Here is a 72,089-nt window from a genome sequence, read left to right on the forward strand (position 1 = left end):
CTTTTTCCCCCAAAAGAAAAAATAAAAAATAAAATAAACTTTGACTAAAATAAACATAAAATTAATTAAGCTCAAATTAATCGAAAGAAAGTGTTTGAGATAATGTTAGATAAGACTTTAAGACAAGGGATTAAAAAACCGTAAAGTCAATGTACAAAATCGAGTCATAGTCGGAAAAAAATGGTTTGCATAACGCGTCAAGCTGGCGTTGTGTCGGCTTTCTGTCGCCAGACACTGACTTTGTTGCCAAGCGACAGGCCTTGTCACCAGGCGCTGCACTTGTCGCCAGGCGCTGCACCTGTCGCCTGGCGCTAATCCCTTTTTCTCCGAATCCTTTCGGGATTCGAATTGTACCAGTTTTGTGCATTAATAGCCCCCAAATCTGCCGATTTTTGTATATTTCGAATAGATTAAAAATAATTATAGTTTTAACTCTGATCAAGCAATCATGTCTAAGAGTTTTAGTGATTTTACTCGCGAGTGGTGCCGGTCTTTGACTGCTAAGGAGAGAAAAGAGATGGACTTTTTGCACTTGGGAGGTATTTATGGTATTAAGGGGGTAGACATAGATATAGATTTTATTCATACCGCCTTAGAATATTGCAATCTAGACACCCATTGCTTTAGACTAGGCTATGATGAAATTAGTCCTTTACTGGAAGAATTTGGTGCCATTCTAGCCTTCCATTCTTTCGATCTTGCGGTAATTCCTAATGTGAGTGCATATTATTATAAATACTTTGAGCGTTTCTTTAATCTTAAGGACAGAGATCTAACAAATATCGTAGAGTAGAATGTAGTTAATTTGAAAGAATTTGCACGCCATTATTTTGATAGACCGCATTTCGAATCTTTTCATGTTTATAGGAGGAGAGCTTTCCTCTTTTGCATGTTTAGCCAATATCTCCTCACTAGTGGTAATATTCGTGAGGGTCAAGCAATTTTAGTATCTGTCATGGAACAAATTAAATCAGGGAGGAATCCAATGCCTTTAATTGTTGGAGAAACTATGCTTAGTTTAGATGAATTAAAGAAAAATCCAAAAGCACCTCTTCGAGGTTCTCCAATTTTATTACAGGTAAAAAAATAATATTTTTAATTACAGAAATCAAAAATATATATTTTTATATAGTAATACTAATTATTTGCATTGTGTTTTTGCAGATGTGGCTAATGAAGAGGCTAGAATTAATTAGTCCTCCTGATAATATTGACAAGCATACGCCAAATTGATTTGTAAGACAAAAGAAACACTTTTCCATAAAGATGGGCCGCCGGGAGTGGAGCAAAATATTTGCCTCTTGTGATTTTGCCATCAAGTGGATCATTCCTCGGTGGAAAATTGAGAAGATGGTTGGTGTCAACAAACAACCCTTTTGTCGTCTTCCTAGCTTATCAAAGTTGACCTTTTATTACCCCTGCAGAGTAAAAAGACAGTATGGCCTTGCTCAAACCATTCTTTCTGGTGATCTTCGTCGCCCTTATAAATTTCCTGTTTCACAAGACATGGAGAGGTTTGATAATTAATGGAGTGCTAGGCCTTTATGGGAAGTTGTTACCCAAAAGGTTCCTCCTTCTTTGTGTAAAGATGTGAAGTAGTGGATACGTGGTAGATCTAAAAAGGACCAGAACAAAGTTCAAAATAAGACCAATGTGAAGAATCGTCTTGGAGACAAGAAAGCTCCTATTAAGGAACGCTTAGGTGAAAAGGTTGAATTCAAGACTCCTGTTATGCCTAAGAAGAAAAATACTACTAAGAGCAAGGAGAAAAGAAAAGCAGACTCTGCAGAAAAGAAAGTGTGGGTAGAAAAGAAACATGGAGTGATGGTTAAAAGGGAAACTATCGACACCAAGATTGAATGCAGATCCTCTAAGGGATGCTTGCTAGAAAAAGTGATGGATGACGAAGAAAATGCTGACAAGAATTGGAAGAGGGCTAGGAAAGAAAAGACAGATTAGAGCATTGCTTTACTTTCATTTTTAATTTTCAAGTTAAATTATTTTTAAGCTTTATTTAAATTCCATCAATAATGTAATTTTTTTACTTTATTTTATTGATGCAATTTTTAGCATTTACATTTAATTTAACATTTACATTTAATTTTTATTAAAGCAATGAAAACACTTTAATAACCTTCTGAAAATCATTCAAGTACGAAAGTCGAAAATTTCCGAGATACACCGATTTTTGCCCAATTATCGCAGAAAAATTTGCGTCGCAACTTTAAGTGTGTCGCCAGACGCTACTACTTGTCGCCTGGCGCTACATTTTGCCTCCATACGCTGCAGTTGTCAGCCGACGCTGATGTCTGTCGTCAGGCGACAGATATTCTGGGATGCGTTGGTCTAGAATTTTTCGCGCCGATTGTACTGAGTTGACTTGTCAATGCTGGGATGAGAAATTTGTAAAAATTAAAGTGGCCGCACCCTATAAGGGTTGCCTACGTATCCTTTCCTAAGGAATTAGGCCAAACGTAGCTCTCTTGAGTTATCCTACTTAAGTAATTACGGGTAGTATTTCTTAAGTTGGTCAAGATTTGTCATGTTTGAGAATTCATTGCCATCCATATCAGTTAGTTTTGCAGCACCTCCTGATAGGATGGTTTTGATAATATATGGTCCATACCAATTGGCCTAAACTTGCCTCTTGGATCCAAAACATTTTTCCTTAATGCTTTTAACACCAAGTCTCCTACTTTGATGTTTCTTGTCTTGACTTTCTTGTTGAAGTGTCTAGCCATACAAGTTTGATAGCATTGCATATGATGTAGAGCTTCTAGTATTTTTTCATCTAGTAGAATTAGCTCCTCATATCTTGCTCTAGTCCATTCAACTTCATCGAGTTTACTTTCCAACGCAATGCGTAAGGTATTTCTAGCTCTACAGGTTGTACGACATCCATTCCATAGACTAAGAAAAATGGCGTATTTCCTGTTGATGAGCAAATTGACGTGCGATAACCCCAAAGAGCAAAGTGAAGCTTGTCAGGCCAATCCTTGTAATTTTCTGTCATTTTCTCAATGATAGTCTTTAAATTTTTATTAGCTGCCTCAACTGCACCATTTGCTTGAGGTCTGTATGGGGAGGAATGATGATGTTGAATGCCATACTTTTGCAGCAATTCTTCACATTCTGCTTGAAAGTGAGTTCCATTATCACTTATCATTTCATGCGGGACTCCATATCGACAAATAATGTTTCTTTCGATAAAGAGTGCTACATGCTTTGCAGTGACTTTTGCATATGATTTTGCTTCAACCCATTTAGTGAAGTAGTCAATCGCTACTAAGATGTATTCATGACCTCCTGTTCTCGGAGGAGTAATTTTTCCAATGATGTATATCCCCCATGTTGAGAATGACCATGGTGATGTATAGGTGTAGAGGACAGATGGAGGAACATGTTGTAAATTAGCGTATATTTGGCATTTAGGGAATCTTTTGACATATTGATGACAATCCCTATTCATGGTAGTCCAAGAATACCCTTCACGCATTTTGCATTTACATGTGTTCCACATACTCCTTCATGGACTATTCTCATAGCCCTTTGGGCTTCCTTTTTGCCTACACATAGGAGAGCTCGACCTTTAGGTACCCTTTTGTGTAACTCGTCGTTTATGAGCACATATTAGGAAGCAAAAAGTCTTATGGCTCATTTTCCTCTTTTGTCAGCATGGAGGGGGTATTCTCCTTTTGTAACGTAGTTGAGGATGTCTACCAAGGCTCTTCTTCTTGGATCACTTCATCATCCTCTATAGCTTGAATATAAGCCGGTTTATGCCTTTTTTCTATCGTTAAAGGCATTTGCTCGATTTCCGTAGGAATCCTAACCATTGAGGCTAGTCTTGCCAAGGCATCGGCAAATTGATTTTCTTCTCTAGGTAGATATGTGTACTCTAACTTTTCTAGTTGGTTCGTGAGAGTTTCCAAGTATGTTTGGTAAGGGGCCAAGCTTTCACTCCTTACCTTCCATCTTTTGGAAATTTGGTTGATGATCAATGAAGAATATCCGAATATTCGAAGTTTCTTTACTCCTAATGCCAATGTTGTTTCGAGGCCTACCACGCATGCTTCATATTTTGCAGCCTTGTTGGTAACGTCAAAATCTAGCTTTATGGAGATTGGAATATGTTCTTCTTTAGGTGATGCTAATAATACCCCTACGCCACATCCCTTTTGGTTTGAGGCTCAGTCGAAGTATAGAGTCCAAGTATCATCTTCTGTGACTATCAAGTCTTTGTTTGGAAAGTCATTCTCCTGTATTGGTGTCGAATCTTCTATTGGGAAGTCTTCTAAGAAGTCCGAGACCACAGATCCTTTAATAGCATTTTAAGGCATGAATCTTACATCAACTTGGGCTAAGTTGACTATCCATCTTGATATTCGCCCATTTAGTGTAGATTTCTCGAAAAGATACTTAAGTGGGTCCATCCGAGATACTACGAAGACTATATGAACGAGCATGTAATGTTTTAACTTTGTTGTGGCCCACACTAATGTGAGGCACAATTTCTTAAGTGGTGTATAGCGTATTTCACACTCGAGCATCTTTTTACTCAGATAGTATATGGCATTCTCTTTTCCTTCTACTTCTTGTGCGAGCATAGCCCCCATTGTTTCCTTGGTGACCGTTAAGTACAACCTAAGAGGGATTCCTGGGAGTGCTAGTGCTAATACAGGAGGATTAGCAAGGTAGGCTTTGATCTTTTCAAAGGATTTTTGGCACTCATCGTCCCATATTATTGGCACATTCTTCTTGAGCTTCTTGAATAGTGGTTCACATATTGTTGTTAATTTGGATATGAACCTACTTATGTATTGCAACCGACCAATGAATCCCCGAATTTGTTTTTCGGTTTTGGGCGGTGGCATTGACATGATTGCCTTGATCTTGGTTGGGTCTATCTCTATTCCTCTAGAGCTAATGACTTATCCCAAGAGTTTTCCTAAGGTGACTCCAAAAGCATACTTTGATGGGTTCAGCCTCATGTTGTATTTTCTTAGCCTTTCAAAGAATTTCCATAAGGCTACCAAATGTCCTGGGCGATCCTTTGATCTTACAATCATGTAATCTACATAGACTTCAACTTCCTTGTGCATCATGTCATGGAGTAAGGCAGTCGCTGCTCGTTGGTAAGTGGTAACCGCATTTTTCAACCCGAATGACATCACCATGTAACAGTAAGTGCCCCAAGGTGTTATGAATGTTGTCTTCTTCTGCCATGAGAATCTGGTTATACCCTGCGTATCCGTCCATAAACGAGAAAAGTGCGTGATTTGCTGTATTATCTACTAGAATATTAATGTGTGGTAAAGGGAAGTCGTTCTTTGGACTTGCCTTATTTAGATCTCGATAGTCGACACACAATCTTACCCTTCCATCCTTTTTTGGAACTGGGACCACATTTACGACCCATTCGGGATATTTGGATACCCTGATAAAACCTGCAGTTATCTGTTTTTGTACTTCTTCTTTTATTATAAGAGCTACGTCGGGTTTCATTCGACGTAACTTTTGTTTTACAGGTTTCATTCCCGGAATTAATGGTATTGTGTGTTGAGCTATTTCTCTATTTATTCCTGGCATATCTTCATATGACCAAGCGAAAACATCGATAAACTCTTTTAGTAGATTAATTAAATCGATTCTTTCATCTTTACTAAGTGTTAGTCCGATTTTAACTTCTCTTTTAATGGTCGGATCTTTTGAGATGTCAATCGTTTCAGTATCTTCAATTACCGGTGTTTTCAAGTGTTTCCATTGCTTTAATTATTTCTTTGTCATTTTCATTGTTAGTTAAGCAATGTTCGTCATCTTGGGTTAAAGAGTGACACGAGGAGTAAGCAAATGAAGACATATTATTAAACTCAGAAACCATTACATCAAATAAAGATATGTCTAATGGAACTTGACTACTGACTATTCTAGGAGAGGGTGCTAAAACAGAAGAATTGGGGGAAGGTGCTATAGCTAAAGACTTAGAAGACTCGACAGGGGAAGACTCTGACTCGGACTCTGACTCGGACTATTGTTCAAACATTGGTCCTTGTCCTGTTGTTATGGAGATCTTTCTTCCACTTGGAGTAGTCACCTTCACGGTCCTTCGCCATCCTTGAACTAGCCCTTTTGCTGGAGTGATAAGCTTAGAAGGATCAAGTTATCACTTTCTAGTACCATTTGAATGAGCAAGGAGTTATCTTCAATGTATGTTGGCTCATTCTTCTCGTGCCAAAAGAGAAGTTCCATGACATTAAAGTCAAAGCATGGAGGTGCATTCTCCTTATGGATAGGAGTTGGGATATCATCCAGAAAGTTGCAATCCAAAAAAGATTTCGAACCCAAGTTGTCTTATCCCATTTTTGACAAAGGGTTCAGGGAATTCATGACATGGATAATCCTCTCATTCTCTCATGAATTGTCCATTTAGGGTGAGAGGATAATGATCCATTGGGATTGCTTTCTTTTGGGCACGAGCGTTCCTACATGCATTTGCTTTTTTTCAGGCTCTCTTAAGGTCTTCTAGAGTCGGTTCGAAACCAAGTCCAAAAGTGTCCAATTTGGGGAAGCCAGGTAGTCCTATTTGCTTCGCTATCTCTTTCTTCTTTTCAAGAGTCATTCCAAGAAAGTGTCCCTGTTTTCTGAGGATAGCATTTACTGTCATATTGGAGTGGAGGTCATAGTGAAGAGGGGTCCCTTCATCTTCCTCGATTAAGGAGACCTCTTAGTTAAAGCCCCACAAATATTCGCATCTTCATCATGCTCCACATTTATGATTGGATTCTAGATGGCCTTGATTCTCATTGGTGAAGCATCAATCGTAATAGGGAGTCCTCCCACTATAGCCTTCACTTGTTGATGAAGGGATGAAGGGACGACCTTTAGGTCATGAAGCCAAGGGCGTCCCAACAATAAGTTGAAGGATGCTTTAATGTCTACCACTTGAAAAGTAGTAGCATGTTCAATGACTTCTGCCGTTACATTCATGGTGATGGTTCAAGATCTTGGCGGCGAGTGTTGTCGTAGGCTGTTATTCCCTGTGTAGATGGAGACAAGTCTTCATCCCTTATTCCCAACATTCTCGCAGTTCGAAGTGGACAAACATTAATTGTCGATCCATTATCTAAGAGTCATTGGGACATTCATCCTCTTGTAGATTACTGTGAGATTTAAGGCTTTGTTGTGTTTGTCACCTTTTGGGGGTAGATCCTTGTTAGAAAAGGTGATCAAATTGATGGGATTGGGAAGATCACTCGTGAGAAAGTTAGCCAACTCCTCAGGAGTGGTTTCAGAATCTATTCCTATTTTATCTAAAGCATTCATCACTACCACCCTATGTTGATGGGATGTGGCTAAAAGTTTCCATACATTCATTTCGACCTTAGTCTTCTTTAATTGCTTGACAACATCGTTGTCTTCTATGATGGGCATGGGAACTTGCTGAGCGGTAGGAATAGGTTGTTGTGCGGTGATAGGAGGTTGCATTCTCCCAGATCTTGTGAGAACGTCTATGGGTGAATCTTCATCATCCCAAATATCGTCCACTGAATATATCGTGAAGAGTGGGGTTTCCTCCATATCCTTGAGGTAGACGTCCTCATCATCACTGTCCCAAACTCCATTAATGGTAGCATCTTTCTCTTGAGGAATTTGGACTAACTTTTTATTATCAATCAGTTTTTGAATTAAATCTTTGAATTTAAAACAATGTTCTATAGTGTGTCCTCCTGATTGATGATATGCACAGTGGAATTTGTCTGTCCTCTTTAGTAATTCAAATGGTCTTGGTTCGAGAGGTTTAATCTTGCCACTCTCGGAGAGAATTTTGAACATATTTGCATATGTGGTCCCAATTGGAGTGTAAGACTTATTGCTCCTTTTGGGTGTCTCGACTACTTGGGGAGAAAATGGCTTCCTCTTAGTAGTCTTTATAGGTATCACCTCTTCATTGACATGTTTACTTTGCTCTAATTTTGTGCGTTCAAGAACTTTTGTACACAGGTCTATTGTTTTCCCCATTATATATATGAAGAGCAAAACGTCTTCTTTAGTGGCCGGTTGTTGAATTGGGGCCCAATCACTCATAGCATCGAAAAAGATTTCCTCTTCTTCTTCAAGGGCATGAGTTTCTTCGACTGGTTTGATTAAAGATGATGGGTCAACAAAATTTTCCTCACCAGAAATAGCCAAGGAGTCAGAAAGTGGTGCACTGTTGATACTTGGCTTCTTGCTTGCAAGAGGCATTGGGAGTTTATTGCAATCAATCAAGTCTTGGATAGCTTCCAGCAATTCTCAGTAAGATGGCCTCTACCTTGGTGGTATTTGCAGTGTGCATTGGGATTCCAATTAGCCGTTCTCCTTTCGACTGGCGGATCCCTAAATGGTCCAATAGGAGTTATAAGACCTTTTGCATGAAGATGGTCAAATGCGGTGTCATAACTCATACCAATAGGAGTAAAGTTTTTCCTAAATGGTTTCTTTTGTCCTTGATTGTTCATGGTGAGGACTTCATTCAGATTAAAGGTGCTAACATTATTTGAGTGGGTGGTTTTGGAAGAAGAAAGATTGTCGTTCTTCTTTCCTTTCCAACCACTGTTGGAGTTAGTGTTAGCAGCTTTTTGCTTTGCAAGGTCAACTTCAATATTAATTCCAATGTCATAAACGGCCCTTGAAAGTATTCAAGTTGCTTTGGTACTTGAGATTTTTGGAATATTTTTCGTGGAGATTCTTTATGAATAACCTCACATACTCTTTTTCAATAGGCACTTCAATCATCTTAGAAGAGGTTTCCTTCCACTTATTAAAGAAAGAAGTAAAACCTTCATTTTCCTTTTGCTTAAGTATCTCAATTTCCCTATGATCAGTTTCAACTTGAATATTACATTTATATCTATCAATAAAAGCGTTTACAATAGCATCCCAAGTAGAGGTTTTCTCTTTGTCAAGGGAAAAGAACCATTGTTGACAAACGGTTTCAAGAGATAGAGAAAACAATGAATGAAAGACTTTCCTATCAATCCCCTTGATACTCATTATGGTCTCGAAAGCCCTTAGGTGGAAATAAGGATTGTCTGTTGCCTTGAACCTAGGGATGTCATTGGCATTGAACTTCTGCGGAAGAAGATCCTTGTCCACTGGAACCCCTTGTGAGCTAATTCCTTGAAATCTATAGTCATTGGAGAGTTTGCCCAAGCTTTCTTGCATGAGCTCCATTTGTTTGCTTCACAGGGTCATTGATTTGAAGAGCCATGGTCTTCATCAATTCAGTTAAGTTGGCCACGTCCTTCCTAAGTTCGTTAACTTCTTCTTGAGACGCCATTGTCTTCTTAGCTTTTCTTTTCCGACTAACTGGTTTGTCAAAAAGTAGTATTTGAACAAAGGTGTTGTCCTTGATTAATCGCCCTTCCTTTCTTGACCAAGCGCTGTAAATTAAACCATTTATTTTTTTTAATGACTTGACTTAAATTGACTTTGATTTTATTGGTTTTATTTTTTTAAAAAAAATAAAGCAAAAATAAGTTGTATATTTTGGGAATCAAATGAGGGTTTGAACAAGTATGGTTTAATTGGAGGATTAATATCCGACTTACCTCCCTAAAAAAATGACGGAAAACACGCGCCTACAAGAGACATGGTCAAGGTGTGACATATATATTAGGTGTGTGCTTTAATAGTAATTGTGAGTGACATGCTTTGAATCTTGTATGAGACCATGGGACTATGTGCCTAGACTCAATTAAAAACATGACTACTGTCATTAATAAACTGATTAAACCGATTAAGCAAACGGATTAATTAGACTCGTCGTGAGGACTCGAGCAAAAACATGGATTGTCGCCGAAGCAACAGGACTGTCGCCAAACGCTAAGGATCAGCGCCAGACGACAAGTCGTTGCCTGGCGCTAATCACTACCACGTGGCGCTACAGTCCAAACCTCTGCGTCATTGCTGTAACATTGGTTTGGGAGTGTTTCCAGTATTTTTAATCTAAAGGGACAAGCCTAAAGTCGTACTAAGTCAAGTTTGATCAATTTATTTATTAATTTAGCAAAGTCCTTTAGTCATTAATTAGTTCATTTAAACTCATTCACAAGTCAAACAAACGGTTAGTGGAAACACATATAGGTTATGAACAAGCAAATAATGCACAAATAGTCAAATAATCGTAATATGATGCAATGAGTTTGCAACCTAACCATGGCTCTAGTTCTCTAAAGTTCAGGATATGGGTTAGTCAAAGAGGGTCCATGGTTATGAGTCTGAATGCACCGCGCGGAAGCCTTACCTTTGGAAGGGTTGGCGCGAGTGGATGGGACCCCGCGAGTTAAACTCGCTTCCACGGTTTCGTGAATTCAACAAACTCGGATGTACCCTTCGTTGCCAGGAGCGTTCGATTGGGTAGATGGAGCGTGAATCCCCAGAGGGTTATGGCCATATGTAGAACACATATGGGTTACAGAAAAAAGAAAAAAACTCAATCAGGAAGTAAAATCTAGCAAACAGTACTAGAAACTAGTTGAAACAAGAAGGTAGATTTCTGGCTCGGTATTAGAGGAATTCAGCGCGAGAAAATAGCGTCTGTCGCCAGATGACAAGTACTGTCGCCAGGCGACAGAGCCATCACTCGGCGATGACACTGTTTTCTCAGCGCTAATTGCTACATGCCTCGGCAGCTTTCTGTTCTTGAATTTTCCAGTTTTTCGCAGCGTTATTTCGACTTTAGTTGTGAAAGATATTTCCCTAATTTCCTACGTGTAAAAATCCAATGTTTTTGACGCATTACGGATGGTATTTCCAATGCAGACCTTTTTATGCATATGCCATAATGTTAATCAAAATTACGCACATGAAATACTTAGAACTTTTCGAGTCTCATCCACTCATTCTAAATCATTGCCAAAATAAATTTTAGGAATTAAAATAGAAATCCTCCCCAGTGGAGTCGATAAAAAATTGTAGGGAATATTTCAAGAATCCCACACATGAGCCCCACTGTGATCATACATTTAAGCATGATGCCGTCAAAAGGGAAGGAATCTAGAGTAAAAGAGTCGCCAACAAGTTTAGGAACCTATAAACCGTTCACGGGGTGAAGGTTACACCCCTTCACGATCCATGAGATCGCTAGCTCCATAGGTTTAGAACCATGACTGGATATTCGGGGATGAAGGTACAAATCCAACCTAAATGAGATTGAACCTACCCTAAATAGGCCTCTACTTTATTCTTCTCATATTCATGTGCGCTTTCTGACTAATATACAACCAATAAAGTAACCCTAAACCTGTTTATCTATGTTGGTTGAATTTAATGCACAAGCAAAACTATTATTGGCGATCACTTGAATTATAATCATATTAGCCTAAACAAGATTATTAATTATCTTATTAAGCATGATTACAAGTACAAATTCCCTTTAAACCTGCAAGAGAGGGCGTGATCAAGCAACAACAATAATAATATATCAAGAAACATAAAATAACAACAATCATCGACCATAATAATATTCTCAATCTCAGTAAAGCTTAATAATAATAGCAAGATCCTAGGCATGATACTAACAAGATTAATAACAAACCCTAGCATGTCACTAAACATTAAAAATTAAAGATTTATTCCTAACAGGATACTAACATGATATAAAGAAAAAATAGGAAGCATCATAGAAACATGCATGATATTAGAAATATTAAAAGCATCCTAACATGATACTAGGAACCAAAATAATCAAAGCATGATTTCTATATCAAAATAACAATTTAATCACTTACTTCGATACCTCGTATCTCTTTCTAATAACAAAATACACGCGTTAGTAACTTCAAGGAAAATATAAACAAACAATTAAATTAAATAATTGAAACAGAGATTTGGGACCAAACCCTCAAAAATTATCAACCTTTCACGCCTAGGGCGAAGGCAACTTCGAACTTGGCTAGGTGTGTCTAGAACTAATGTATGTGGAATTTTGTAAGAGGGAAGGTTTAGAAAAAGAAGAGAGAGAAAGCTTCTAGCTTTAGAGAGAGAATAGAGAGAGATTGATGGTTGATTGTTAATGGAAAATGGGGAGATACGACCCCTATTTATAGAAAAACAGTCCGAAAACAAATCAAGTCCTATTCGGAATAAAACTGGCATCTATCGCCAGGCGACAGACATCAGCGCCAGGCGACAGGATTAGCGCCAGGAGACAGACATTGTCGTTTGGCGCTAATTAAAAGATAAAAGACGCTTGCACGCGGAATCCTCTTCTTAATATGATTAGCAGCAACTTCCGTGTTTATCAGATTAAAATCAAGTTTATAATAAAACACTTATTTTATTCCAAATAAAATTCTTTAAAATATAATGATCAATCCTAATACTATTAGAATTTAAAAGAGAACCTCCTAAATATTCTAGAAGATTAAAATAAATTCTAATAACTTTAGGAATAATAATTAATAGGCCCTCCTATAGATCATTGGGCCGCATATAAAAATCATTTCGAGCCCAATTTAGTATTTTGACCATAACTTCCTCATTATTCATCGGAATTGGGTTTATAATATATCGTTGGAAAGCTCTTTTTGAGCCCAATCCAAATACACTATTATTAGACCCTCATCATGGACTAAACTAAATTGGACTAGCTATTTTCATAAATAGAGTATGAAAAGAAATGTTTTCAAAAACAGAAAGATAGATATTTTAATAAAAACATCCGCATCACAAGAATTTTCACACTTTCACCTCGTTCGATGATTAAATGAGGTGAAAGGTTTTCATCACTGGGTTTGGTTTTGGGGAGACACATTTGGGTGTCTACAGTACCCTATTTATGAAAAACGTCCAGTCCAGTTTATTTTGTACATCATATGGGTCCAATAATGGTGTAGTTGGATGGGGTTTGAAAAGACCTTTCCAACGATATATTATAAGCGCAATTCCGATGAATAATGAGGAAGTTATGGCTAAAATACTAAAGTGGGCCCAAATCGGAGTTTACCAACGACCCAATGATCATGTGAAGGGTCCAAAGGCTTTAATCCCATTCCTAAACTAATTAGCATTAATTAGAAGCTTCTATAAGTTTCTAAGAGATTTTAATTATCCTTTTTTGAAAAGATAAGATTAAAGAATTTGAAATTAAATAAAACTCCTCTTTTTGAGAGTCCTTGTTCTGTGCAAAATGGAATATGTTCAGATATTATTTTTGTGCCTCATAATTTTTATCCAAATATTAAATGGTTGTATATATCTTGAAATTATCTTTCCAATAATATATTATAATATTAATTTCAAGTTATAACGAAAAAGATATGAAAGAAACACGAAACTCTATCCAAAAATGACACCTTTCTACTATTTCGGCCATATTTTTTATCTACAAACTATTTTAATCTTATTCTAATTGTGTTGGAAAGTAGACTTCAAGAGCTTTCAAACGACATAATATGAATTATTTATACTTTTGGATCAAAAGTTACAATAAAAACAAAATCCGCAAAAAAAGGGTTTTATCGCGACACGATAATTCTATTGAGCCACGATAGTCTTATCGCGTCGCGATAGTCCTATCGCGCCGCGGTAGTCCTTATCTTGCCGCATCAAAATGAATTTTATTCTGTTCTAATTCTAACTCTTTTCTAATCGTTTCCAGATGTTTTTCTCTATAAATAAGGTCGTATTTTCCCGTTTTAATCACCAACAATCATCAACAATCATCTAATTCTAATTCTCTTCTCTCTCTAAGCTAGAAGCTTGTTCTTTCTCCCTCTTTCTAAGCCTAACCTTTTCAAAATACAATACCACATTCACGAGACTTAGACACGCCTAACCAAGCTCGAAGTTGCCTTCGCCCTAGTCGTGAAAGGTTGATAATTTCTGAGGGTTTGGTCCCAAATCTCTATTTCAATAATTTAAATTAATTATTTGATTTAATATTTTCATTGAAGTTACTAACGTTTGTATTGTTTTTGATAGAAAGAGATACGAGGCAACAAAGTAAGTAATTTTATTGTTATATTTTGTAAGAAGCATGCTTATATTATTTTAATTCCTAATATCATGTTAGGATGTTATTTATTGCTTTCTAATATCATGCTTAGGTTGCTTCCTATTTCCTTCTATCATGTTAGTATCATGTTAGGGCTAAAGTTTTGATCTTTATGCTAGGATTTGTTATTAATCTTGTTAGTATCATGCCTAGGATCTTGCTAATAATAATATAATGCTTTGATGAAAATATTGTTATGGTGATGATGATTTGTTGTATTAATAATTTATTATGTTGCTTGATATTGTTGTTATTGCTTGATCACGCTAAACGTAATTTGTATTTGAAATCATGCTTAATATGATAATTAATAATTTTATTTAGGCTAATATGATTTTAATTCAATTGATCACCAATAATAGATTTGTTTGTGCATTAATATTCAACTAACATAGATTAAACAGGTTTAAGGTTAATATATTAATTGTATGTTAGTTAGAAAGTACACATGAATATAAGAAGAATAAAGTAGATGCCTATTTAGTGCAGGTTCTATCTATTTTAGGTTGGATTTGTACCTTCATCCCCGAATATCCAGTCATGATTCAGGACCACTATGGAGTTAGCGATCTCATGGATCGTGAAGGGGTGTAACCTTCACCCTATGAACGGTTTACAAGTTCCTAAAACTTGTTGGCGACTCTTTTACTCTAGCTTCCTTCCCTTTGGACGCCACCATGCTTAAGTGTATGATCATAGTGGGGCTCAAGTGTGGGATGCTTGAAATATTCCCTACAACACTACTACTCATTATCCATGCAGATATTCCACTACAAAGATTACAGCCAAGCTACTACTCCTACGTATTATCCCCAAGAATTACATATGACTCTTCTCAAACCACAAGTTATTTAATGTTCTTTTCCACCTATAATTTCCATTAGCATAGCTCTTAATCAACTACTATGAGTAAGTATAGCTCACTACCAGGTAGGGACAACAAAGGTCCATACCTACGTTGAAAATTTTTTTCGCTAAGTGTTGGAAAAACGTCATTTGTTATTTTAATACTGTTATTTTAATTTTGAGCTTGTTATAATAAAATTAATACTGTTATATGTTTCTTCAATATTGTTTTCAAGGTGTCATTTTGCTATTTTCAGTAGTACTTATATATTAAAAGGCTAAGTGTTTGTATTAGAAATAAAGTGTTATATTTGCATACTATTATTGCATAAGTAAAATATGTTATTAAGGAAGACAATACTGTTATAATAAATTAGAAACTGTTAAGGTGCGAAAATTGGTATCAGAGCCATACGGTTAAAAGTTAACTAAGTTGTTAATTATTAAGTAATAAAGCTGGAGAATACTAGGCCTTTTACTGAGTGTAAGAAACCTGATTTTAAGAATTATTATCATATTCCAGAAAATACTAGTAATTTTGGCCCAGTCCTTAGTTATATAGTAGATCAAATTGGCAAATTAAGATCAGAGGTTGATAACATACATTCTCGTTGTATTAATATTGAAAACGAAATATCAATAACCACAACCGATCTTAATAAACAAGTAAGTGATTTAAAAGAACAAGTTAAACAAGTACAACTTACTTTAACAAACGAAGTAAGAGATCAATCTATTAAAGAAGTATTGACGTAGGGAAAAGTAGGTCATTATCTAATCTTCCCTAGAGCCAAACAAATTTATAATCACTTAACAAACCAAAATATGAGTATAAAGGTAATTAAAGGGTTGAACCACTAGGAATGGTTATGTTCAAGTATTTCCAATCTATGCCTAAGCTAGGTCGAAGTTAAGGGTAAAGAGGTAACACTAAACAACTACTAAACAAGTAAACAAACAAATGAAACACTAGGGAATGGGAATCAACAAGTAATCATGACAATTGCAACAACTAGGGAAGAACATGCCAATTAATGGTTGTGAAGACTAATGATAAGAGCTATCAATTGGAATCAAAGAGCTATCTCCTATAAGTCAACCTAGGGTTCACTATGAATGACTAACAAGGAGAATCACAATCCAAACCAATCAATAATTGCAGTCCTAAATCAATGGGTCGTGTCATTAGCAATCGCAATGCAATCTAGCATAATTCTCAAGGCCTAATTAAACTACACACATGCAAGCTCTCATTAATCACTTTAATCTCGACAATCAATCAACACAATTCCCAAATTAATCACAATCAATCTATCATACAAGTTTCACCCAATCCCTAGCCAAACAACTACTCAAGAATCATCATCTAATCAACAAGCAACTAAAGAAATCAAGAATCAATAAAATATGAAAAACAATTACACTAATCAAGAATCAAACATCAAAATCAAATCAAGCAAACAAACTTAAAATTAAACAAAGCAATAAAATGGGATAGAGTTACAAATCCTCATTGATTGATTATGGAGATCTTCAATACAATTCTCACCTTGAATCTTCAATCTCTCAAATCCCCAATGAAATCCCTCACTTTCTCTCTCTAAATCTACTGTACTCCTAAAACTAACCCTAGACCTAGAGAGAGAAGCTCTCAACCTAAGCTAAAATATGAGAGAAAAATTCTAAGCTAGTCTAAAGTTGTTCAAAAATAGAAAGGTCTCGAGTATATATAGCAAAGTAAAACAAAAGGGACGGAGAGCCACGGTGCGCATGCACAGAAGGCCCGTGCGCACGCACAGAGGGGTCTGCGCGCACGCATAGGGGGTCTGCGCGCGTGCGCACCCCTGCTGCAAGCTTGGCGCGCGACTCCTCTCATTGCTAGCTCGTGGCCTCTTTGCGTGAAGCTTCAATCCTAGCGCTGTCATGCATCCCTATAGTTAACGCTCTCATGTGATGCCCGCGAGGAGGGAAGCCTTCAAATCTTCATTTTTGCGTGTTCATGATCAAGACATGCGATGATGGTGATGCGTGAGTGACAGGCTAAAGTCGTATCACCTAATCAAAAATAATACCTAAGTCCACTAACTATGCAGATAGGGAAGAAGGGTCGAACCACAGGGAAACGAGTTAATTTATTCCTAATTAATCAATATAATCTAAATTATCAAGTAACCAATTTGTTATTATAAAAGGGAACTAAAATACTAAGAGTATAAGTGGGAAGGAATAAAAGTAGGAGGAAAATCAATGAAATAGAAACCTAGGGCATAGGTTCACCAATAAACAATATTACAGGGTGAAACATAACAATCAATCATCAATGCATCAATTAATCAGATCATAAAGGGCTTTCGCTACGTATTACAATCACAGAGTTAATTTACTGGTATTAAATCTCATCTCTCGAATCTCGACTTAACCATTTATAAATTAGTCCGCCTATTGAAACTAAGCCTAAACATCAATTCTCGTCTCTTGAATCTCGAATCAATATTGCTAAAATCATACAATTAAACCAGGCCTAATCTAATTGCATAGCATTAAATCAATCAATAGGAAATTAATCAAGCATTGATAACCAACAATAATAATTTACCCCTTCATATTATTTATGGACCCCCATAAACCCTAGAAAGAAAACTACTCAGACATAATCGAACATAAACTAAACAAAGCAATTAAAGGAAGCATGATGAAAGAAATAAAGTAAAATAAATGAGATTAAAGTAGAAGAAATCATTACCAAAGTAATCGGAATTAAGGAGAAGAATTAAGAACAAAAATGGAGAACAATGTTGTAGAGAGAGAAACTAATCTAAAGCTAAGTAGAGAGAGAAAGTCTAAGAGAAGAAGTACTAAGCAAAAGCATTAAAATCGTATTTAGACAATAACTCGAAAATACTCCTAAATAGAAAGTAAGTAATCGTCGAAGAAGCCTCCCCAGAAACACGTGCCCGATCGGGTGAAGGGCCGCCCAATCGGGCCCGCCTTTCCTCTTCGCCCTCTTGTTCTGAGCATCCGCCCGATCGGGCCCGGCTATATGCTAGACTTGGATTGGGCTCCATTCTTGGCCCAATCCGAATCTCCACTTCGGGTCTTGAATACTCAGTGTCCAAAAGCAATCGGTCATGCCTTTAAATGCTCGTAGTTGTACCGCAATAATTCCGGGAAAAAGCTCCAAAGATGCAATTCCCTACAAAACTCAACCGAGACTACAAAAACACTAGAAAACACCTATTAGTAATAAAAGTGGCTCAAACGAGTCAAAGACACTACTAATTACGACCAAGGGACGGGGGTAAAACACCATATAAAGTAGACATATCAAACTCCCCCCAAGTCGAACCTTTGCTTGTCCCTAAGTAAAGAGCTCATCAATGAATACATAAAACATGCCTCACCCCAAATAATCAAGATCAAGAACAACAATTCAAGGCAAATCCAATAAACATGCTTCAACGTCAATCAATCTCATTCATCTAATCACTCATCCTCCCCAACAATTGTCAAGTAGAGCAAACCACATGAGCATATAGAATTCAAGACTAGTGCTCACACACTCAACTCTCATTTATGTGGTGAGTAAAAGATGTACTCGATCGCTCTCCATCCCAACCCCTTAAATGTGAACAATGCCCTCCCAACTCACACTCTCGTGTGTTAAAAAGACATACACTCAACCTACTAGTCGACTCGAAATATGTCAAATCATAACTTGCATTGATAAGCAACACTTTCACATTCACACAACTCTATGCACAAGGTCGGAAGGTCTTTAAAGCTTGTAATGTAAGGCTAGGGAAAAAGGGTAGGATATATTTGGGAATATGTGAAAGAAAAGCTATGCTTAAAGGGAGCCAAATCCTAATAAAACCCATGATCAAAATAAATAATGATCAACATCTCCAACATAACCAACTGCAACAAAAATCCACCAAATACAACTCCAAAAATATCAAACAATCCCAACTCTTACAATTTCACTCATAAAAATATAATAATGTAGAACTCGAGTGAATCACAAACTCTAAACTATTAAACATGAATTTTTCATTGAAACTCAATTTTTTTCTTTCTTTTCTTTTGATCAACCTTCACTTAGAACACTTGAACATTAAACATTTTTTTCTTTTTTCTTTCATATCATCGTACTTTATTTTTTTTCAAGACAATTCAACTTCCAAACTCATCACAAATAAAATACGATCAAGAACAAATAACTTCTCAAAACCCACCCAAATTGTGCAAATAATAAGCACACTACAAACTCCCTCACCTCACTCACTAATAGCTCCCCCAAGCCAAGCTTGGGACTAGTAACCAATGGGGCAAATATGGCTTGTAATGTGGCTAATAAACAACAAAAAGGTCAAGGCAACAACATGAGTAGCAAGAAGGGAACAAATGTATCTAAACCATCTGAAGGCTACCTAAAAGAATGAACGCCTTCGTCCTCCTCAATGTGCATAATAATGAGTCATACAAACATTACTCATAGTTGCAAACCAATACTCAAATTCATTGACATACCAGGAACTATCACACAATTCCTAATCAAATCATCTGGTCAAGCACTATATTCACAAGTAGTTGGGAAAAATTGACGCATGTTTAGGCATCCGAGCAATCAAACTTCAAATCATGATCAACAAATCCACAATGTTCATCATCATATACCAAGAATCAAAACAATATTTTTTTCAAGTGTGGGGCACAGGGAAGCATGATTCATAATTCATTGGAACGTATTTTTGTATTTTTTTTTTTTTTTTTTGTATTTTCATATAGGAAAGCAATAAAAACTACACTAGAAAGCAAACAAATCTATACTAGAAAGCAATAAATAGAGAAGAAAGAGAGAGAATTACCATATGTATAATATCATCTCCCCCAAGCCAAATCAAGCAATGCCCTCATTAACTTGGGAGCATAGCTAGGAGTAGCTACTCCTCATCATCATCCCCATCTATCCTAGAATAGCCACCTCCATGGCTAGAGCCGGCACCCCCATGGCTTGAACCAATGCCACCATAACCCGGACCACCTGCAAAATAGCTAGGGTCCACATTCCCCCCAAACCCACCAAAAGGAGCATCTGCCCCATAACCATGGACCGAGGAATAGTCCACATAACTACCATAAGCACCGGGGGTCGAATACCCTCCTTAGGGGTATTGAAACCAATCGGGAACAAGAGCCTCGGGGGGGATAGCCCCTCGACGGGCATAGTCATCATACATGGGGTATAAACCCCTCCCTAGGTTTCTCTCCACATACCCAACCCGTCTATCTAGAGAACCTACTCTAGAGTCAAGGTTCTACACTAAACCCTCTACTCTTCCTTGTCCCCTCTCAATCCTATCAAGTTGGCTCCTAAAAGCTGAAAAGTCATACGGGGCATTAGGATCAATGTTATAGTCAACGGAAGAGGTAGGGATGTCTTGTGTGTAGGGTTGGGGTGGTGGTTGGAATTGAGGTTGTGAGTGGGGTGGTGTATGGTGAGCCGCTTGAGCCTCCCCTTGACCATCTAACTCGAATGTATAGGAAGGCTTACCCTTCTCAAACTTAGTCAAGGTGGGGTTAGGTAGCTTAAAGGCTTGGTCCCTCCTACCCGACTCTCGGTGGATTATCCACCACATCTCGCCACCCGTGGGTTGGATCCAATTAAGGCCTCCTAGGTAAGCAAGGTCCATAAGGGTAGAGCCTTCTACTTTCCTATGGTCGGTAGGGGTGAAACCTAGGTGTTTGACCGCAATGTGGGTAACCAACCCACCAAAATAAATAGGTACCCTAGACCTACCGCCCTCGGCTGCATTGGCCGCCCGTTGGAAGTGTTGGGCTATCCTATGCGGGATGTTCAGTTTCTCGCCTCCAGGGATCACATAGGAGGCCAACAACTCTAGCTCATCCCTCCTTACATTGGCCGGTTCATGCCTCCCAAAGATGGTGAGGCCAACAAACCGTTACCAAAATTTTAGCACGGGATGTTGAATCCAAGTTCCCTTGGCATGTTGGAGGTTAGTTAAACCTTCCCCTGTGAGTTTTTGATAGACCACGGCAATATGGTCTTGGGATGGTTCAATGGGTTTATCCGATTTAACTCAAACAATTTACCAAATTCCTTCAAAGTCATTCTCACATCATTGTTAAGCAATCGGAATTGAACATGAGTAATAATAGCATTAGATTTAATCATATTAAAGCTAGAAATAAATTCCACAGTCAAATAATCATATGTATCATAATGCATTTGAAAGAAACCACTCATACCAATGCCCTTAAACAATTTTTCCACAGGTTTATCAATTCCTAATCTAGCTAGAGTGGGATGATGAACAAAACGGGTAGAAATTACCTGCCTCGTAATGAGGTTGAGCATCCTAGCCTTTTGTTCGGCGGAAGTGACCACCACCTCGCTCCACCCCGGAATTTGGAGTTCCGGGTCAACCATAGGTGGTTGTTGCTACCTTGAACTCTCACCCCTTTGTGTCCTTGATCGTTTGAGAGCCATTGAAGATGAATTGACAAACTTTGAAGCTTTCTCTCTCTTAGGGTTTTCAAAAATTTTGAGAGAAGGGAGTGGAAAATATATAGAGAATGTAGAGGAAGGTGAGAGGATTAAGAATACGTAAAAATATTTGAGTTTAGATGGAAGAATTTTATGAGACCTTGAAGAGAAAGTGAGTTTGGAGTGTTTGTTAATGGAGTTTAGAGAGAGAAAGAGTTTTTGAAGGAGGAGAAATAAGGAGGAAAGTCAAAAGAAAAAGGAGAAAGGAGGTTTTGATAACCCGGGTAAAAGGCGCGCCCGATCGAGCGCAGGTCCGCCCGATCGGGCGAATCTTCAGCATTCCTTTTCTCAACTTGCGCGCCCGATCGGGCGAACTCCGCCCGATCGAGCGCAAGAGGGGGTCGAACTTTGCTTGATTCCCTCGCCCGATCGAGCGAGATTCACCCGGGATTTCTTTTTTGTGCACTCGATTTCTCCGATTTCGCGCCCGATCGGGCGAATTTTCACTCGATTTCTCCTTCACATGCGCACCCGATCGGGCAGGGGTAGCCCGATCAGGCGATTTTTCGCTCGATTTTTGGCTTGCTTGCGTGCCCGATCGGGTGTGATAGCCCGATCGGGCGAGGATAAGGCTCGATCTGAACCTTGCTCTCGCGCCCGATCGGGCGAGGTCCGCCCGATCGGGCCCCTTCCCAGTTCGGGACACTCAATCTTCTTTAACTTTTTTTCTCTTAAATACTCTTTACTTGTTCAAAACCCGTGCAAAAAGACACTTTGAAAAGGTAAAATTGCACTCTCCTTACCTCTCAAAATAAAATAAAAAATAAAAGAAAGGAAAAAAAAAAGTTAGTCTAGAAAGCAAGAAATACGGGTTGCCTCCCGCAAAGCGCTGGTTTATCTAGGTCCCGCACGACCTACTTACCACAATGTAACTCAAGGTGAACCGGAACCGGTTAGGTGAACTAATTCAACCGCACCGATCGTAGCTCCTTCATGGTATAGCTTGAGTCTTTGACCATTAACCTTGAACTCGTTACCTTGCTCATCAAACAATTCCACAGAACCAAACTTATTAGCCCTTTTTACAGTAAAGGGACCCGACCACCTTGACTTCAACTTTCTTAGGAAAAGTTTAAGTCTAGAGTTGAACAACAACACCTTGTCACCCTCTTTGAACTCTCTTGGAAGGATCATCTTGTCGTGCCATCTCTTGGTTTTCTCCTTGTAGACTCGTGCACTATCATAGGCCATCAACCTAAACTCATCGAGTTGATTAAGTTGAAGTAACCTCTTTTCTCCCGCTAGCTTAGCATCCAAATTGAGCTCCTTAATAGCCCAATATGCCTTGTATTCTAATTTCACCGGAAGATGACATGCTTTACCGTACACAAGTCTATAGGGGGTAGTACCTAGTGGGGTCTTAAATGCAGTTCTGTATGCCCAAAGGGTGTCATCCAACTTATCGCTCCAATCTTTTCTTGATTTGGCTACTACCTTCTCTAATATGACCTTGATTTCCCTGTTGGAAACTTCAACTTAGCCACTAGTTTGGGGATGATAGGCGAGACTTGTCCTATGGTATACACCATATTTCTTGAGAAGGGTGTCTAACTTCCGCTCATGAAAGTGAGATCCTCCATCACTGATTATAGCTCTAGGTACTCCAAATCGTGGAAAGATGGTCTTCTTGAAAAGTCTATGGACCACCTTGGCATCATTGGTAGGAGTGGCAATGGCCTCAACCCACTTGGATACATAGTCGACGGCGACAAGTATATAACGATTCCCATTTGAAGAAGGGAACAGTCCCATGTAATCAACACCCCAAACATCAAAAATTTCTACTTCCAAGATCCCGGTTTGAGGCATCTCATGCCGCCGCGAAATGTTGCCAGTCCTCTGGCAAGAGTCACAAGCCTGCACAAAAGTGTTAGCATCCTTGAACATGGTGGGCTAATAGAAACCTGACTCATTAATCTTAGCCACCGTTTTGGTAGGGCCATGATGTCCACCATAAGGTGAAGTGTGGCAGCTAGTAAGAATGCCGTGGACTTCCCATTCGGGAACACACCTGTGAAATAATCCATCTGCACACTCACGAAACAAAAAAGGATCATCCCAAAAATAATGTTTAAAATCATAAAGGAATTTCTTTTTCTGTTGGTAGGATACGTTAGGGAGTAGAGTACCACCCACTAAATAATTAGCAAAATTGGCCACGATGTCATTTTCTTGTTCTTGAATGGGTCTCTTTCATTTTTTTAGGTTTATGCCATACCATGGGTGCTGCTCTACAACTGCATACAAGTGATCATCAGGGAAAGAGTCATCTATAGGAAGAGAATTCTTACCCTCATCATACCTGATACGTGACAAGTGATCTGCCACAACGTTCTCTGCACCTTTTTTGTCTTTTATTTCAACATCAAAGTCCTAGAGTAAGAGAACCCAACAGAGTAGCCTAGGTTTTGATTCTGCCTTGGCTATCAGATACTTCAGAGTTGCATGGTCAGTAAAAACAATATCTTTAGAACCAACTAGATATGATCTAAGTTTTTCTAAAGCATAAATCACAGCAAGAAACTCCTTCTCCGTGGTCGCATAGTTAACTTGGGCTTCGTCCAAAGTTTTACTTGCATAATAAATAGCATGCAAAACCTTGTTCTTTCTCTGTCCGAGCACGGCTCCTAATGCAAAGTCACTTTCATCACAAATAATCTCGAAAGGAAGATTCCAATCGGGTGCACATATGATGGGTGTCGATATCAAAGCCTGCTTTATCCTGTTAAAAGCCTCAAGACACTCGTCAGTAAAAACAAAAGGGGCATCTTTTAGTAAGAGTTGAATTAGTGGTTTAGCAATTTTAGAAAAATCTTTGATAAAGTGACGATAAAACCCTGCATGACCTAAGAAACTTCTAACTCCCTTGACATTAACTGGAGGAGGTAATTTCTCAATCACAGAAACCTTATCTTTATCTACATGTATACCCTTATCAGATACAATATGACCAAGAACTACTCCCTCTGTCACTATAAAGTGACATTTCTCCCAATTTAATACCAAATTTCATTCTTCACATCTTTTCAAAATGTTAGCGAGATTTGCTAAGCATGCATCAAATGAAGAACCATACACACTAAAATCATCCATAAAGACTTCCATAAATAGACTCTATGAAATCAGAAAAAATGCTCATCATGCAACGTTGAAAGGTAGCGGGGGCATTACATAAACCAAAGAGATCCTACGATATGCAAAAGTACCATAAGGGCATGTAAATGTGGTCTTTTCTTGATCTTCAGGGTGAATCGGAATTTAGAAAAATCCCGAATACCCATCCAAATAGCAAAAGAATTTATGATTAGCTAACCTTTCAAGCATTTGATCAATAAAGGGGAGAGGGAAGTGGTCCTTTTTAGTGGCGATATTTAATCTACGATAGTCAATGCACATACGCCACCCTGTAACAGTTCTAGTGGGAATCAACTCATTTTTATCATTTTTAATTACAGTCATTTCACCCTTCTTAGGAACTACCTGAACAGGACTTACCCACTTTGAGTTAGAAATAGGATAGATAATACCTGCATCAAGTAATTTCATAACCTCTTTCTTGACTACTTCCTGCATATTAGGATTCAACCTTCTCTGGGGTTGAATATAGGGCTTATAGTTGTCCTCAAGATATATCCCGTGCATACAAAAATCAAGGCTAATACCCTTGAGATCATCAATACTGTACCCTATTGCCCTTTTGTGGGTTCTAAGAACCTCTAGAAGTTGGGAAGTTTGAGGGTCATCAAGTGCAGTACTACTGATCACGGGGTACAGTTCCTGCTCATCAAGAAAAACATATTTTAAATGAGAAGGGAGAGGTTTCAGTTCAGGTTTCTTCACCTCTGCAGGTTTTGATTCCTGAACCAATTTTACTACCTTCTTACTCTCTTTAGGATCGAGTTCTTCTATGGCAAGAGCTTTCTCAATGGCATCCACCTCTTTGCTCCAAATACTCACATCACTTGTAGACAAATCTCCACAAAGTATTTCTTCCAAGGGATCCCTTGCAAGAACCTGTGGTAAGCTTTCTTCACATATATCATCCATTATATCAATCACATCAATTAAACAACAATTTTCCTCTAGCATGGGTCCTTTCAAAACCTTCCCTAAATTAAAAGTGATATTATCATCTCCAACAAAAAGGGTTAGTTTACCATTTTTAACATCAATTATGGCTCCTGCAGTATGGAGGAAAGGCCTACCTAATATAATGGGAATTTGAGTATCCTCAGCCATGTCTAAAACAACAAAATCAACAGGGATAAAAAATTTACCAACTCTAACAGGGACATCCTCTAAAATACCTAAGGGGTATTTAACAGAACAATCTGACATTTACAGAGTAATATTAGTAACTTTTAAATCACCCATATTAAGTTTAGAACATATAGACGATGGCATAACACTAACAGAAGCACCCAAATCACACAATGCTTTATCAATGAAGACATTACCAATATGACAAGGGATAGAAAAGCTACCAGGATCCTTTAACTTAGGAGGGGATTTATTTTGCAGTAAAGCACTACATTGCTCTGTAAAAGCTACAGTTTCTACCTCATTAAAGGCCCTTTTCCTAGTCAGAATATCTTTCATAAATTTAGCATATGCAGGAACCTGTGTAATAAGTTCTGTAAAGGGAACTGTTACCTGCAAATTTTTCACAACCTCCAAAAACTTACCAAACTGCTTATCCAATTTAGTTTTTAATTGACGATTTGGGAATGGTAGTTTGATAACTAGTTGTTGTGCTTCCCTACTCTTCTCCTGAGTAATATCCTTCCCTGAAGTTGTTACCTGTAATGTAGTATCAGAATTGTTAGTTTTACCCTGGAGTCCTGCAGGAACATCAGGTATAACGGAATCAGGATTAGCAATTTTAATTAAATCAGATTCATCCTCTTTGGGCATAGGGGGCCCGTCGTAGTGTGAACCGCTTCTCAGGGTAATTGCATTTGCATGATCCGTAGGTGGTATTCCTTGCGATGGTAGAACTCCCTGCTAGCGAGTTTGTAGAGTAGAAGATAATTGGGCAATTTGGGTATCCATGACTTTATTATGGGCTATAATTGAGTCAATCTGTGTATCTCTACTCTCCATATGCTTTTGCATATTAGTTAACATCGCTCTAATTTCTGACAATGCAGGGTCAGAAGATGGAGTAGGGGTTTATGCTGGGGCTTTTTGGTTAAAGTGGGGATGGTAATATTTCTGCTGTGAAGGGGTTGCTTGTTGTGGTTGTTGTGGTTGTTGTGGAGGTGAAGGATTTTGAACATTGGTACTCCGATAGGATAGGTATGGATGGTTCCGGAGGCCAGGATTATAGGTGTTGGAGTATGGGTTACTTTGCCTATAGGTTTGGAAGGCATTAACCTGCTCTATAGAACTCCTGCAATCTTGCTCCCAATGTCCTACAATACCACAATTTTCACAAAAAGATTCATTAGAATTATTAGAAACAGCAGAAACATTAGCAACAGAAGTAAGAATAGCAGTACTAAGACTATCTAGTTTCTGGCAAATAGATGTAAGTTGGGCTTGCAAAATGGATACTGGATCAACATGGTGTTTGCCTTTGTTCGCAAAGCCTCTAGAATTCCCATATTGGGAATTATGTATTGCCATATCTTCAATAACTTGACCTGCATCATCAACATTAAGATTCATAAATCTACCACTAGCCGCGGAGTCTAGAATCGTCCTGGATGTATTTCCTAATCCGTTGTAAAAGGCTTGAATTAACTACCACTATGCCAGATTATGATAGGGACACTCCCTCTGCGGATCTTTGAATCTCTCCCAAGCTTCATATAGCGCTTCATCTGGCTCTTGGGCAAAATTCTGAATTGCACTTCTCAATAGAGCTGTTTTCTCTACAGGGTAATATTTGTTATAAAAATTCAAAGCAAGAGTTTCCTAGTTAGTAATACCTAGTGCAGTTCTATTCAAACCATTAAACCACAGTTTAGCTTTTCCACATAATGAAAAGGGAAAAAGAATCTCCCTGATCTGGTCCTGCGTAACCCCATTCTGTCTAATAGTATTGCAGTACTGACAGAAATCTGCAATGTGAAGATTTGGGTCTTCACCCTTGGCTCCACTGAACTGCTTCCTTTCTATCATAGTTATGAATTGGGGCTTGATCTCGAACTGGACTCCCTCGAGATCTGGAGTAGGCGAAAGGTGTGGAACATCCGTCAGGGACGGTTGCGAGTAATCCCTGAGCTTCTTAGGTGTTGTCATCTCTGATTCTGAATATGAAGGAACTTCTGAATCACTAGAATCAGTTGGCGGATCATTAGGAATATCGTTACTCCCAGAACCTGCCAGGATTTGTCTGTAGAGATTATTTTGTCTATGGAAAGAGCGCTCGATCTCATGATCGAATAGAATATAACCTGATCTGGAACCCCTAGGCATAAACAAAGAACTAAAAGACAAATATGAGAATTGCCTCAAAGAACTAACGTTCTCTGAGACAAGAGAAAATAATCTAGACTACAAAGAACAATCAGAAATAAAAAATTAAAACCGTCTCCCCGGCAACGGCGCCAAATTTTGACAGGCTAAAGTCGTATCACCTAATCAAAAATAATACCTATGTCCACTAACTATGCAGATAGGGAAGAAGGGTCGAACCACAGGGAAACGAGTTAATTTATTCCTAATTAATCAATATAATCTAAATTATCAAGTAACCAATTTGTTATTATAAAAGGGAACTAAACTACTAAGAGTATAAGTGGGAAGGAATAAAAGTAGGAGGAAAATCAATGAAATAGAAACCTAGGGCATAGGTTCACCAATAAACAATATTCCAGGGTGAAACATAACAATCAATCATCAATGCATCAATTAATCAGATCATAAAGGGCTTTCGCTACGTATTACAATCACAGAGTTAATTTACCGGTATTAAATCTCATCTCTCGAATCTCGACTTAACCATTTATAAAGTAGTCCGCCTATTGAAACTAAGCCTAAACATCAATTCTCGTCTCTCGAATCTTTAATCAATATTGCTAAAATCATACAATTAAACCAGGCCTAATCTAATTGCATAGCATTAAATCAATCAATAGGAAATTAATCAAGCATTGATAACCAACAATAATAATTTACCCCTTCAAATTATTTGTGGACCCCCATAAACCCTAGAAAGAAAACTACTCAGACAAAATCGAACATAAACTAAACAAAGCAATTAAAGGAAGCATGATGAAAGAAATAAAGTAAAATAAATGAGATTAAAGTAGAAGAAATCGTTACCAAAGTAATCGAAATTAAGAACAAAAATGGAGAACAATGCTGTAGAGAGAGAAACTAATCTAAAGCTAAGTAGAGAGAGAAAGTCTAAGAGAAGAAGTACTAAGCAAAAGCATTAAAATTGTATTTATACAATAACTCGAAATTACTCCTAAATAGAAAGTAAGTAATTGTCGAAGAAGCCTCCCTAGAAACACGCGCCCGATCAGGCGAAGGGCTGCCCGATCGGGCCCGCCTTTCCTCTTCGCCCTCTTGTTCTGAGCATCCGCCCGATCGGGCCTGGCTATATGCTGGACTTGGATTGGGCTCCATTCTTGGCCCAATCCGAATCTCCACTTCGGGTCTTGAATACTCGGTGTCCAAAAGCAATCAGTCATGCCTTTAAATGCTCGTAGTTGTGCCGCAATAATTCCGGGAAAAAGCTCCAAAGATGCAATTCCCTACAAAACTCAACCGGGACTACAAAAACACTAGAAAACACCAATTAGTAATAAAAGTGGCTCTAACGAGCCAAAAACACTACTATTTACGACCAAGGGATGGGTGTAAAACACCATATGAAGTAGACATATCAGTGAGAGCGCTAATGCCAAGAATAGGAGCTTGCTTCTTATCTTGAACTCTAGCCAACGGAATGATATGAGGTCTTGTCCCGAGCATCCAAAAGACTTGGAGAACCTTCCAAAGTAGATCCCGAGACCCCGAACAAAGCTTACAATAAAAAAAAGTAAAGCGACTAAAGTAGAAAAGACGAAAATACCCTTATATCACAAGAAAGCACAAAATAAGAGAAACGAAGAAACTAAAACATAAACGAACAAAACTAAGGATTTATTTAAAGAGAAAAGCTATAAAATAGAAGGAAAACGTCCTAAAATGCTACCATATGAGTGCCATAAATGGCACTCATCAAGTATCACCTAGTAAAGAAAAAATTTATCCCGTATAAATATAAATATCCTTTTCAAAATCTTGATAAAAATACGAAGTTTACGGTGTCACTCCCTAAAAGACCTACTAGTAACCAAGAAAATAATAAAGAAACTAAATATGAGCCATCATCTTCAGGAGAAAACGATTGAAGAATTGCAAATCTTGTTTGATAAAGAAGAAGACCCTGATAAGCTAAATGATATCATGAAAATAATTTCTGAAAAAATGATTGCGGCTGATAATGTAGTTGAGGAGAATAACTATGCTACTTTAGAGGAAGATTTATATCAACAAATGGGATTAATTAAACTAAATGATCTAGACTTTCTACCAATAGAAGTGGTTAAGCAAAAGATTGAAAATAAAATAGATAAAAGAGTAATGGATAATAATGATGTTGGAGAAGAAATTATTAATGTACACATTAATGTAAACAATGTTATCCAAAGACCTAGGTATCAAGGAGAAGGAAGTTGCACACGACCAAGATACATACCAGGGAAGACTACTCGGTTTAGTGTCAAGGTCATGCCTAACCAAATACCTAAACAAGAAGAAGTGACTCTTGAACCTATAAGTCAAACTGGTTATAAGCTTAAGTTAGATGGTATAAGATATAGACAAGATGTTTTAGATCAGTGGAAAAAGAGCAAGAGTAGTGTACTCAATTTAAACACTGAATGGACATCGGAAAATTTCTTAAACTATATTGAACATAGTTTTTGTGGCTTTGTAGAAGACTGGTATGATGGTATAGATGAAGAAGTCAAAGCTACAATAAGAGCTAGTGAATCTCCGACTAGAATGTTTAGACAATTATGTCAATACATTGAGTTAGAATTTATTAGCCCTAGAGCTGATCCTAATGAAAAACAAATGGAATATCAAAGAAAGTTAAGTAATTTGTCCATCTGTAATACGAAATATGTAGAGAACTATATTATGGAATTTGAAACATATTACTATAAAATTGGTGAAAATGAAACAAATCTTGGAATGTTCTACGATAAATTACCAAGTCCTCTAGTAAATACCAAAAATACCAAAAATGGAAAGAAAAGTTTTTAGCTAGGGATGCTTTAGTAAATAGAATTGCTTTCCTAAGAAATGGGTTGAAAAGAAATGTAGAGAGAGGTTACAGGAACTCAACAAATGAAGAGACAATTTCTCACTTGTTGGGATTTCCCAAATAACTATGGATGTGAAAGGAAAAACTATAACAGGAAAAGAAATTATAAGAAAAATAAATTTGACAGATCAAGAGGAGAAACCTATAAGAAGAAGTACTATAAACACAAATATAGAAAGCCAAGTAGGTTTTTCAAAAAAAGCAACATATTGTCCTGAGAAAAAGAAAACATGCAAGTGTTGGTCTTGTGGAGAATTAGGACATTATTCTAATGAATGTAAGAAATCTAATCACAAACTAATCGAAGCCTTAGGTAGTTGGGACTACATAGAAATACCAGAAGACAAAGCTTTAGAATTGGCTTTAAGTAATAATAAAGGAATAGTAGAAATAATAGAAGAATAAAATGATTATAATGAAGAATCTGAAGACAATGAGTTTGAAGATGAAAATTATGAAGAAATAAATAACATGATGGAAGGGGAAGTATTAGAAAACTCAGAATCAAACGATGAGGATAAAAGTAAAATGACTACAGGTCAACTAAAAAGAGTTGAGTATTCTATTGACGATAAAGACCTAGATCAAATGAACAAAGAAAGTTGGAATTTTCCCAGATCACTAAAGATAAAATATTTAAAACTTCTTTCTTTAAAACTAAAACTAAATACGTATGTGAAGAAATGGAAGGAAGTATAGTAATTGAGGATTGTGAAAAGAAAGCATCAGAAATTAATATCATAAACTGGAAAAGCATTAAGAACCATAAAGAAAAAGGAAATTATAGTTATATTTGTATTGGTGCAGTGCAAGTATACATAACTCCTTTACAAGATTTTGGTAAAAATGTTAAATGTTTAAGCTTTGTTTGTGATATTAGACATAAAGAGTTCTATGAGCAAATTATTAGTGGTATCACTTATAGCTTAAGTCAAGGAACTATAACTTATATATGTGAACCTAGATACTATGTGAGCTTAGAAGATTCATATGATCCAAAGTTTCTAGCAATCAAGTTATTAATTGATGGAGTAAACATGCATAAAGGAACTCGGCCTATATAATTAAGATGGAAGGTAGTCTATAAGTTAGTTAACACTATAGATTTATCTTTCAAGAAACAAATAGTAGATTCTTAGAAATATGAGCAAGGAGGAGGCCCTAAGAAGAAAATCACACCAATAAAAGTAACTCCTAATGAGATTGAAATTGAAAAAACTTGGGAAGAATTCTTCATGAATCCTGCAGTAAAAAATAGGTCAAGTAAGATGTTAATTGATGAAGCAGGATTAATTCATATTGGGATAACTACAAATCCTAAAATGCAGAGAAGTATGAGTCCTAGAACACCAAGTCTAAGTAGACAAAATTTAACTATAATAAGGATGAAAAAACAAGTCATTGAGAAACCCGAAGAAGATGAAGAAGAAATATTGGCTTTAATAAAAAAAGTTAAATGAAAAATATGAAGCTAAGAAAGCCTTAAAGCAACCAGCAAGACATAGTATAGATATTGGTTCATGTTCTAATTTAGAATGAAGATCCGAATAATTCTATTATTGATAAAAGAAAGGTAATTGGAAATAAAACCAAAACTATGAGTGATCCAGTATATGAAGATGAAGTCAATATGCAAATGGAAGCCTGTAATGAAATATCCAGTACTAATCCTGATAGCATTTATATTCCAATTGATATATGCATTAAAGATTATAATAAATATAAATTATGCGCATATATTGATAGTGGTTGTTCTACATGTTTTGGGAAAAGGTCATTATTCCTAGAATTCTTGTGGAAAAAGGCTAGAACTCCTATGCGAGTTAGAATTGCTAAAAATAGTGTCATGATGCATAAGGAAATAATTAAAGAATTACCAATAGAAATTGAAGGAGTTCAATGTGTTATTCCGATTTTATGGGCTACTGATCAACCTAGTCATGATATGATAATAGGAAATAACTTTCAAAGGTTATACTCTCCCTACACGCAAACCATTGATCAAATAATCTTTACTATTAATGGTCATTTTGTTCCTATACAAAAAATAACAAAGGCTTATACCCATTAAACTATGGAATTTGCGCGCAGCCAGCGTGGTGATAGGGTTACACCTACACAACAAGAGGTTGCACTTAGAATTTCTGAGTGTGATTTATCATTAATAGATCAGATAAATAAGCAGCAAGAAAAATTATGTGAAAAATTGTATTCAACAAATCCATTAGAACATTGGGAAAAGGATAAGGCATTTGCTAAGATAACTCTAACAAATCCTAATAAAATTATTAGAGTAAGACAAATGGTTTATATTTACCAAGATGTATTAAAATTTGATTAACAAATAAAAGAATTGCTGAATAAAAAGTTGATTAGGAATAGCAAAAGTCCTCATAATAGTCCAGCATTCATGGTAAGGAATCATGCAGAAGAAAAAAGAGGTAAAGCTAGAATGGTCATTAATTATAAACAGCTAAATGACAATACTGTCTTTGATGGCTATTACATTCCTAATAAAACTGTGTTATTTAATAGAATACAAGGAGTCACATGGTTTTCTAAGATGAATTGTAAGAGTGGCTATTGGCAAATTAAAATGGAAGAAGAAAGCATTGCATTAACTGTATGTAGTGCCCCTCAAGGGAATTATGAATGGTTAGTAATGCCTTTTGGATTAAAAAATGCTCCACGGATATTTCAAAGAAGAATGGATAATATTTTTAGAGAACTTAATCATTGTTGTTTGGTTTACATAGATGATATTTTAATATTCTCAAAAGATTTAGAACAACATATGAATGATCTTAAGGCGGTAACCCAAAAATGTGCTGAGCATGGTATAATCCTTGGAAAAGATAAATGCATTTATGCTAAACACGAAATTGAGTTTCTAGGATTAGAGATTAAAGCAGGACCAATAATATTGCAAAAACATATTCTGGAAAAGATTGAAAATTCCCAGATAAAATTGAAGATAGAAAACAACTAAAAAGATTTCCAGGATGTTTAACTTATGCTTCTGGTTTCATAGAAAATCTTGATCTGTTAAGAAAACCATTACAACAAAAACTCAAGAAAGAAATAACTTGGAACTGGAAGGGAAGTGATTCCAAAATTGTTCAAGATTTAAAAGCTATGTGTAAAGATCTTCCTGTACTAACACTACCTACTAGTGAAGATGATTTAATCCTTGAAACAGATGCTAGTAATGAGCACTGGAGTGTTGTGTTAAAAATCAAAGAAGGAGAAAGACTCTGTAGATATAGCAGTGGAAGTTTTAATAAATCTGAATTAAATTATCCTACCATGCAAAAGGAAATCCTTGCAGTCATTAGAGGGATCGAGAATTTCTTAATTTTCTTAGCCCCTAAACAGTTCTTAATAAGAACAGATTGCAAAGGCATACTTGATTTTGTTAAAAAGAAATTGTCTAATATGCAAGCGCAAGGGAGACTCCTGCGTTGGCAATTATGGCCTAACCAATTCTCTTTTACTGTTGAACATATATAGGGATCGAAGAATTCTTTGGAAGATAGTCTAACTAGAGAATTAGCCAATGGCAAAGAAGCACAAGACATCAGAAAAACCTCCTGCCCATCAACTAGAAAAGATGGAGGCAGAGAGAAAAACTCTTATTGAAGAAACAGATAAAGCAATGGAGCAGTTTTCACCCTCCACTTGGGCCTTGATGGAGGCCATGATTGTTTCATCAAAAGAGAGATCTTGAGATGGTTTGATTAAGAGTTGTCATGTAGCAATTCGAAGGTTCCTAATGTACGAAGTAATGGTCATCATCCTGCGACTCATTCCAGATATTCAGAATATAATACTAAATAAAATAAAAGATAACGATTTTAGATTCTGGTACGATTTAGTTGTATCAAGGTCATACAAGTTGTATGATGTCTATGATATATGGGGAAGTAGAATAATGTTCAACACCAATTCCAGAGTGGGTACCGTGTCAATTCATCCACAATCTCTGGAATGGAGGACACCATATGTGGCAGAGCACTACAAAGCTTGGGATTATGGAATTCCATAGCATTGTACCAGTTCCTGATAATAATACTACTTTCGTTGAGAAGCTCACAAAATTTCAGAGGTACATATTTATGAGAATTTATGAGGCAACAAGATACAAAAGAAGAGTTAAACAAGTCCAAGTGCAAAGTGCAAACATTGAAATTGTTCAAGGAAAAGTTAGCTCTACACATTTCCTGATCATGTTTGAAGATGTTCATCGCAAAGTCAAAGATCCAATCTGTATCTACCAGAGACAAGTAAAAGATCCTACGGAGGCAAGAGCTTATGGATTTTTCTATATTGCTCGGTATCTTAACCAGTTCATAGCGATGAAGGAAAAACCACCGTGTTTGGGGTATTTTTACCCTAAACACTTGGACCAATGAGGGCCTGCCACGTGTCAAAGGCTGGCAAGTCACCTCTAACCAATCCCCAGCTAACACGTGGCACTCCCAGATCAATTCTCAAAATTGCGGCCTTCAAGGGCCCAATTCCCCAAATCCGCACTTTTGCGGCGCAACCCACCTGCCCTAGGTCAGACTGACCTAGTGGAGGGCACTTTTCCCCATGACCCCATAAATAGGGAGATATTCCCTCATTTTGGGGACAATTGACAATCATTTATTACATCCATTTTCTCTCACGTCAGAGAATATCTGAGCTTGGAATCCAAGCAGATCCCCACCTTAAATTCCGCACTTTTTATCCTTCTTCAAGTTACTAACTTGACCGTTGGAGGCGGAGCTCCACCCAACCGGAGTCTCCGTTGATTTTACAGGTACAAAGCCAGTCGGACCAGTCTTCGAGATGTAACTCTCCCGAGGGACAAAAACACCCAAAACATTTGGCGCCGTCTGTGGGGAAAGTACCTCAAGATGGTTCAAGATTCTATACCGATTCCTAACTCTACTACTCTGCAGCCTGTTACCCAACTGGGTAACCTTGATAATGTTCAACTGGTTATTCACCCGGGTAGCTTTGGAATTCCTCGGCTTTCTTCCCAGCCTCAGCCGGAGGTCTTTACTGAGGAGGAAGATGATGAGGATGATGATGTGGAGACCTATACAACCAGGGATGGCTCCCTCATCTCTAAGTCCATGCGTTCCAGGGATTAACTAGACCAGGCGGGTCCAAGTAGGCGGCCCTCTGGGCGGCCAGAAGGGGAAACCCGGAAGGCCAGAGGAGAAGCTCCAGTCACCCGGGATGAGCTCATGAAATTCATGAACTCCTTCAAGGGTGAAATCAAGGAGATGATCAACAAGAGCAAGGCTGGCTCTAGCAAGGGTTAGCCGGCTAAAAAGACTCCCTCTGTCGGGAGGAAGAAGCAGTCAGGGACAGGCAGCCAACTCCTCATCCCAGGGTGAAGGCAGCCGCAAAACTTGACTGGGCTAAAATTCTGTTGCCCAAGAGGCAGGCCCGGCAACAACAGCCGGAGGCTAACAAGGTGTCTGCCTTCGACGCTCGACATATCATTGAGCGGAGGAGACAGCAGCAGTTGTCTGAGTCGGCTTCTACATCAAGTTTTCCAGACAGCTTCAGAGAAACTTCTGCAAGGAACTCATTATCCTTGCATGAGAGTCGGACAGGTGGCAAGACTTTCAACACCGAACCTCAACTCATGATAGGGTCTATGCCATACGCACCCCAGGTGCAGTATGGGTAATATGGCCTCCAATTTATGCAGCTACCCCCATTCGGAGGTTAGGCGGCATACAACAATGTCCAGCCACTAGACTGGCAGCTCCGGCTGCTGAAGCTTGGTGAACAGCCTTCTGCGTTCGCCAAGAATATAACCGAGGCGGCCCAGCCGGCCAAGGTTAAGAATGTGTTGGTGGGTACTTATGATGGTACCACCAACCCTGAAGACCACCTAATGGCATACACCAACCTTATGTGTTTACAGGGTTGGGACGATGCCACCTGGTGTCGTTGTTTTCCGGCTACATTGAAGGGCATTGCCCAACAATGGTTTGGCAACTTGCCAGCCGAATCTATTGATTGCTTCAAGAAGCTAGCCTTCTTGTTTGCCACCAACTTCTCAATGAACATCCCTGCTAAGAAAACAAGTTTAGACTTGAGCACCATTAAGCAGGGAGAGAGAGAAGGGCTACGCTCATATGTCAAGCGGTTCAACCTGATCAGAATCTAGATCTAGGGGCTGTCTGACGAGGTAGCATTTACAGACTTCTTTAAGGGTCTGAGAGACGAGTCGAACTTCAAGTCCGACCTTGTCAGAAAAGGGGCATTTACGCTGCAGGCGACCCTGAGGGAGGCGGAAAGCTATATTCAAGCAACCGACCTCTACACGCCTGGCAGCCAGTCGGACTCCAAGAAGTCCGACAAGCAAAAAGAGAGCCGGTCTGCTCAGCCGGCAAAGAAAAAAGAAGAGAGCAAGAAAAGAAAAGAAGTCTTGGCGGTCAGTGATTCTGAGCAGCCGTCCCAGAAGAAGAAGAAGGAGTTTAAACCGTACATTCCCCGGTACGAATTTAACAAAGACTGCAATTCCATCCTCATGGAGGTAAAGTACCGGCTGTCTATTGAGAAGCCGAATCTAATGAAGAGTTCAGTCCAATCACGGAACAAGAACAAATACTGCCAATTCCATGAGGAGGTAGGCCATGACACCAACGACTGCTTCAATCTTCAGCAGGCGTTGGATCGTCTGGCTGACAAAGGGATGTTGAAGTCTTACATTTCTAAGTCCCCAGCCGGGGCAAAGAAGAAAAATAAGGGTCAGTCCTCCAAGACAACCCACCAGCCTACTAGTAGCTCGGATACCGATAAGGATCCAGTCTACACTATAGCAGGCGGATTCTCATGTTGTGGCCCTACCATCCGGGGCACCAAAAGCCATCTTCGAAAGATGGACAAGGATAATGACGAGCAGGCGTCTGCCAGTTCCACCTTCCCAGACGTTCTCATTACTGAGAAGGACAGGGGCAGCGTCCGCCGTCCGCATGACGACCCAGTCGTCATTGAATGTAAGGTTGCCAACCAATTGGTTGGACATATCCTTATTGCTACCGGCAGCTCGTCGGACATCATCAACCTCCGGTGCTTGCAGAAGCTGAAATACAACTCCAGCAGCATACATCCGGTCACCCACCCCTTGGTTGGTTTTGGGGGTGGGATGGTCTACCCAGCCGGAAGAATTGACTTACCCATTCGGCTGGGAGAAAAAGGCCAGGGACGACATATTGTCGTCAGATTCTTGGTCGTTGAGGAGTTGACCGCCTACAACATTATTCTTAGCAGGCCAACCCTCAACGAAGCCAAGGCGGTAATCATCCCGTCTCTCATGCTCATCAAGTATGAGCGGGATGATGGCTCTGTTGGTTCCCTGAACGGGGATCAGAAGACAGCTCGGGAGTGCTACCTCTCAGCCGTCAAAGATACTGTGGCCGCAGAAGGCCAAGGGAAGGAACCAATAGACCTTGACAATGTCAAGGATGCCAGTCCACCCCCACCAGCAGCCGGAAAGAAAAGGAAAGCTGCACAGCTGGTGGAGGTGAAAAAAGAAAAGAAATAGCAATCACTGACCGGCGAACGGTTAGAAGAGCTCCTTCCCCAACCGGCTGGTGAAAGTATTGATCTTGCTCTGGATGACAGCTGTCCAGAGCGAACTGTAAAGGTTAGGACGATTGCTCATGCTGTTCTGGGTGAAGATTTGCACCTTCTGCTGAAAGAATTCAAAGACATTTTTGCCTTTGAAGTGGAAGAGATGCCTGGCATCAGCCCGGATCTCGCTGTCCACAAACTCGCCGTGGATCCAAGAGTGAAGCCCATCCGGCAAAAGAAAAGAAATCACGGCGCGGAAAGAAGTCAGGCGGCAGCTGCCGAAGTAAAAAAGCTGCTGGATTCTAGGTTCATTCGGCCATGTAATTTCCCCGACTGGGCGGCGAATGTTGTGCTTGTAAAGAAGCCGAATGGTACCTGGCGGATGTGTGTAGATTACACATACCTCAATAGGGCATGCCCGAAGGATAGTTATCCACTTCCAAAGATTGATAGCTTAGTCGATTCTACAGCCGGTCATGCCTTGATGAGTTTTATGGATGCCTATTCCGGCTTCCATCAGATACCCCTATGGAAAAAAGATCAAGAGAAGACGGCCTTCGTCACTGATCAGGGGTTATTCTGTTATACTGTGATGCCGTTTGGCTTGAAGAATGCGCCAGCTACGTTCCAACGGATGATTAATACAATCTTCATTAATTAAATTGGGAGGAACGTAGAGGCATATATTGATGACATGATAGTCAAATCCAAGCAGCAGGCGGATCACCTTGCTAATCTCCGAGAAACCTTCACCATACTCAGGCGGCATAAGGTTATGTTGAATCCTAAGAAATGCGTCTTTGGTGTTGAGTCTGGGAAGTTTCTCGGATTCCTGATTGATCAAAGGGGGATAGAGGCTAACCTTGAGAAGATACAGGCGGTGATTGACATGAAGTTACCCTACACTGTCAAGGAAGTTCAGAGACTCACCGGTTGCCTGACCGCATTGGGGAGGTTCCTCAGCCGGTCAGGTGAAAAATGCCTTTACTTCTTCCAATCAATCAAGAAGAAGACTAGGTTTGAATGGGGGGATGATGTTGAGGCGCCTTCCAGAAATTGAAAGAACACTTGCACTCTTTTCCAAGGCTTGTTAGTCCTTTGCCTAGAGAAACGTTGTACATGTACCTAGCCGTCTCAAATCATGCCCTCAGTGCTGTTCTCCTTGCTGAACGAGACGGTATCCAGCTCCCGGTATATTTCATTAGCCATGTGTTAAAGAATGCTGAACTCCGGTACCCCATGGTTGAAAATTTTGGTCTTGCTCTATATATGGCCTTCAAAAAGCTGAAGCCATACTTTCTAGCACATCCGGTTGTAATTTACACCGACCAGCCCCTCAAGCGGCCAATGTCTACCTTGGAGTCATCCGGGAGAATGTTAAAGTGGGCTATTGAAATGCAAAGTCTTGAAATCACCTATGAACCAAGGAAGGCAGTGAAAGGTCAGGCGTTTGCCGACTTCATTGTTGAAATGATTCGACCGGTTCCTCCGGATAATATTGCTCAGGTTTGGAAGGTGTATGTAGATGGGAGCTCTACAAAGAACGGTTGTGGTGCAGGCATTATCTATGAATCTCCGGAAGGAGATAAGTTTGAGTATGCACTACGGTTCAAGTTTCAGGCCTCAAACAATGAGGCAGAGTATGAAGCCCTGCTAGCCGGAATCCGCATGTGTAAGGCAGCAGGGGCAACAAAGATTAACGCCTTCTCTGATTCTCAGTTGGTCGTTAGCTAGTATGAGGGAAAATATGAAGCAACTTACCCAGCTATGACCAAATATCTTCAGGCCGTCAAAGAAGAGGCTGGGTCACTGGAAGAGTTCCGACTGAGTCAAGTGCCCCGGTCAGATAACAACCAGGCGGATGCATTGTCAAAATTGGCATCCTCCGCCTGCCATGATAAGCCTCGGTCAGTCTTTTGGGAAGTTCTGGAAAAAAGAAGTATATATGAAGAGCCCATTGGAATTCTAGACCGAAGTTCTACCTGGATGGATGGCATCCGGGCGTATCTAACAGCCGGCACGCTCCCTGATTCACCACAGGAAGCAGCCGTCATGAAGAAGAGAGCAGCTAACTTCGAGATGAGAAACGGAGAACTCTTCAAGGCTGGATTTCTCAAGCCCTTGCTGAAGTGTGTTACCCCGGAAAAGGGGAAAGAGGTTCTCGAAGAGCTGCATGCGGGATTTTGCGCCTCCCACATAGGCGGCAAGTCCCTAGCCGTTAGAGCCAGGCGGCATTATTTTTGGCCTACCCTTAAGGCAGACGCCAAGGAATTTGTGAAGAAATGTGACAAATGCCAAAGGTTTGGCAAGCTTATACATTGCCCGGCTACTGATCTGATGGCAATCCACAGCCCAGTCCCGTTTGCTAAATGGGGGATGGACATTTTGGGTCCTTATACGCCTGCTCCATGCGAAAAGCGCTATATTTTGGTGGCTGTGGATTACTTCACCAAGTGGGTGGAGGCGGAGGCAGTTAAGAATATCAAGACAAAGGATGTTATCTCTTTCATTTGGAAGAACATTATCACCCGATTTGGGGTACCTATGTCTATGGTATTTGATAATGGCCCTCAGTTTGAGACGCCCCAGCTCAAGACTTGGTTGGGAGATCAAGGGATCTCAAGTTACTTTGCCTCAGTCGGCCGTCCTCAAGCAAATGGCCAGGTTGAGGCTTTCAACAAACTCATCTCAGACGACATAAAAAAGAAAATTGAAAGAGCCGGTGGTTTATGGGCAGAAGAATTGATTCATGTCCTATGGGCCATCCGGACAACTGCCAAAGGGTCAACCGGGGAAACTCCATTTCTCATGGTGTACGGTGCTGAAGCCGTCTTGCCCATTGAACACTATGAGCCCACGCTCAAAGTGATGCTCTATGATGAAGAGGCAAATTGGGAGGCCATGCGGCTGGCATTGGACTCCCTCCCGGAACGCAGGGGCAATGCTGCCTTGCGTCATGAGATTTACCGTCTGAGAATGACCAGAGCCTATAACAAAAGAGTACACAAACGCCCTTTGAAAGTGGACGATTTTGTGTTACGCAAAATGGAGGCAACCGGTAGGGCCAATGAGCTTGGAAAGCTAACTCCAAATTGGGAAGGCCCCTACCGGATCTATGAAGAAGTAAGAGATGGCACCTACCGCTTGGAAACCCCAGACGGTAGACGCCTGCCTAGAACTTGGAATGTAGACAACTTGAAAAAGTACTACTCCTGAGACTTGTAAATTTTTGTAACAAAGAGTATTAATGAAAAGTGATTTTTTGTTTTCAATTATGTTTGTTCTTAGTTCCGTCTGGGTTTTCCCCATACGGGTCATTTTCTTAAAGGGACAATGTCTAAGTTTTAGTATCCCACTTAAACTTCTGAATGACATGAGGCCAATGGCCAGATAACTAACTAAGTTTGAAACTTAGTATTAAATTCAAATGTCCATAGTGACACGCGGCCTATGGCCAGATCCTAAAGCTAGGCACAAAACTGCCTAGTGGCTACGCAGCCGGTCTCCAACTAGACCAGAGGCCAATGGCCGGATGGTTGTCTTTTTCATAAAATCGCCTATCCCAACATGGATAAAGGCGTCCGGCGACACCCCTCCGGGTGCAATCGTCGCAGAGAACAGCCTACCTGCTTGTTCTACGTATCCATACAGACGGCGAAGATTGCACGGCTAAATTAGCCAACTCATAGCCGTCTGACTTGAATTGCTCCTAAGAGCGTTTAAGACTGTGAACTTCCGGATGTCCCTAGACATCAGCTGGAGTATTATCACAAGCTCTTAGGATTATTACGTACCCCCCCCCCCCCAATTCGGGCAAAACTTTTCGTGTAATAGCTATGATTGTTACCCAGATGGCCAAACACCGCCTGGGGCAGAGGTTGTGTACCTGTTATTTGTCCGGTTGTGTACTTGGTTTGGGGCAATCACCATTGTGATTGATTGTCTTACAAACATCTCATACTCTCTAAAGTATAAGAAGTTTTCAAGACAATCAATCAGTTTCAGATGAAACCAACCACACAGCCGTCCAGGGGCAAGGACAGCCGGATTTATACTTGCCGCATGCTTTTCATAAGTTTGGCAAAATCACAAGTATATATGCAAAAGTGACAAATTGAAAAAATTGTGCAAATATGAAAAACCGACTGAGTCGGTATACTTCATAATTAGTTGAAATTGGCACAAAGGCCAAAATAATTGTTAATCGGAATCACATCCGGTGAAGAAACCAATGTTACCCGACTCCACAGTCGGTAAAAATACATAACATACTCGGCACACAGGCCGGAAAGACAAAGAAATTTGGCATACTTCCGTAAAAATACAAGAAAAGGAGAGCTACTTAGTGGGCTGCTCCGGCTGGACCTGGCCTACAGGGGGAACTCTCTGCGGATCAGCAGCCTCTTCAGGCTGGACATCCTTGTTGCCCTGTTCCCCCTCTTCCTCCTCCGGCTCCTCGTCATCCGAGACCTCAGCCCCCTGCTCAGCTGCCCAAACCTTGAAGCGAGGTGGAGCTGGGTCACCAAGGACTTCGGCATCGTACACCGCAGTGGCGTATTCATACCGAAGTTTGTACACCTCGAAGTCAACATCCGGGTGGAGGAGCTGCCAAGCCATTTTCAGGCGGACTTCATTATCCCGCTCATTTTCATTGATGAGCCGGCTCTGCTCAGCGTCGAGCTCCTCTTTGTGCTTGGCCTTCAGGGTGGCCAGCTCAGCAACCAGCCGGGAGTTATCCTTCTGGAGATTCACATACTCCTTATCGGCTCCCTCTAAGGCCCTGAGATCCGAACCGGCATTTTTCAGCTGCAGCTCAAGATCATTGATCTGGTTGTTAGCCACGATGTTAGCAGCCATTAGGGTCTTGATTAGCTCCTCATGTTTCAACCCCACTACTTTAATGGCAAGATCAGACATATAATATGCATATTCTGCAGAGTTGAGGTTTTGTTGAGCCCTCTTCTTGGCATCATTTACCTCATCTTGTTTTTTCCTGAAGGGCACCCGGAGCCCATCCACCCGGACCATAACCTACATAGGGTCAGTCGGAAAATCAAACAAAAAAAAAAGAAAGAAGAATGAAACGAAAAGAAGTCAAGTGTCAAGTCCAACTTACCTCCGCCAGCTGACCTAGGATTTGGTCAAAATCTACCTCATGGCGGTTGGGGATGGAGTTCTTCTCCGACTGGGTGAGAGTTCTCACCATTCTCTTTGCAAACCCCGCCATGTCCAGGGGCCCAGAAGTAGCATCTGCACCATAAGAAGTACTCGGTGAGAGACTAGCAGCGTATTTGGCATTCATTCTTTGCCGGCTGCTAACTGACCCCCCGGAAGGGTCAACCATTGTCTTGACTCTCATAAAGTCAAGCGGCCAAGGAATCTCAATTTTACCCTTTGGCGCCAGCTCTCTCCGTCTCCTCCCCTCCGGCTGCAGCACCACCTGCAGCTTTGAGTGGCTCGCCACTCTTTGATGTCTTTGGGGCATCCGGCTTTTTCTTGCCTTCTCTCTCTGAGCTTTCACTCAAAGACTTCAGGGCGGCGGGGCTCTTGCCTCCAGTTGTGGGGTGGTCTTTGGCAGTAGAGCCAGAGACCGATGAGCTTTTCCTCCCGACTTTGGCAGCCGGTGTTCTCAGCTACTCATCCCCAGGTCTTTTGAAGACCTTTGTAATGGACCGGGGGAGGATGCCAGTAGGAGCCTGCAAAACAAACTGAAAGTTAGTCATCCGGCATCAAAGGAACTTGGATAAATTCAAGACAAAATATATGGATGATCTTACCCCGCCTTTCTTGGCCTCCTTGGCCTCTGCGGCTGCCTTTTTCGCCAGCACCGACTCCTTGCGGAGCTGTGCGGCAGACCCATCCCCCAAGGACTCAGTTCTAGTCTTGAAAAACTTCGGCTCTATTATTTGCTCCCTGGCCTTGGTAGACAGAGTCGGGCGCACGCATTTCTGGCCCACCAAAGCCGGCTTTGGTGGGCCAGAAATGCGTGCGCCCGACTCTGTCCCCCCAAGCCATTACAGCATCAGCAGGCGGGACTATGATATCCCATCCCTCTCCAAAGGGATGTTGCTGCTTGAAGGCCTTGAAGCCACTTTCCAAGAAAGAGATATCTCCCGACCGCATCCTGGTCCTCATAGGATCCAGATTTTCTACTACTTTTGCTGAACGGCGATACGCCTGAGCAAGGTCCTCTTAATCAGAGCCGGATGCCTCGGCCTCTGACCTCTTAGCGGCTTCGCCGTCTGAGTTATTTTGTTGCTCTGGAGAGGAGGCGGCTTCCTCACCGTCTCCCTCTTCTATTTCGTTACTGGAGGAAGTGGAGGGGGCATCCTCCTGGGAGTCGCTTTGCTCATTAGGACCTTCATAGTCCTCTTCTCTCACAACTTCATCAGTGGGCACTTTCCTAGTGCGCCGCCACCTGGGTTTGGTAGCCGTTTGTTTTACTCTAGCCATTGTGTCCTGCACAGACACAGAGAGGAAGGAAGCCGGAGATGAGCAAAGCATTTCTGAAACTCCAGACAAGGCACCCCCGGTTCTAGACTCAGCCGTACCAGGAGACCGGCTGAATGTCCTAGGCAGTGCCGTGTGTGCGGATGGAGAGTCCATTTTATTTTTTGAAAAAACTAATGTATACAGCTGGAAATTAATGTATACAAGCTAAAAGAAGAAAAAACTGAAAGAAGGGAACGAATAGTTACCTTGCTTTAAGTTCTAAAAATCTGAAAACAAGCAACAACCGGTGACCGGGTGACTTTGAGAAAGCACGCGGAGATCTTGAATTTGCAAGAACGCAACCGGGATTAGAGCACCTCTCTCTAGAATCTCTCTTTCTCTCTCTAAAAAGTCAATGAAATTTGAAAAGTGAAGAGGAGAGAGGGAGGGGGGAGGGTAAATCCCTATTTATAGGGGGTGAAACGGTAGAATCCCCGTCACACCTCCGTTAAAAGAGCCGTTTTTACTGATTCACCTTTCACGGGTGGACACGTGTCACAGGCGCCACGTGGCCTGCCACGTGCCACCTGTGAGGGGCAAATGTTTTGGGTATTTTTACCCTAAACACTTGGACCAATGAGGGCCTGCCACGTGTCAAAGGCTGGCAAGTCACCTCTAACCAATCCCCAGCTAACACGTGGCACTCCCAGATCAATTCTCGAAATTGCGGCCTTCAAGGGCACAATCCCCCAAATCCGCACTTTTGCGGCGCAGCCCACCTGCCCTAGGTCAGACTGACCTAGTGGAGGGCACTTTTCCCCATGACCCTATAAATAGGGAGATATTCCCTCATTTTGGGGACAATTGACAATCATTTATTACATCCATTTTCTCTCAAATCAGAGAATATCTGAGCTTGGAATCCAAGCAGATCCCCACCTTAAATTGCGCACTTTTTATCCTTCTTCAAGTTACTAACTTGACCGTTGGAGGCGGAGCTCCACCCAACCGAAGTCTCTGTTGATTTTGCAGGTACAGAGCCAGCCGGATCAGTCTTCGAGTTGTAACTCTCCCGAGGGACAAAAACACCCAAAACACACCGGTCATAATACATGTGGGAAATACCACAATAGTAGCACCAGAATGGTTAACAAATTATTTAGAGGAAGGAGTATTACATGGAAAATCTGTGTATGATTATCTTGAACAAGTTGAAGTTGGGACATATTATCGTTAGAAGGAAAAGAGAACTTATTGGAAATCTTTGTCACATGGGATGAATCCTATGCTGCCAAATGTGTGATGGATCTCGGTTTAGAAGAAGACAACCAAATGTATGTCCATTATGAAGATAGTAAGGACAGTAAAAGTGGTCTATAAGATATGATGGAGTCTTGAGCCCACACCAAAAATAATGTATTCTACTTTTACTGTTGTAGCACGTTTTATTTATTTTAAAGAATCTTTAGAAAAGCAGGGAACGATATTCACTTGCTGAGTCATGGTTTTCTGTAAACCATAGAATGTGTCGGTGACCTTTGTGAGCCTTCCCCTATATAAAGGGCATTAGGCAAAGAAGTGCAGGCAGGCTTGAAGTGAGTTGGCTAGAGCATTTCTGAAAACAAGAAAATTCTCTAGAAAAAATCCTCACCTTAAGAGACAGATTAGTTCCTTTCAAAAGGGAACGTTATCCTATCAAAACTTATGTCACAGATAAGTTATTTTTATGTTTAAAAGTATCATCACAAATACAATAGAGATTGTTTGAGTAGAGACTACCATCTAATGTAGGAAACGAATTAGACCTGTGTTGTGCCTGATCTAAGGAAGACGGGGTTGGGGTTAGCTACCTTGGTAAAGCCGGAAGCTCGGAACGCCGGAGGTTCCATTGTCGACTAAGTTCAGGTATTGGTCAAAACTCTCTAAGTAAAACATTCTACATTGCGAAGCATGGTAGGCTATTAAATATAAACACTAATTTGTTTAAGATATAAGTAGTAAAGTGGTGATAACTAGTACCAATAAAAGTCATTTAAGTGATTATCAAATCGAATTATAGTAAAAATCAGTGTATTATTAAAAACTGTTATTTTAAATTAAGATGATGTTATTAATTTATCAAATACTGCTATTGATTTATTAAGTACTGTTATTTACCTTAAAAAAAAAAAAAAAAAAAAAAAAAAAGACTGACGTCACTTGGTATTGGGCGAGGTGACCTATACCGGGTAGCGGTCCATCATTCCCCCAACTACTATATATTAATCACACCTTCCTCCGCAAATACACCTACAAGTATATGTTCCCATAAACCATGTTACGCCGAGTACTTTTGCCCAAATGTTAACTTAAGCACGTGTATTCTTATACTATCCTCTTTTACCTTTACATTAAGTATACAATGTACTTGTAATCATCAGCTTTATGCCCATATTATAGTGGATTGGTGGCCTCATTGCCACCCGCGGTTTTTACCCTCCTTCATTGGGGTTTTCCGCAGTCATCATATCGTGTCTCCTCTCTCTTTCTTTATTTTTCCGTCATTTACTTTTCGCATTCAACGTTTTCTATTTTAATTTAGTTGATCCGTAGCTCGTATCTCACATCAAATCCGGTACGAAATTTAGCATAACACTTATTAGGCGTAATTTCAATTACAAATTCTGTTTAAACTTGCAAAAGAGGGTGTGATCAAGCAACAAATCATTGATAATCAAGCAACATATAATTATCCTAACAATCATAAAAATATAGGTAGTAGTAAGATCCTAGGCATGATACTAAGCAGAGTAAATAAAACAAAAAATTAAATATTCACTCCATGTACAACTTTGCAAACTACTACGTCATGAATAAATTGTTAGTAACTTCAATAAAAATAATAATTCACAAGAATTAAATTAAAGAGTTAGAGAAATTAATATCACCCTCGGATTATACCTTCACACCTTGGTAAAAAAGGTAAAACCTTCAGATCTTGATTTGGACTTTGAATTACTTGAATTTGATTAGAAATAAAGCTAAGAACAATAGAAATTGTACGTCGAAGCTCTAAGTCTAAGCCTTTGGGATGATTTGGCATTAATAAAATATTTGTAACATTGTCAAATTCTCCTCCCAAAAATCAGAAATAATGGTGGTATTAAGAGGCTTAAAATCGGGTGAAGATAGATTTTTATAAGAAGATAGATTTTCAAAAACGCGTAGCGAGGGACAGTAGTTTGCAGATTTTGTTTTTATCATAACCTTTTCCAACCCAATTGGAATCAAATTGATATCTTTTGTAAGATAAAAAAAATAAAAGATATGGTCGAAATAGTGGGACAATGTTAGTTTTCGATAGAGTTTAGTATTTTGATCATATCTTTTTCGTTGTAGCTCAAATTGGAATTCTGGTATATCATTGGAAAGATATTTCAAGGGCTATTCAACCATCTGAGATTTGGATAAAAATTATGAAACACAAAAATGGGACTAGAGTTATGAAAAGGGAAAATGAGCTAAGTTTGGGCTATGGAAAATGAATAAAATGGCTTTAAATATAATTTTGGCTAGAACAAAAGACTACTCAAGTAATTCTTAGATTCATTACGCAAATCGGACCTAGGTGTCTACGGTACTCCTCAAGGAAAACAACACTTTTTGGTTGTGCAAAACCATACCAAACTATACTGCAAACAGCAATTGTGAAATAGCCAAAAGACCAAAAATACTACAGTATTATTCAAAATAATAAAACTTCTGCCAAATTCCACACGATCTATCAAAAGTTTTACAATAACCACCAATTCTATCCAATAAATCAGAAATTTAGAATCTAAGAATACAACACAAGAATAAATTTTTCAATGGTTCAAGCCACAATGAGATATGCTAAGATTACATATGAAGGTGACAAATGAGTGAACTGATCACCAGAATAATCCCCCTGCTATTTACATGAGATTTGCGGGGTAATTTATTCTTCCTCAGCAGCGATAGCAAAATGACCTGTCTTTCTATCCTGAATGACACTTGGCTTTGTAAGCTAATAGGCTATTAAGCTATTTTAAATCATAAGCAAGTGTATTGAGAAGATATATTATACCTGTAACATCATCCGCTGCTTATTCATATACTGTGTTCGTGCTTTGGCAAGTGCAGAATTTGGTGACTTGTACAATCTCTGTCAAAACAAATCATGTAAGGAGAACATCAATCATCTGATTGCAGCATCTTAACCAGAGGACTAAAATATACTTTCTCATATTTAATATACATACATAGCTCAACTCATTTAAGTGATCCCTCCTTGTACTCCACTGTGTTACTAATTTTCATAAGAATTACTATATGGCCTGGTCGTTACAATTGCAAGTGCTGAGTTACCAGGTTCATCTTAAGCAAAAAACATAAAAGGTACAAAAAGTAGTTTCCAGTGGTCATTTTAAGAAGTAACATGATTCCTATGTGTGTTCGTGAATTCAATAGGCAAATGAAACATGTTACAGATAAATTTGGCTCCATTGATCTGTTCTTTTCACCTATATCAACGAGTTTTGTTAATTTATAGCTTCAAAATAAAGCTCTGTGTGTAATAAGTTATTAGCCAAGGACTAAGTACTTGGGACTAGTCAAAACCAGACATTTCCACCTAAGCTATATTAGGTAGAATAGGTGAATCAGCTGAGCGTTTTTTCCATCTCTCGTTATTTTGGATGTCGACTCCCCTTCCCTGTTCAACGAGCTGTTAGCCTACCAAGTCCACTACAGCAAGGCAATGGTGATCAAAATTCCGTGAAAAGAGAAAGGGGTTGGAAGCTCGTGATTCTACAGCCATAACTATATGGCAGCCTTTTGATTTCTACTATTTTCATTGGATGTACTTAGACTAGTTAATTTTGTAGCATTGGGTGTAGTTTAGGTTAGTTAATTTTGTTGCATTGGGTGTACTTTAGGCTAGTCAATTTTGTTGCATTGGGTGTACTTTAGACTAGTAATATGTATTGCATTGATTGTACTTTAAGCTAGTTAATTCTGTCGCATTTGGGTGTACTTTAGGCTAGTTAGTTAAGTTTCATTGGATGTATAATAGGCTAGTTGATTCTGTTTCCTCAAGAATTTATTAGCCCGGGCAATCACGACCAACAAACAACCTACTGATAAAAGGTAAAGTATTGTCATGTAGATACACGAGTTTTAAGGCATAGTAAGTATCTGATTCTTTTTATGTATCCCAGATTCTGTTTTCTATGATTGGGTTAATGGAATGACCTTTGCTTTTAAGGCATGCACTGAGCCATTTAAAGCATGATGTATGATGCCTTAAAAGTGTAACAACACTTTTCCAACAAGGTTAATTTGTTTGGGTTAGATAAGCTGCAATAATTAATGACAGACACAAGTCTAGGTTGTTAACAATTTAAAATTAAGGGATTCCACCGCTCAACTACTTTCTTGCCTTATTTTAACAAAAGCTTTGTCATTCCAGTGAAGATCAGTGAAAGAGGGAGAATACACATAAAGCAGTAATTGCAAATTCATTTTGATAAAGGAAAAGATTTTTCTTGCAATCAAATTGATCTTTTCAAATGCATACAGATTAGGCTCTATTGATCTCCTCTAATTCAACATATACAGTCATATACTCAAGTAATTGATTAATTTTACTTGAAAAAAATCATCGACAAATAATATGGTTTATGATAATATGAGGTGGGAAAAGTCAAAACACAAAAAGTAATGTATGTGTCATTGCTTGGTCTACAAATGTACACTTAGGTAAGAAAGGACGAAGAGAAAAAATCTAGAAAAATGGCAGTGACTAAGGAAGAGGGGCCATTGGGGTGGGGGGGGGGGGGGGGGGGGGTTGGGGAGGAGTGTGAGGTGGTGAATGAAACAAATATATATATATATATATATATATATAATGTATCGAAAACTTTTGTATACATCCGGTTTACACTAATATTAGTGTACATCGAGCGGTAAAAGGGTAACTTTAAGCCAATTTAGGGTACCTTTTTGTCCTTATTTTGGGTAATTTTGAACATAATATGATTTTTTATATAATAGAACAAAATTAGTTTATAAGGGTAATAAAATTACTTTCAATCACTAATAATTTAATTTTAGTCATTTTAAATGTGATTCTTTACCAATAATGCATAAATTATTTTTATTTGAATCTTTAAGGTAACTTTTATTCATTTCAAGGGTAACTTTAGATCGTTTTAAGAAATCTTTAGGATGTACAATAATTATTGTACACCCGATTTTTTACAAAGTTTGTGGTTTTTTTTTTTTTTTTTTTTTTTGTCTTGCTTTTAGGGAATATCTCTCCAAAAATAGTTAAGTTGTTCAATTCTTCTAAAGTGTCAACTGACTGAATCACAGCCAATTACCACAAAAGGCATAATTAAATTCTCAGCCAGAAAAAGGCAGTAATTAACTAACCTTCTCATTTAATTTATCCATTGAATGATCTTCGCTGCCCAAAATCTTTTTCTTTGGCGTAAATCCAAAGACATCATGCAAAAATCCATTTTCCTACAAAGTTGGACACCGGTAAGGTATAAATAGAAACCGCACATACGAAAAACTTAAAGCAAGATATATAAACTGACAATGAAGAGACCTACCAACATATGCTTTACAAATCCTCCCTGAAGGAAATGTTTGAGGAAGTTATACTGCAAAGAGCCACATACAAAAAGTAACAATTGTTACGAAAAGAATTATAAAATACAGAAGCAATACAATATCAAAACTGAGAGCAGAAAGGCGGACCTGAATAAGCTCTGACCATGATGATGTGGTTAAAGTCTCACCACCAATCTTTGTTGAGGATTCAGGAGAATAACCACCCTAAAAAAAAAAACAAGGTACCAAGCCATCGTTAGTAAATATGTACAAAACACACACCGGAAAAAATAAATTGAGAATGAAGCAGAACCTCCAAAAAATCCAAAAGATCGCGGAATAAGTTCCTTTGGTTATTAAGATCTTTCTTAGCTGCTCCTTTGCCACCAGCCTCAGAAGCAAGATCTCGTATTTGATTCAGGACTTTGCCTTTCAATCCTATTAAGTGTATATAGCCTTCTTTAATAGCATTCTCCGTGTCTCCACTGGAACCATTTCTTTCACCAGAATATCTTTCAAAATCTCCAACATCAAATATCACAGCCAGTGCTTCACCAGCCGCAATGCGTACAGCACGATCATCCTTATCCAACAGAGAAGACAAATAAGAAATGTACCTGCATTTGTTTTACTAAATAGATAAGGCCGCAAGCTTACTTCAAGTATGCTAAATAATGAATATAAGACTCCCATATAATTAGTGTGACCTGATGCAGTTGAATTTCCTACATCTCCCTTCTATATCACCCTTCAAATCAATTAACCACATAAAAATACCACATTAACCTTGTTCTTGTAAACCTTCTACATAACCCAGTATTTATTTACAATCAAAACTAAAACTGTATTTATAAAAGCTAAGAAGTTTATTAAACCCGCTACACCACATAGCTCCTGTACAACATCCTTCCATCTCCTTCCTTGAAAAAAAGATTACCACCATCATTTTATATAACATGAACACATCAAGCCATTTCAATTTCTTTTCTGATAGTACATTCAGCAACTTTAATGTCATAGCTCCTCCCTTTAATATAAAGGACATAAACAAGACCTGGTACTAATCAAGGTTCAAATGCATAAGCATCATTACATAGAACTTATAAACAACAAAAGGCATTAACATACTCCTGCCAATCCCTCAAGCTTAGACTCCATGAATTAATTGTTGTGAGGAGAAACGACCATGCTGATACGGTTGTTGCGATGACAGCTGGTAAAGCTTTAGTTGCCACTACCTGCAGAGTAAATATGCATTTGTTAATTACCGATTCCCATTCCCCAAAAGAATTGAGAATCCTGTGTATGGATTTATGAGTGATAATGAAGGACCCGTTCATTATCATTAGGGTTGTTCCCGGTTTTCTGTTATTTAGAAAACTCTAGAATAAAATGCGGAAACTACAATAAGTAGCTTCCAGTTTTTTGTTGCCAATTTCAAAAATCAGCATGATTAATGTAGGCATGACTAAATTTTATTTCCTGATTCTATTTAAATGTTATGACTTTCAAAATCATAAAACCAATAATTGAAAACGGAAAGTGATGCCAAATGAGCCATGAATAATAAAAATCAGTTGTGACTTTCCATTAAAGATTCAACTTATAAATTCATATCCAATGAAAAAATAAACTCCATCTTTTTTTTTTTTTTTTTTGTATTTTTTTTTTTTTTGAAGAAATATAAACTCCAGCTTTAAAAAGGTAAGGTTGCAGACTTGCAGCCAATTTGACCACCAAGAAATTAGTATAAGCAGGATCCATACAACATTAATAGGCAAAATATAGCTCGTATACCATAAACATTAACACAAGTTTTTTCTATCAAGCAAAGAACTTTGCATTTACACATACATTAGTACTCGATTTGGGATGAACAACTTGCCACATTATCTGCATTGACCGCTCTGTTTCCTCAGGCTCTTCCCCGCCAATAAAGGTGATAACAGCCAAACAATCTACCAACTTCATAACAAAATCAAAACAGAAAAGGCATCAATATTTTAAAACTATATGTATGAAGCACCACACAAGGTATAGAATCGATAATTAAACTCACCGCTGCAACTTTTGATGATTCAGCTCTTGACCTGAGAGCCTGAGATATTGTAGGGATTGATTCCTCCAGTATTTCTCGTGCATTATTCCCTGGGCCTGTCGTCAATGCCAATAGACCTATACAATGTCTATAGTTTAGCAATTCATATTTAATTTGAATAACATTTAAAATAATCCACAAGATGAGAGGCCTAACCAATAGCCTGAGACGCCGAAATTGTCTCTTTCCCAGAGCCCTTTTTAATAGAATTCAGGCACTGATGAAGCAGAGTCGCAAATCTGATGATACATACAAATAAAATAAATAAATAAATAAATAAGATGCAAGCAAAAGCCATAAGAAATCCATCAGATAATCATTACTCCCATCAGTTCCCTATGGCAGTCAATGCAGAAGTGAAGAGTAATAGAAGATTATCCTACTAGACAGACAACTATACTACACCCAGTTATTTTATTCTAAAAAAGGTAACAATAAGGATAAGGGAGCTATCCTGTGTAGTATAATGAAATCTAGTACGAAGACTACAAACAATAATGAAATTTCCTTCAAAGATGTTAACTTAAGATCAAATAACGGCGCCAAAACATTAACTGTGATAAGTTCAACAGATTCTCTAATTATTGATTCTTACCCAATACTTCCACTATTATTGAACGAGGTGCAAACTTACATATATTAACACATCAAAAATTATTTAATTGCAAAGCAACTTCAATCTTCCTTCAACTCATAAAAAATTTTAAGACCTAAGATACACATAGTGAGATTAATTATAAAAAAAAAATAAATCCTTACTTCTTTTCGACGAATTCATGCTGTAAGTTTTGACTAAACGCTTTAATAATAGATTCCAAAGCCTTCTCCCTTGTTGAACCCCTTGAACGATTCAAATACAAAAAGAAGCTCAATGTAAGGTGGTGAATGATCATCCCAATTCTCACTATAAGTAACTATTTACAAAACAAAGAGTAATCAAAATCTCAATTAACTTAACAAGGAGTTACCTTTTCTCAAATAAAGCATCAAGAGATTGATCCAATAAGCTATCCTTTTCTACCTCCGCACCAACCCCAACTGAAACAAGATCAGAACGGACCGAAGACGACGAGCTTACACTATCTGTATCGTCGCTATCCAGCATTGCTGCTGCGTTCTTACGATTTGAATTGCCTATTGAATTCAATTCAATTCAACAAAATTACGCCCAAATAAAATATTAAAAATTAAAAATTAAAAAAATTAAAAAAAAAAAAAAAAAACAAGCATAGCACCAATTATAAATTCACAACGATTAAAACTCACGAATTTAAAATCCCACATAAAATCCTACATAATCAGAAATTAAGTAACAACCGATAGAAAACATTTATTCACCAAATTGGAATCACTATTCATTAAAGCAAATTAATTCAAAATCCCACAAAAACCACAAACTAAATCAACAGAAAGAAAACATTTATTCACCAAATTGGAATCACTATTCATTAAAGCAAATTAATTCAAAATCCCACAAAAACCCACAAACTAAATCAACAGAATTTGAACACCAACCAATAAAATCAGAATAACAACTTATAATTTAATCAACCCACAAAACCAAAACATAATCTAAAACTACACTAATATTATAATCAATCAAATTAAAAGTAAAAACTTACGCTTTCCCATTTGAAACAGGAAAAAATCTAACGACGGCGGCAGCGGAGGGAGAATTAAAGTGTCAGAAACAAGTACAAGAAAGCTGATCTAAATTGATAGAAGAAGACTTTAAAAATGACGAGAAATTGATTGAATGCGACCAACTCCAAATTGAAGAACAAATCAAAGACGATGATTCTTCAGAACACGAAATAGCCATTAAAATTATGAATTATTATTTTAAGAAAAAAGAGTAAAGGAGAAATTTTTACGGGTATATGAAGGAAAAAAGAGAAGAAGAAGTGTGGAAGAAAAAGAGGCGGAGAAGTCTGGACTTGGAATTAAAATGGAGGTTTTTTTATATATTTTTTTTTATTTTATTACTGTGAGGAGTTTATTCAGCGATGGTGGGATGGAATATGCGAAAAGGGCAGAGAGAGTAATATTGCAAAAGGATCAAATATTGTCACGCGGCAGATTTGCGGACGCAAATTTGGCAGGGATTTGACACATTTGACATTGTACAAACTAGTGTGTGGCCCGAGCGATGTCTCGGGTTGGTAGTTTATACTTGTTTAGTTTGCTAATCTAATTTGATTGTTTAGATAGTAAGACTTGTTAGTTTCGAGTTTAAATGTTGTTATAAATATTTTTTAGTTGTCAAACTCAATCATTACATAATGGAAACAAATAGTATAATAAGTCATAGACTAACTTATCTAAATTAACTATAATTTTATTGGATAAAAAACACAATTAATAAATGGCTAAGGTGGTAAGACTTGTAACTTAAGACTCGTTGGTCTTGAGTTTAGTCTTGTTATAAATATTTTTTAGATGCAAACCTAATACATGTTGTGAGGGTGACATGCCATGTTTATAGTGACATGTGGCACATATTACTGACATGTCGAACTTAAAAAAAGTGACATGTGGAACATATTCTGTTTTAGGAACACTTTTTAATATATAAGTATAGATATGTCAATGTACTGATTTGGTTTTATTTTAATACTGTATAATTTTTTGGACGGAATATTTTATGTAATTAATATTAATTAAAATTATTTCAAAAATTATACTACGTTGATCAAAATCTACCCTTTTTTGTAAAAGAAAACAGATTAAATACGTATTAAATACTTATTCGACTGATGGAAGAGGGTTTGTCCAAGGGGTCGTTTGGTTGCAAGTGATTTCCGGTGGAAATCATAATTCCTGGGAAATCCTACAGTAACTTGTTGTTTGGTTGCCTTTAGATGTAGGAAATGGGATTTCCTGGAAAATGGAAATTCCCACGACATGGAGGAATTGATTCACCGACCCCCCCTCCCCCAACGGTGAATCAAAATTTCTATACTTATTTGCTCCTAATATCTACCATAATCATCATCATTTTGCCTTAATCATCACCATCACCTTCATTATCAACCATCACCGTCATCATCGCCATCCACCTTCCTAAAATCAAAATCTCCTAAAATCATGAAAATTACTCCAAAAATCATCATAAAAACCAAAACTTTCTCCAAAATCATCATAAAAATCAAAACTTCCCCCAAAAATTATCATAAAAATCAAAACTTTCCCCAAAAATCATAAAATCAAAACTTTTTGCAAATACCTTGATGAAAATCGAAACTGAGACACCTAATTGAAGTTAACATCCAAATTCAATTTTAAAATTTTGATTGTAAAGCTTCAAACTTTGATTTAATCAAGTGGGTATTTAATATATTGTGAGATTCATAAAGAAAGAAGTAAGGGAGGAGTGAGAGAGAGAGAAAGGAAGGAAGAGGATGGTGATTTTTTGGGGTTAATTACGGAGTATTTGACAGTGGGAATTTATTTCTCATGGTGTCAACCAAACAGATATTTCACACTTCCTACAAATTTAGCTAAGGGAATTTATTTCCCATGAATTAAAACTTCCTACGGGAATTTAATTTCCACGGTAACCAAAGGAGCCCCAAGTATTAAGTATTCTTATTTGATGCGTGAGAACCAGGAAACACGTGGAAATTAACGTGTGACAGCAAGTGCAATTACTAAGTTTGAAGAATTTGTTAATTTTGTTTGGGGGAAGAGTGTACGTGTGGAAGAATGAAGAGGGTTTTGCTTGTGATTGTAAAGTAATTAAGTGGAACATTTTTGTCTCATCAATTATTATGATTCATGTGTTAGCTTGTGTGGACACCTATCAAAATTCATGTTGGTCAAAGTTCTAAAAAAAGAAGTTTAATTTGTTTAAAGAGATGAAGCTTTATTTTTTGAATAAATGTATAAGGATTCTTATGGAGTTTTTAACTTGATCAAAATCTACCCTTGTTTGATTAATTAAGTTTTAGGAGTTTTACTTGTTGATTACTGTAGACACCCAAATGTGACTCCCCAAAAACAAACCCAGTGATGAATACCTTTTGCGTCGAATGATAATCGAATGATGTGAAAGTGTGAAAGGTCAGGTGTTGCGGTTAGTTTTTATTAAAAATCCTTTGTCTGTTTTCGAAAAACAACTCTATTTTATGAAAACATGCATTCCAGTTTAGTTTGGTCCATAATATGGGTCCAATAATAGTGTAGTTGTATGGGGCTTGTAAAGAGCTTTCCAACGATATATTATAAGCCCAATTCCGATGAATAATGAGGAAGTTATGGCCAAAATACTAAACTGGGCCCGGTTTAATCTTTACATGCGGCCCGATGATCTAGGGGGGGACCCAATGTTAATTATTATTCCTAAAGTTATTAGAATTAATTATAGTCTTCTAGAATTCTCTAGAAGGTTCTCTTTAAGTCCTAATAAGATTAGAATTAATAATTATATTTCGATGAGTTTTACTTGGAATAAAATATTATTTTATGAAAAAACATGATTTTAAATTTCATACGGACTTTACAAGTCAATTTTGATTGATAAGTGGACTCCGTGTTTGAAAACGCGTAGGAATCAAGGTTGTCGCCAAACGATAGGCCTATCGCTACGCGACAAGGCTTGTCGCCACGCGACAGAGCTTGTCGCCAAGCGACAAAGTCGGTTTTGCGGCGATAGAGTGGAGTTTTATTCCTTATCAAATTCTACCTATTTCCGGACTGTTTTCTTATCAATAGGGTCCTGAACCTCCGTTTTTAATCATCCACGATCAATCTACAATCATCGATCAATCATTCTACAATCAACAATCTTCTCTCTCTCTAGCTTTTCATAAACACAATTCCGCATACACGAGATCTAGAAACACCTAGCCAAGTTCGAAGTTGCCTTCGCCCTAGATGTGAAAGGTTATAATTTCTGAGGGTTTGGTCCCTAATCTCTCTTTCAATTATTTAATTTAATTGTTTGATTTATATTTTCCTTGAAGTTACTAACACGTGTATTCTGTTATTAGAAAGAGGCACGAGGTATCAAAGTATGTAGTCTTATTGGTCTATTCTTGTAGAAAGTATGTTTAAATTTGTTTAATTCCTATTATCATGTTAGGATGTTATTATTGCCTTCTAGTATCATGTTTAGGTCCTATGCTTTCTAATATCATATCAATATCATGTTAGTATCATGCTAGGGCTAAAGTTCTGATCTTTATTGCTTAGTGACATGCTAGGATTTGTTATTAATCTTGTTAGTATCATGCCTAGGATCTTGCTATTATTATGCTTTAACATGATTATTATTGTTATAATTATTGTTTTTATAATTATTATTCTTTATTATTAACATGATAATAATTATTATGTTGCTTGATGCTTATTCATTGTTATTGCTTGATCACACCTTTTACGCATGTTTAAAGGGGATTTGTACTTGTAATCACGCTTAATAAGATAATTAATAATCTTTTTTAGGGCTAATATGATTATAATTCAAGTGATCACCAATAATAGTTTTATTTGTGCATTAAATTCAACCAACATAGATTAAACAGGTTTAGGGTTAATCTAATGTTTGCATGTTAGTCAGAAAGCGCACATGAATACGAGAAGAATAAAGTAGAGGCCTATTTAGGGCAGGTTCAATCTCTTTTAGGTTGGATTTGTACCTTCATCCCCAAACCCTATTTGGTTCAAGACCTTTTGGAGTTGACGATCTCATGGATCGTTAAGGGGTGTAATCTTCACCTTGTGAACGGTTTACAAGTTCCTAAAACTTGTTGGCGACTCTTTTGCTCTAGCTTCCTTCTCTTTGGACGCCACCATGCTTAAGTGTATGATCACAGTGGGGTTTAAGTTTGGGGTTATGGCTTGAAATATTCCCTACAGTTTTTGGCGACTCCGCTGGGGAGGGTTTCTATTTTAATTCCTGAAATTTATTTCGGCAATGATTTAGAATGAGTGGATGAGACTCGAAAAGTTCTAAGTATTTCATGTGCGTAATTTTGATTAACATTATTGTCATATGCATAAAAAAAAGGTCCTCATTGGATAGACCATCCGAAATGAGTCAAAAACATAGGATTTTTACACGTAGGAAATTTGAGAAATATCTTTCACAACTAGAATTGAAATAATACTGCGAAATATGGAAAATTCTAAGAACGTAGATACCTGCTAAGGCATGTAGGAACTAGCGTCTAGAAAACAGGGCTTGTCGCCTGTAAAATGCTTCTGTCGCCTGGCGACAGTTCTGTCGCTTGGAAACAGGGGCACTTTTACGGCGACAGTCCCTGTAGTCTGGCGCCAAGTTCTTCCAATACCGAGCCAGAACGTTGCCTTCTTGTTTTGACCATTTCTAGCACTGTTGGCTCGATTCTTCCTGATTGATTTATTTTCTTTTTTCTGAAACCCATATGTGTTCTACATATGGACATAACCCTCTGGGGGTTCACGCTCCATCTACCCAATCGAACGCTCCTGGCAACAACGGGTACATCCGAGTTTGTGAATCCACCAAACCGTGGAAGCAAGTTTTTAACTTGCGGGGTCCCATCCATACACGCCAACCCTTCCAAAGGTAAGGCTTCCGCGCGATGCATCCGGACTCATAACCATGGACCCTTTTTGACTAACCCATATCCTTGAATTTTAGAGAACTAGAGCCATGGTTAGGTTGCAAACTCATTGCATCATATTGTGACTATTTGAACTATTTGTGCATTCTTTGCGTGTGCATACCCTATATGTGCTAACCATTTGTTTGACTTGTGTTTAAGTCTAAATAAACCAATTAATGACTAAAAAGGACTTTGTCTAACTAATTAATTAATTAATTTGACTAATTAAAGACTAACAAAGTAATTAATCTGACTTAGTACGATTGTAGGCATGTCCCCTTAGAGTAAACTTACTGGAAACAGTCCCAGATTAATGTTCCAGCAATGGCGCAGGAGTTTGGGCTGTGGCGCCGCAGTTTACTACTTGTCGCCTGGCGACAGACTTGTCGTTTGGCGACAAGCTTCAAACAGTGGCGACAGTTCTGTTGTTCCGGCGACAGTTCAGATTCTTACTCGAGTCATCACGACGAGTCTAATTAAACAGTCTGCTAATCAGTTTAACCAATTTGTTAATGGCTTTAGCCATATTTAAGTCCTTAATTGAGTCTAGGCACTTAGTCCCATGGTCATACACAATAGTCAAAGCATGTCACTTGCACTCACTTATAAAGCACACACTTAACATGTATGTCACACCTTGACCATGTCTAGAGAATCTTGAATGCGTTTACCCTAGAATTTTTTTTAGGGGGGTAAGTCGGATATTAATCCTCCAATTAAACCACTTGTTTGAACCCATTCCCAAAAATATGCACCCTATTTTTGCTTTTTTTTTTTAAACCATAAAATCAAAGTCAACTTGAGTCAAGTCATTAAAACAAATATGGTTTAATCTACAGCGCGTGGTTAAGAAAGGAAGGGCGTTTAATCAAGGACAACACTTTCTGTAACACCCTAGAAATTCCTTTCTTTTAAAATACCTATTTTAATCTATTTAAAATCTTAAATTAGGAATATCTAAGATATTACCGCCACCGTGACAACGGCTAAGGCAACTATCAAAGACACACAGCGGAAGACTAATTTCAAACCCTTTCAAAACAAGTCAACTTAAAAAGTAAATCAACGAAAGTAAAGTAAAATCAAAGTCAAACGAAGTAAAATAAGATCAACCTACAACTTGGAACCATTATAGGCCCTTATTAAAACCAGACCAAATTCAAACCTTTTCGTTAGTCACGCATAATAATATTATCATAATTAATTAAAGCGATAAACACATCATAAACTTATGGAAACTAGCATAATACGCTCTTCACTCATGCCCGTTCATGAATATGCTTCAACACCTGAAAAACTTATCTCTACCTATTTCCACTACTCTCCATTATAAATGGGTCATCATAGGGCCAAGATAAAGACAAGGCCAACAAACACACAAAACACACAATCAGCAAAGCTGAGTACATAAGCGTAATTAACACACTAACACACAATTTCCTATCAACACACGACTTACCTTGTTGCACCTGTTTTTCAAGCATACAACACTCAACAAAAATTCTCACTAGACACTAAATAATTTATTTAGCATTGATTACGCATCGAACGGGTTTCCCCCCAGCCTCCCCCAATAAATTGAGGTTACTGACACGGGAGCTAACTGTGCCAGCATAAAAAACCACACATAGGTGGCGGAATTCCAGCGCATAATAATAATAAAAAGGAATATACATCGTCCTGTACTCCATTAAAAGTTATGGTTAAATATAAAACCCCATAACTCCCCCCATATGTTCATACTCAAGGTATATACGTTGCAAGAGTTTTGGTGCGTAATCTCTTTCACTTTACGTTATTTACCGATTATTAAACTTGGTGATGACTCTCAAACCATAATCATTCAATCAACAATAATTATTCAAACAATCAAATATATCAATTTAATTCTTGAATAATTAGTGACCACATAATATTCAATGTTGAACCCTTTTTAAATTCTACCTCGGTGCCAATGACACCTTAAACGCATAAAGCGCCACAAATCCTATCCCTTGGTGTTAAAAACACCTTAAGTGCACTAAGGCACCAACATACAATTTATTCCTCGTGTACATAGACACTTATATAGCTCCTTCCTCATGCTTAAAGCATCAATAAAAATTATATGAACCATAATAAAATTCCTTTTCAATATTCCAAATCAAATTAAACATTTAGTTTACTTAAACATGCTCTCTATCATACCATAAATAAATATGTGGTTCATAAATAATATTCCAAACTATTATTTTCCATCCAATATTCCATCACAAATAAATCATGCTTCATAATCCAATCACCAATAACATCCAAATCTTAATTTCCAATCCAAACCTAGCATGATACTACTTGTAATCAATCAAACACACTTAGCATGCTTCTACATCAACATAATTATGCTAAGTACGCGAACGTACCTTGAATACGATCTTAATATCGCCACAATTAATAGAAATCACTCACTTCAAAGTCTCCTACAATTTAAAATCATAAAAGAATATTAAAACCCACTCTACACAAATTTCCAGCAATATATACTATTATAAAACCCCTCATAATTTATTTAAAATAAGCTGAAATTATATTTAAAACCTCATAATTAAATCTCAATTAATGGGTAATTAAAATTCCTTAAAGAAACTTGATTTCTAATGCTTTACCAAAAATTCCAGCACTTTATTTTAATTAAATCTTACTGTAATTTAGTCTTAAAACACTTTAATCAAAGGTTTACACCATTATATATCATAATCCTTCAATAATTTATAAATCAAGAACCTAGGGTTTCAAAAATTGGGGCTTTTTAATTAAAAACATAATCTGAAAATTAATTAATATAATACTTCTAATCAAACATCACAATCAAATCATAAAACCCATAATTAATATTTAGATCTAGGATTAAATTGATTTTTAGAACAAAATTAATAATTTTTTTTTTCGAAAAAGGAGAGAGAAAGAAGGTGGCAGCCACCACCAGCCGGCTATCGGCGCCGGCAGCCACCTGCTGCCGGTGGCTGGCAGCGGTGGTGGTGGGGGTGGCCGAAAAAAAAGAAGGGGAAGGGGAGAAGGAAAAGAGAAAAAAAAAAGAATAAGGAAAAGGAGAGAGAAGTTTACCTTGGGTTTTCTCCACTATAGGCAAAGTTTGATTTGCCTCATATGTGGGATATTTATACCCCTTCTCTAAAACCCTTCTCCCTAAACTTTCCCTTTTAATTTTCCTAATCCTATCCCTAATAAAACTTTACTAAAATAAACTTTACTAAATTAAACCCCAACTTAATTAAAATAATTAATTAAATAAACTTTCCTTTTATAAAATATTTCCAATTTATTAAATAAGTAAATAAAATACTTTAAATAAAACATTTAAATTCAATTAAATACTTCTCAAAATACTTATTTTAAATAAAATACGTATAAAAATATGAGGTATTACAGTCTACCCTCCTTAAAAGAAGTTTCGTCCCGAAACTTGGGGAATGAAATCCGAAATTTTTCCTTAGTTAGTATAATATTGCTGTACTTTTTGTCATACCTTTGCCCTTTTTGCATCTCATTGAGAACACAAGAACTCAAAATGTGCGATAAAATTGTGTAAAAAGCACAAAAATAACTGAAAATGTAGGAAAAACGCGAAATTCTACTACATTCTACCCCCCTAAAAGAAAACGAGTTACGTCCCCGTAACTCAACATACCTGAAACAACTCAGGGTATTACTTTTTCATTTCATCTTCTGCCTCCCAAGTGGCTTCCTCATACTCTTGATTAGACCATAACACTTTCACAATCTTAACATTCTTATTGCGTGTACTACGCACTTTGCTATCAAGAATTTTGACAGGTCTTTCTTCATAGGTCAAACTTTGGTCTAGCTCTATGGTTTCAGGTTTCAGTACATGGGATTTATCAGGTATATACCTTCTTAATTGAGACACGTGAAATACATCGTGTACTTTGCTTAGCTCCATAGGTAAGGCTAACCGATAAGCTACTTTGCCTATTCTTTGCAGTATCTCATATGGACCAATGTACTTTGGGCTCAGTTTCCCTTTCTTCCAAATCGCATTACTCCTTTCATTGGTGATACTTTTAATAACACCTTATTACCAACATCAAACTCCTCTTCTCTACGCTTTAAATCTGCGTAGCTCTTTTGGCGATCTTGAGCTGCTTGAATCTTGGCTTGAATTTCCTTTACTTGCTTCACTGTATCCTCGATCATTTGAGGCCCTAGAATCATTGTTTCGCTTATATCGTTCCAACAAATTGGACTACGATACTTTCTCCCATATAATGCCTCAAATGGAGCCATTCCTATGCTCGCATGATAACTATTATTGTAAGAAAATTCAATCAAATCCAAACTATCCTCCCATCCTCCTTGGAAGTCTATAACGGAAGCTCGCAACATGTCCTCCAAGGTTTGAATGGTTCTCTCAGTTTGCCCATCTGAGGCAGGGTGAAACGCTGTACTCATCCTAAGTGTCGTACCAAAGTTTTCCTGTACGCTTCTCCAAAATTTTGAGAGAAATCGGGAATCTCTATCAGACACAATATCCTTTGGAATTCCATGTAGCCTCACAACATTCTTGATGTAAGACTTTGCAAGTTGCTCCATCTTCCAAGTCTCCTTCATTGGTATAAACACCGCAGATTTTGTCAGTCTGTCCACCACTACCCAAATGGTATCATTTCCACTCTTTGATTTTGGAAGGCAAGTCACAAAATCCATCGAAATGCAATCCCACTTCCATCCAGGAATTTCCAATGGTTGCACCATTCCCTGTGGCCTCTTGTGTTCTATTTTCACTTTTTGGCAAGTCAGACACTTTTCTACGAATTTCGCAACTTCATTCTTCATTCTAGGCCACCAATACACCTTTTTCAAGTCCTTATATAGCTTATCCCCTCCTGGGTGTACTGAATAGGGCGTATTGTGCCCCTCTTCCATTAGTTTTCTCTTCACTTCCTCACACTTTTGAGGTACGCACCATCGACCCTTATACCTCAAACTTCCATCTTCATGAATTTTGAAATCCGTAGCTTTGCCTTGCTTTATTTTCTCTCGAATCCTATCCAATTTCACATCTCCTACTTGGTTTTCCCTTATCTCGTCGAATATGGTTGGTTGGATAGTTAGGTTCGCTAGAATGTCAGCTGGTACTCCCCATTCTACTACTTCTAAATTCATTTTTCTCATTTCCCTACATAACTCATCAGCCACTATCAAGGTACTTAATCCATGACTGGTCTTACGACTTAGAGCATCTGCAACTACGTTTGCTTTCCCTTCGTGGTATTGTATGTCCAGGTCGTAATCCGTCGTATATTCCAACCACCTCCTCTGTCGAGAGTTCAAATCCTTTTGAGTGAAAATGTATTTTAAGTTCTTATGGTCTGTATAAATTCTACATTTCACTCCATACAAGTAATGATGCCAGATCTTTAGTGCAAAGATAATCGCAGCAAGTTCCAAATCATGGGTTGGGTAATTCACTTCATGAGTCTTTAAGTGCCTTGATGCGTATGCAATTACCTTCCCATTTTGCATAAGCACACACCCCAGACCATTCTTTGACGCATCGCTATACACATCATAGGTACCACTGTCGTCTGGTAGGGTAAGCACTGGTGCTGTAACCAGCTTCTGCTTTAAGAGTTGGAATGCTTCTTCACACTTATCGTCCCACTCAAACTTCTTGTCTTTCTTCATTAGAGTAGTCATAGGTTTTGCAATTTTCGAGAAATCCTTCACAAAACGCCTATAATATCCTGCTAGACCTAAGAAACTCCGAATGTCAGACACTGTTTTAGGCGTAGGCCAACCCTTTATAGCTTCGATCTTGGCTGGATCTACTTCCACGCCATCCTTAGACACGAAATGACCTAAGAATGCTACCTTTTCCAACCAAAATTCACACTTAGAGAACTTTGCATAAAGATTGTTTTCTCTCAGTGTTTGCAGAATTGCTCTCAGGTGTTCCACATGTTCCTCTTTGTTCTTATAGTAAACCAATATGTCATCTATAAATACTACAACGAACTTGTCCATAAATTGATGAAACACCCTGTTCATCAAATCCATAAAGATTGCCGGAGCATTGGTCAATCCAAATGGCATCACCGTAAACTCATAGTGTCCGTATCTCGTCCTAAAAGCAGTTTTAGGGATGTCTTCATCTGCAATCCTCAATTGATGATATCCAGACCTCAAGTCAATCTTAGAAAACATGGTTGCGCCTTTCAATTGATCAAATAAATCATCAATCCTTGGAAGTGGATACTTGTTCTTTATTGTCACCTTATTCAGTTCCCTATAATCGATACATAACCTCATGCTTCCGTCTTTCTTTTTAACAAATAGAACTGGTGCTCCCCAAGGGGACGCACTCGGCCTGATGTACCCCTTGTCCAACAAATCCTGCAATTGCTCCTTTAACTCACTCATTTCTGCCGGTGCCATCCGATATGGTGCCTTGGGTATTGGTGCTGTTCCTAGGACTAAGTCTATAGTGAAATCGATTGCCCTCTTAGGTGGCATCTCAGGGATCTCGTCCGAAAATACATCCAGAAATTCATTTACTACTTCTATATTTTCTGGCTTAACTGCCTCCTCATAATCCATGTTCCTCACACTACAAAAGTATATTGGATGCCCCTTTCTCATGTACTTTGCCAACTTCAATACAGAAATCAATCTAGGGCATTTGACTTTGCCATGCATCCAATACGTCACTGCCTCATTCCCACTTGTGGTCATTTTTACTTTCTGCGATCGACAACCTATTTCTGCATTGTACTTGCTCAACCAATCCATTCCTAGGATGACATCAAAATCCTTTAACCCAAACTCAATCAGATCCGACTGAAACTCTTTCCCTTCGATCTCTAAAGGTACATTCTTAAAGGTTTTGGTACAGTTCACTACCCCACCCGTTGGAATGGTTATTGGTAAATCTACTACTTCTACTGTTTTCAAACGGTCTTTAAGTTTCGAAGCAATTCTTTTCGAAATGAAAGAAAAAGTTACACCAGAATCAAATAAAACTTTAACAGGAATAGAGTGGATAGAAAAAGTACCAGTGATAACATCCTTCGTGGAATCCGCCTCATGCCTACTCAACACATTCAATTTTCCTACAGCTCCACTTTTCTGCTGATTGTTCCCATTGCTGTTGTTGTTATTATTCCTTGCTCCGTTCTGCTGCGCTCCCTTATTCCCATTGAAGTTGTTGTTGTTTCCCTAAAAGTTCCTTTGGGTCCCTCCTGAATTATTGCTTGGTTTACTCCCATTAGAACCCTTAGAGAAACACTCATACTCTCGATGTCCAAGCTTGTTACAAGCACGACAAACAACCAAGTTGCCCTCACAATCTTTTCCAGGATGGTTATTCTTGCATCTCCTGCAAAAATAACGCCTCTCATTTCTGTTATTCCCTTGGTTATTACTCCTAACCCCTCCATTGAAGTTACGTCCTCCTTGACGATTGTTACCTTGGGAATTGTTGTTGTTGTGGAAGTTGTTGTTATGGTAGTACTTTTGCTTTTTGAAGCTATTCTGGTTACCTTGTTGACTCCCAGAGTTCTGTCCTATTTCTTTTCTCTTCTCTTTCACTTCCACATCCGCCAGTTCCTTCTTTTTCTTCAACTCCAAAGCATACAAGTGCGCAGCTCTGCCATATACTTCATCCAAGGTTTCAAACACTTGACCACATAACTTCAGCTGCAAATCAGTAGTCAACCCACTCTCAAACTTCCTAGCCTTTGCTTTCTCCGTAGAAACCGACTCTTCAGCAAAACGAGACAGCTCTATAAACTTCGTATAGTATTCAGTCACTGACATGCCCTTCATTTTGAGGTTTGAGAACTCCTCAGCCTTCTGCTTCTGTAAGAACCTAGGGTAAAACTTGTCTCTCATCTTTTCTTGGAACTTAGTCCAATTGAATCCAGGCAGCGCTCTAATAGTTGTTTCATTTTGTTGCCACCAAAGATCAGCTTCACCTCTCAAGTAATAGGTAGCACAGCCTACCTTAGAATTTTCTGGGCACCCAACTGCCCCAAACAGTTTCTCAAATTCCCTTAACCAGTTTTCCAATATGGTAGGGTCAGGCTCTCCTTGATAGGTTGGTGGTTTGCTTTGAGCTACCTTCTTAAAAAGTTCTCCTTGAGCATCCCCATTGGTGGATGAATTCCTTGCCAACTGCTGAGCTACAACTGCTAACTGCCTAACAACCTCATTCAACTCACTCCCAGAATTATTTCCCCCTGCCATTTTGCTCCTCCTGAATTAAGAACAAGGGTCTATATTAGAGGATGGCTATGGTCAACTCTTAAGACATACACTCATCTATCACTTAACACCATTTGAAACATTCACAATAAAATTTGAAGCTAACAAATTGGGATAGCAAAAGCTAAGAATTCCCTAAATTTGTAGCTTTGTCAATCAATTATTGATTGCTAATCAACCATACACTTAATAAAGCATCACATTGATAAAGAAAAATAATTCCCATAGATTCCCATAGCTTAGAAATAATTTTATTGGAATTAATTTGCTTGGAATTTTGGCTATTGGAATAGTGATGTGAAATGGGCGATTTGGAAATTAATTGAATTTCTCTATTAATCATATAAAATTTTCGATAAAGAAATAAATAATTTTTTTTTATTATTTAAAATAAACGGGAATTACTAAAATAAAATTATTTTCTAGAAGCTTATGTGGTCATGCCACTTATTACTTTAAAACTGGAGTGATAATAACTGAAATAAAAACCGAAAATTTACGACGAGGAAAGCTATAAAAATCTAATCCTTCCGGACATCGTCTCTCTTGTCGGCCGACTGCTTGTAGCTACCAGGGTCAAACTCCGAATCATCTTCCTCCTCCATTGGCTCGGGTGACTCTGGTTCAGGTTCCACCTGTATGAACTCTCCCTCTTCCTCCTCATCAGAAGAAACTTCTATAATGACTGGAGTTGGAGGTGGATATGGATTAGAAATTTCCATGAGTGAACTATCTCCCTGTTGTTGTTCCTCATTTTCCGCTTGATTTCCCCCTGAAGAATGAGAAGAAGAAGAAGAATTCTCTGATTGATGACTAGGAGAAGGTGGATTTTGCCCCACTGGGTTTTCAAAATAATAATCATGGTATGGAAGGTGAAGTTGTCGGCAATGGGCCTTCTCGACCCTAACAAGGTAGGAAATTAAAAATCTATAATCCGGGTACCATTGTCCATAATAGTCCCTGTTTTGTAGTAGTTTGGGATGTCCCCTAGTAAATAGAAATCAGAAAATTTGGATTTGACAGCATAATAAGGGGGCTCATCCGGCAAGCAACGGACAATCATAGCTGAAATACGATAAGGGCTATCAAAAACTCTGTCCTTTAAAACATTGCTCCTGTAGGAACAGTAAAAGCGAATCTTTTGAACGTAATCATAGGGATGTTCATTTGGTTTCTTAGAGAGAGTGCCTAGTTCGGTGTATCTGCTAGGAAGATTCGGCATCCTGTAAGGAAAAGACTTAGAAAAGAATTCCCTTTCCCAAAGAAAGCAAAATAATACAGTTCTTGCATGAAATAGGTTCAATGTTCAATCAAACAATTTTCTTATTTCTAACCACATAAATACATGCTTACAAGTAGTCCATAAACATGATTAAACATCACAACCTAAAAATTAATGCATACAAGAACATGATTATTCCTAACTTATATGCCCAATTTCTTTCCTACCCAATCTCACCAACATGCTTTTTAAAGCTATTAACACATAATGCTTACCTTAATCCTCGCTTTCCTGCAAAATGAGCAAACTAAAAATATTTTTGACTCCTTTTTAATCAAATTTTTCGAAATTAAATAAGAAAGAAGGCAAAATTCGAACCTCCCTAAAAAAAAAATTTCGAATCTTCCTTCTAAATTTTTTTTTTCGGACCATTAAATAAAATAAAAAAAAATTTTGACCTTTCTTTTTAAAAAAAATTCGAACCAAATAAATAAATAAAAAAATTTGGTTTTAAATTAAATCAATAAATATTTAATCTTCCAAAAATAAAATAATCAGAATAAAATAAAATAGAATAGAAATTAATTCTCTAAAAATTTTACCAATAAATAAGTACTTGGCCAAGATTAAATTTAACACACTTTAAAACACGTTTTTGGCTTTAGTGGTAATAAAATATCAACCAAAGCTCCCAGATACCACTTTGTAACACCCTAGAAATTCCTTTCTTTTAAAATACCTGTTTTGCTCTATTTAAAATCTCAAATTAGGAATATCTAAGATATTACCGCCACCGTGATAACGGCTAAGGCAACTATCAAAGACACACAACGGAAGACTAATTTCAAACCCTTTCAAAACAAGTCAACTTAAAAAGTAAATCAACGAAAGTAAAGTCAAACCAAAGTCAAACGAAGTAAAATAAGATCAACCTACAACTTGGAACCATTATAGGCCCTTATTAAAACCAAACCAAATTCAAACCTTTTCGTTAGTCACGCATAATAATATCATCATAATTAATTAAAGCGATAAACACATCATAAACTTATGGAAACTAGCATAATACGCTCTTCACTCATGCCCGTTCATGAATATGCTTCAACACCTGAAAAACTTATCTCTACCTATTTCCACTACTCTCCATTATAAATGGGTCATCATAGGGCCAAGATAAAGACAAGGCCAACAAACACACAAAACACACAATCAGCAAAGCTGAGTACATAAGCGTAATTAACACACTAACACACAATTTCCTATCAACACACGACTTACCTTGTTGCACCTGTTTTTCAAGCATACAACACTCAACAAAAATTCTCACTAGACACTAAATAATTTATTTAGCATTGATTACACATCGAACGGGTTTCCCCCAAGCCTCCCCCAATAAATTGAGGTTACTGACACGGGAGCTAACCGTGCCAGCATAAAAAACCACACATAGGTGGCGGAATTCCAGCGCATAATAATAATAAAAAGGAATATACAACGTCCTGTACTCCATTAGAAGTTATGGTTAAATATAAAACCCCATAACTCCCCCCATATGTTCATACTCAAGGTATATACGTTCCAAGAGTTTTGGTGCGTAATCTCTTTCACTTTACGTTATTTACCGATTATTAAACTTGGTGATGACTCTCAAACCATAATAATTCAATCAACAATAATTATTCAAACAATCAAATATATCAATTTAATTCTTGAATAATTAGTGACCACATAATATTCAATGTTGAACCCTTTTTAAATTCTACCTCGGTGCCAATGACACCTTAAACGCATAAAGCGCCACAAATCCTATCCCTTGGTGTTAAAAACACCTTAAGTGCACTAAGGCACCAACATACAATTTATTCCTCGTGTACATAGACACTTATATAGCTCCTTCCTCATGCTTAAAGCATCAATAAAAATTATATGAACCATAATAAAATTCCTTTTCAATATTCCAAATCAAATTAAACATTTAGTTTACTTAAACATGCTCTCTATCATACCATAAATAAATATGTGGTTCATAAATAATATTCCAAACTATTATTTTCCATCCAATATTCCATCACAAATAAATCATGCTTCATAATCCAATCACCAATAACATCCAAATCTTAATTTCCAATCCAAACCTAGCATGATACTACTTGTAATCAATCAAACACACTTAGCATGCTTCTACATCAACATAATTATGCTAAGTACGCGAACGTACCTTGAATACGATCTTAATATCGCCACAATTAATAGAAATCACTCACTTCAAAGTCTCCTACAATTTAAAATCATAAAAGAATATTAAAACCCACTCTACACAAATTTCCAGCAATATATACTATTATAAAACCCCTCAAAATTTATTTAAAATAAGCTGAAATTATATTTAAAACCTCATAATTAAATCTCAAATAATGGGTAATTAAAATTCCTTAAAGAAACTTGATTTCTAATGCTTTACCAAAAATTCCAGCACTTTATT

General features: G+C 38.1%; 1 protein-coding gene and 1 non-coding gene across 2 annotated transcripts; one reads left to right on the forward strand and one right to left on the reverse strand.

Annotated features, from left to right (window-relative positions):
• The first annotated feature begins 27,210 nt into the window (after positions 1-27,210).
• LOC145593322 (small nucleolar RNA R71) lies at positions 27,211-27,317 on the forward strand. Its single transcript, XR_014102669.1, has one exon. It is a non-coding gene; the product is annotated as a small nucleolar RNA R71 (small nucleolar RNA).
• A 21,166-nt stretch (positions 27,318-48,483) lies between these two features.
• Positions 48,484-55,527, reverse strand: LOC145592380 (uncharacterized). The gene is made up of 13 exons (XM_081648823.1): positions 55,141-55,527; positions 54,487-54,652; positions 54,278-54,358; positions 53,675-53,757; positions 53,480-53,595; positions 53,275-53,385; positions 52,549-52,658; positions 51,734-52,037; positions 51,568-51,645; positions 51,420-51,470; positions 51,235-51,327; positions 48,887-48,964; positions 48,484-48,802 (listed from the first exon to the last, which is right to left on the reverse strand). Exons 1-13 carry the CDS (start codon positions 55,148-55,150, stop codon positions 48,758-48,760), a joined length of 1,326 nt encoding a protein of 441 aa, XP_081504949.1. The 5' UTR covers positions 55,151-55,527; the 3' UTR covers positions 48,484-48,757.
• Positions 55,528-72,089: the final 16,562 nt, after the last annotated feature.

The sequence above is a fragment of the Chenopodium album genome, chromosome 18, assembly GCF_948465745.1.
Source record: "Chenopodium album chromosome 18, dcCheAlbu1.1, whole genome shotgun sequence".
Classification (NCBI taxonomy): Eukaryota; Viridiplantae; Streptophyta; class Magnoliopsida; order Caryophyllales; family Amaranthaceae; genus Chenopodium; species Chenopodium album.

Excerpts from the sequence above, each read along its gene's own strand:
- LOC145592380 (XM_081648823.1), bottom strand. Across the intron at positions 54,359-54,486 it reads GATGCTTTATTTGAGAAAAG|GGGTTCAACAAGGGAGAAGG; the intron begins GTAACTCCTTGT and ends GAATCGTTCAAG. Across the intron at positions 53,386-53,479 it reads AATCATCAAAAGTTGCAGCG|TTGGTAGATTGTTTGGCTGT; the intron begins GTGAGTTTAATT and ends TTTGTTATGAAG.